General features: G+C 35.3%; 1 protein-coding gene across 1 annotated transcript; it reads left to right on the plus strand.

The window, feature by feature from the left end:
• Window positions 1-31,914: 31,914 nt before the first annotated feature.
• On the plus strand, window positions 31,915-57,947 carry piwil2 (piwi-like RNA-mediated gene silencing 2). The gene is made up of 22 exons (XM_073840282.1): window positions 31,915-32,349; window positions 33,332-33,428; window positions 37,468-37,579; window positions 38,014-38,214; window positions 39,093-39,203; window positions 39,634-39,751; window positions 39,836-39,960; window positions 43,108-43,188; window positions 43,435-43,548; window positions 45,946-46,134; window positions 46,359-46,443; window positions 48,010-48,099; window positions 48,198-48,338; window positions 48,809-48,922; window positions 51,348-51,536; window positions 52,826-52,927; window positions 53,229-53,345; window positions 53,965-54,053; window positions 55,116-55,221; window positions 56,340-56,593; window positions 56,761-56,868; window positions 57,736-57,947. The coding sequence occupies exons 1-22, from the start codon at window positions 31,915-31,917 to the stop codon at window positions 57,890-57,892; spliced, it is 3,135 nt and encodes a 1,044-aa protein (XP_073696383.1). The 3' UTR covers window positions 57,893-57,947.
• The last annotated feature ends 7,804 nt before the right edge of the window (window positions 57,948-65,751 follow it).

Below are 65,751 nucleotides of genomic sequence, written 5' to 3' on the forward strand. Positions count from 1 at the left end.
TAAAAAATAGGAGGATTTTTCTAAATTTTCATTTTCTAGTAAATTTTTTTTTTTTTAAGTCAAAATTAAGTGAGTTTTTCTTACAACATTGGCAGATTATTTGCTTGTTTCAAGCAAAAACACACCTAATTTTGACTTGTTTTTTCTGAAAACAAGAAAATTATTTTTACTCGTCTAGAAAATCCTTCTTGATTTAAGAATTTTTGGATATTTTGGCTGGAAACTAAACAAAAAGTAAGAAAAGCATTTTTTTGCAGTGTGTCATTCTGACAGCACCCATTCACTACAGATGATCCATTGGTGAGCAAGTGATATAATGTTACATTTTTCCAAATCTATGCTGTTGAAGAAACAAACTCATCCACAGTGCATCTTAGAAGCCCTGGGGGTGATTAAAATGAACAGATTTTCATTTTTGGGTTAATTGCTACTAAAATGTCTGTTGTATACAGGTAAAATTACTATGCAGTGTCAGATATGCAGGGTTTGCATACATTTATTTATAAAACCAAAGGTGGGAGTGCCACATGTTCCTCTTATTACTTGCCTCCTTTGATTTATTTAGCTATTACTTCACATCATCTAATGTTGACCTGTAAGATGATGAATGATCAAATTTCCCTGATAATACCACAAGGCATAAAGCAATCCTCTTAATCAAGTCTTGGCGGAACATGCTTGTTTCACAGACAACCTCCATGGTTTGTTTTTATATGAAGCATGAACATCTGTTGCTAATGCATGTGAGAAAACATGACCTTTGTGCTTTTCTATTGGTAACTGTTCATGGTGTCAGTGTGACCGGAAAGGACTTTTTTTTTTTTTTTTTTTTTTTGATGTAATGTCTATAACCAGCATCTGTGAAAGGTTTTTGGTCACCACAAACAATTCTGCCTTGTCCCACAGTATGTAAAAATGAACTTGTATCATGAAGTTAGTGATTTTAGATTGCAGTAATGGTATTTATCACAATATACAATGCTGTTTAAAAGTTTGGGATCAGCATGATTTTTAATGTTTTTTAAAGAATTCTCTTATGCTCACACCAAGGCTGCATTTACTTGATCAAAAATCCAGATATAATATTACAGTTTAAAATAGTGGTTTTCTATTTTAATATATTTTAAAATATAATTTATTTCCTGTGATGAAAAGCTAAATTTTCAGCATTGATTACTCCAGTCTTCAGTGTCACATGATACTTCAGAAATCATTCTAATGTGCTGATTTATTACTTCTTTTATCAGTGTTCCAAATATTTTTTTAGAACCTGTGATTCTTTTTTCAGGATGCTTTGATGAATAAAAAGTTAAAAAGAACAGCATTTATTTCAAATATAAATCTTTTCCAACAATATAAGTCTTTGCTATCACTTTTTATCAATTTAACACATACTTGGTGAATAAAAGTGTTAACTTCTTTCAAAAAAAAAGAAAGAATAAAGATTTACTGACCACAAATTTTTAAATGGTAGGCTAGTTGTTACAAAAGATTTCTATTTTAAATAAATGCTGTTCTTTTGAACTTTTTATTCAGTAAAGAATCCTGAAAAATGTAACACAGGTTCCAACAAAATATTAAGCAGCACAACTGTTTTCAACATTGATAATAAATAAAAATATAATAATCTTAAAATTTGTTTACATAGAAAACAGTTAATTTACACTGAAATAATATTTCACAATATTACAGTTTTTTCTGGATTTTTAATTAAATAAATACAGCCTTGATGAGCTTTTTTTTTTTTTTTTTGGATACTGAATAAAAAATGGTAATCGTAGACAAATATATAGCTTCAAATAGTTCAACAAAGGCTTACTTTGGCATTCACTGTAGATAACAAACTACCAGCATCCCAACAACCTCAGTGTTAGTTTTTGTGTATTTAATTTTAAAACTTAATTTATTTGATTTAATCTCTGTCCTAGGAAAGCCAGCAACAAATTTGTATTTATAAACTTGTTGCATGCTGTGGGGTGTGTGGGTTTAAACTGTTTGTTAGATACGATCACAATGAAAAACAATTATGTCATTGTATTACAGACATTCTGTGGGGGAAAAAAGTGTAGCACTGTGGTGACATTATGCAACGTTCTATGTTTATGCATTCCTGTATTTGCACCCCTGATGTCTAGCCTAGCCACTTGACTTGCATCCTTAGCAACCCATCTGTGTAATTGCTATTTAAACATTATGTGGTCCTTATGACTCATTTGGCACGAAAGTGTCAAGAATGTAAATAAAAGTATAAACACGAAATTTGCTAGTTTAGATAATCAAAGATTATTTTAGGTGAGTTCAGCATCCCTATATACACACAAACTCGCACATTTACCCTCTGTGCTAAAACATCTGATAATGCCATTGCCCTTTTGCACAAATACACAGAGAGTATGTAAATACAGATTTAACATGTTTCACACATACACAGACATCCATGCATCCCATAATTGCCCTTTACATGTCACCATAGCAATGCTCAAATACAACTGCGGCATTTATTCTGGTGTCAGATTTTTTCATTGAATCGTGGTGTCTTTTACAGTATATGAACTACTGTTTAAAAGTTTTGGGTCAGTGTATTAATATATATTTTAATTAAATTATTTTGCAATGCCGCATTAAATTTATCAAAAAAAAAACAAACAAAAAAACAGCATATTAGAATTACTTCAAAAGGGTATGGCACTGCAGACTGGCATAATGGCTGCTGAAAATTCAGCTTTCACAGGAATAAATTAAATTTTTAAATATATAAAATAAAATAAAAAAATGTTATTTAAAATTGTATTAATTTCTTACTTCTTTTTTTTTGTCTGATAAAATAAATGCAGCCTTGGTAAGCATAAAAACTTTAAAATAATAAATTAATAAATAATAAATAAAATACAAAGTTTTGAACAATATTGTGATGATACTCTGGTACTTCATAATCCATATGATTATTTAATGATCACTGAAGACCACAGATATAGAAGCTTTCCACCACCGAATTAAGAAAAATGTTATTGCGACTTTTTTTTATCAGAATTGCATGATACAAACCCACAATTTTTTTCTTCAGAATTGACATATAAACTTGAATTCTGACTTATTTTCTCAGAACTGTGAGATATAAAACCACAATTAATTTTTTTATTCTCAGAATTGTGAGATATAAACTTGCAGTTCTGACATTTTTCTCAGAATTGAGATATAAACTTGAATTCTGCCTTATTTTCTCAGAACTGTGAGATATAAACCTGCAATTCAGTTTTTTTTCCCTCAGAATTGTGAGATATAAACTTGGAATTCTGACTTTTTTTTCTCAGAATTGTGATATAAACTCACTATTCAGATTATAGATATAAAATCAAATTCTGACTTGTTTTCTTAGAATTGTGAGATATAAACCCCCAATTTTGACTTTTTTCTCAGAATTGTGAGATATTAAACCACAATTCTGACTTTTTGTCTCAGAATTATGAGATATAAACCCACAATTCTGACTTTTTTTCTCTGAATTGTGAGATATAAACTTGCAATTCTGACTTTTTTTTCTCAGAAGTGTGGTATACACCGCAATTCTGACTTTCTTCTCAGAATTGTAAGATATAAACTCAAATTCTGACATTTTTTTCTCAGAATTGTGATATAAACCTGCAATTCTGACTTTTCTTAGAATTGTGAGATATAACTCGCAATTCTGACTTTTTTCTCAGAAGTGTGAGATATAAACCCGCAATTCTATAAAGGCAGAATTTGTGATATAAACTCATAATAAGGTCAGAATTTCGAGATATAGTCACAATTCTGGCTTTTTTTTTTCTCAGAATTGCATGATATAAACTCAAAATTGTGACCAATAGAGTCAGAATAGAGTTTTTTTCTGACTTTATAACTCACAATTGCTTGTAAATAGTAGAATTGCAAGTTTGTATTTTGTAATTTTGAGAAAGGGTTAGGTTTAGGTTATATCTCAAAATTCTGAGATAAGTTTATTACCTTTTGGCAGAAACAAGCTTCCATACAAAAATTACACTGCACTCCAAGAGGCCCTAAAGATTACCATGGCATTTTCAAGGTAAATATCCAAAAACCATGGTATTGTGGCCATTGTACCATGTCCAAAACATTATGATACTTTTTGCTATTGATTTGCAGACATATATCTGTTTATAATTAACACAACAGGATATAATTCTATTTTAGCTTTACCCATGTTTTAACTTATATTTGCACGCATCTGATAAGCGCCAAAATATTCTCATTAGAAGGCGAAATCTTATTTGACAGGATGTCTGAGCGAACTCTCACAGACGTGTGTCAGGTTTCCACATGGTAAGGTTGCTCTATTTCACTCACACCTGATGTTAAATAAACATTTAACTAAACATCTCCCCTTAATCAGATCAGCAGACATAGTATTTATTCAAACCAGAAACATGGCAGTGCATTCAGTTGCGGAACACATTTTCTATTCATCTCCAGAATGATGCCATTTTATTTTTGCCACTTCTTAATGACAATCTGCAATATTCAGTGGACATCCATTCCAAGGGTTTTTATGTTTAATTCATGATTATTTGTGCTCATTTCCTCATATTTTAGTCATTTATTCTCAGCTTTTGCACATCAAATTGAAGACATTAATATCAAGAACCAGTCCACATACATTTTTATGACCTTCCCAGCTGAAAAAAAAAAAAAAATGCAGAGATGGAAAATATGAAACCTGTTATGAAAAGTATAAACCTATTGTTGTGGAGATCCATGAAGCACAAGTGGTATAAATAAAAATAACTTTATCTCCCTATTATATATTCCTGTTGTTCTTTTTTTTTTTTTTTTTGGTACATTTACAAATCACTCCATAACTGAAGCAGATGAAATATATAACAATTCAAAAGCTTGTTCGTGTTCCAATGTATTTCATTAGCTTGACGCTTAAAGATTGCTGGGGTTGTAAGGCAAACATTATCTGTATTTACCTCTATCTAACTCGTGAAAATATATAGCTGCCTTTATATGTTAGGAATGGGTTCTAATAGACTAATAGACGACCACTTATTCTCACAGCCTAGTTAAATCAATAATGTAATAGCATTAAAAAAACTGGATATGAGGGCAAATTATATCTTTCTCCAAAGAAGTACATTTATCCTTATTAAAATAACTATGTCATTTCAGGTATGTGTCATGGGGGAAAGTGAAAATGATTAAATGGATAAATTCAATAAAAAATGGAGCAAAGTGACTCTAGAGTAAAACATGAGGTCCTGAGTGGAAAAGCACTGGACTTTTTCAAGTAAAAATTGATTAGGTAGAATCTATATGTCTCTCTCTCTCTCATCTAATTAAAACCCTGTTTCTTTATAAACAAGAATTGTTTTAATAAATTAAGCTTTAGGCTGAATGATTATTTATGTGACAAAAACAAAACCTTATGCTGTTTTCTGTGCAAAATAACTCAGATGCTGAAAAAAAAGAAACTCTTCATTTTTGGCAGTTCTAACAATTAATGAAACTAAAACATTCATCACAGACTGTCACTGTGATGTGCAAAAATATTGCAAAATTAATTCAAATGAAAAAAAAATTCTGGGTCTGCAGTAGACAGGACTGTTTTTATTTTTTCTCTGAGTGACTAAAAGTCTTGTCTCAGACAAGCACAAATAATGGCTTTTGTGATGGTTTATGCCTCATGTAACATTTGAGAGATCACAGTTTATTGATCCATGTCAAATCATTTTAATCGAGATAAAATGGTGGGCCAATGTGTGAAAACTGTGAGCCTTCGGAATGATTTTCAGTGGCAAAAAAATGATTGTAATCAAAATGCACTTACTGAACTTTTAATGGAGTTTAGACATGAAGTATAGATGGAGTATGACATGATGACAATCTCCTGTCAGCTAGTCAACAATAACAATATAAATACATTTCTTTAGCAGGTAACTCATTGTTCGAGAAATGCAGTATTTATGATGGTAAAGATTATGATAGATAGATAGATAGATAGATAGATAGATAGATAGATAGATAGATAGATAGATAGATAGATAGATAGATAGATAGATAGATAGATAGATAGATAGATAGATAGATAGATAGATAGATAGATAGATAGATAGATAGTAGGGGTGTAACGATACACCAAAGGCACGATTCGGTTCGGTTCACGGTTTTGGAGCCACGGTTCGGTTCGGTTCGGTTCGGTTTCTTGACTGCAATGCTAAGGAACAATAGATTCACTTAATAAAAAGAACAACTAAACTTTCTCTTTATTAACATTAAGCTTTGAAATGGGCTTGTCCTTCAGACAAGTAAATTAGACATTCACTTGTCCAAATGAAAAATTTACTTATCCGGGGCAAAAAAATGCCTTTTTTTGCTGTAAATTAATCCATTCTGAAGCAATAGTCGCATCACTACTCTATAAGGTCTTACTTTAATCTGAATACTTGTGATAATTGCCTTAAATTGATTTCTAGGACATCTTTTTAACCTCATTTTCCTAACCTTACTAACTGTATGTGTCATCATTCACATAAAATTCTTAAATTATCAATACATCAAATTAGAATATTATAAAACTGAATATTAAATAAAAAATATATAAAACTGTATTTACTTAGACTGTTTAATGAAGATAAAGGGTTCCAAAAAAATGCATTTACACAGTAAAATTGCACTGTTGTACTTTTTTAAACAATCTAAAATATTGGAAAAATGCAATACCTTTAAAAACCGAACCACCAATAGGTGGCAGTAGTCACTGTCTTAATGAGCAAGTCACGGATTCAACCATAGATGGATTCAACCAGTTCGTTCACTGACTCGATTCATTAAAAAATGCTAATCGTAATTGCAATCGTAATGGTGCTTTTCTACCGCAGTATGTTTAATGCTTGTTTCTTTGTGTATGCTGTTGAGCCTATATTAGTGTTGATTTTCTGTGAGTCAGGTTGCCTGCACCAGCTTGATACTGTCTGTTTTCAGTCATCTTAAGTAATAAAATCAGAATTATGCTCACCAAAGTTTCGTTGCTGCGCTAGTTATTGTTTGTCATTGATGTCCGGTCGGGCCAGTAAAATACTCGTTCACTTGAGTCCCTTTCATAAAATCCACTGGTCCCGGACAAGCGTTAATGTCGAGTAGTAACCGAGTGTGATCGCTCACTCAAGTCACATGACATGACATGCAATTGGAAAATACTAACTTTAGAATATAATATTTAGAACAAAAGTTCATCATTACTGATACAATTTAATCAAATGAGATCAAATAAAGATGTTTGAATTGGTTAAATTAGTTAGAGACAAGTGATGTCAACCTCAACAATTGGGCAGCAAGGGGCGTGACAGTACCGCGGTACGCCACGAGAGTTTCGCGATACGTATCGTGGTTGGTGTATCGCGATATTTCGGTTCGGTTTGTAATATCGTTACACCCCTAATAGATAGATAGATAGATAGATAGATAGATAGATAGATAGATAGATAGATAGATAGACAGACAGACAGATACTTGTGTGTGTGTAATACACATCTACATGGGTCGATATTCAGATTGATCTAAACATAAACTACAGAAGGTTTATTGAAAATGCACATTCATTCCCTGCCACTAGGTGGGGCTTTTGAAACAGTGGAAATATAGTGGTTTCCCCGATCTATAATATAGCGATTTACACAAAGTAGCAGTGCTCATAAATGCTACTTTATCAGACATAATTGGTAAGTATGACATGATGACAATCTCCTGACAGCTAGTCTACAAAAACAATATAAATACATTACTTTAGTAGTTAACTTTACTTAAAATTCATTGTTAGAGAAATTAAGTATTTATGATGATAGATCGATAGATAGATAGACAGATAGATAGATAGATAGATAGATAGATAGATAGATAGATAGATAGATAGATAGATAGATAGATAGATAGATAGATAGATAGATAGATAGATGTGAGTGTTTAATACACATACACATGGGTCGATATTTGGATTGATCTGAACATAAACTGCAGAAAGGTTAACTGAAAATGCACATTCATTCCCTGCCACTAGGTGGGGCTTTTGAAACAGCGGAAATATAGTGGTTTCCCCGATCTATAATATAGCGATTTACACAAAGTAGCAGTGCTCATAAATGCTACTTTATCAGGCATTATGGGTAACATGAACTTAAAAAGGCCATCTAAACTTTTCTGAAGACAGTCAGTTTCATATAATTTCAGATAAATTCACATAAAAACACCTTCACCACATTCAATTTAAATCATAGCTTTTCGAGTTTAATCCAGCCATATCGTGATTCTTTTCTTTCCGTCCTCAAATGTAACGGTGTGTTCACACGGGGCGTAAGCATCAACGCTTCCCATTGACTTTGAATGGGTGACGTCAAGCATTGCCGAAAAGAATTGTGGATCGTCGGCGGCGCTTCACAAGCGTTGCTCGCGGCAGAAGTTGAGAAATTTTCAACTTCTGCCGCGAGCAACGCCAGTGAAGCGCCGCGTCAGCCAATCAGATCGCTCTATGCAAACACGTTCATCCTGTTCAAGAGCAGCATTTCATTGGCTGACGCTGCTATGACCATAAACGTCAGCCACGCCTTCCGTTAAGCGTTGACGCTTACGCCCCGTGTGAACACACCGTAAGACCTCTTAAAATTATAATAATTATAATTATAATATATAAGACTTTTCTTATACCATTTAACGTATTAAAAATGCCCATGAGCCTGTAAAAATCATACAAGCAGCAAAAGTTTCAACATCATCTCTCGACTGGCAGGATGAAAATATAAAGAATTATAGAAAGCAACTCTTAGAGATTTTTGTGTTTGTGGACTTTAAAGGCAACTTATGCCACCTGCAACTGACAGTGTGTTAACCTGTGAGCAGAAACCCTAACACAGTTAAGAGAGTTAAAAATTGATGTAGTTTTATATCAAGCTATGTGTTGCAAGAGCCCTAGATGGGTCGCTCAGGATGAATCAATAATGTAACAGAAAAACACACACACACACACACACACACACACACACACACACACACACACACATGTTGGGTTTACATGTTTTATGGGGACATTCCATAGGCATAATGGTTTTCATACTGTACAAACCGTACTTTCTATCGCCCTACACCTACCCTACACCTAAACCTAGCCCTCACAGGAGATTGTGCACACTTTTACTTACTCAAAAAAACTCATTGTGCATGATTTATAAGCCTGTTTCCTCATGGGGACCTGAGAAATGTCCCCACAAGGTCAAAATCTACTGGTATTCCTATCCTTGTGGGGACATTTGGTCCCCACAACGTGATGAATACCAGGTACACACACACACACACACACACACACACATCTGAATAGGAGACCAAATCTTTAACTCTGGACATTCTTGCTTCCTTATTGTTAGTTGTGCAATCTTGCAGGTGTCTCTACTTGCAGAGAAACTTAATAAAGGATGTACCAAAATAGATGATTATTTTTACACAGGGGCTGTTATCATGAAGTATATGTATGGACATTATATGAAAGTCATTACCACCAAGTGGCCCAGTATAAGCCCACTATATATACCACATAGCCCAAGTGGTGAACAAGCTTGTCATCAGCTCAAAATAATGTGTTAATTTCAGACTGCAGCAAACTGAACTGAAACTTGGACTTGGTTTTCTCAATTTTGAGATACACAGTTGAAGCCAAAATTTTACATACACCTTGCAAAATCTGCAAAATGTTAATTATTTTATCAAAATAAGAGGGATCATACAAAATGCATGTTATTTTTATTTAGTACTGACCTGAATAAGATATGTCACATAAAAAATATTTACATATTGTCCACAAGAGAAAATAATAGTTGATTTTATAAACATGATCATATTCAAAAGTTTTCATACATTAGATTTTTAATACTGTGTTGTTACCTGTGATAGTTGTTCATGAGTCCCATGTTTGTCCTAAACAGTCAAACTGCCTGCTGTTTCTTTGGTTTTTCCAGCGTATTTGTGTATTTGAACCCTTTCCAACAATGACTGTGTTTTTTTTTTAAAGAACCATCTTTTCACACTGAGGACAATTAAGGGACTCATTTGCAACTATTACAGAAGGTTCAAACGCTCACTGATGCTTCAGAAGGAAACACGGTGCGTTAAGAGCCGGGGGTGAAAACTTTTGAACAGAAGATGTTTTTCTTATTATTGCCTAAATTTTTTTTTTTTTTTTCATTAAGCACTGACCTTCAGAAGCTACAGAAGATACTTAGATGTCCCCAGAAAACAAAATAAGATCAATTTACCCTGATCTTCAAATTCCAAAAGTTCTCTCCGGCTCTCAATGCATTATTTTTCCTTCTGTAGCATCAGTGAGTGTTTGAACCTTATGTAATGGTTGCACATAAGTCCCTCAGTTGTCCTTAGTGTGAAAAAATGGATCTCAAAATCATACAGTCATTGTTACAGTTAAACTGTAAAAAATTCTTTGTGTGACCTGATGGATTTTTCTGAAGAACGGCGGGCAGGACAACTGTTCAGGACAAACAAGGAACTCGTGAACAACTATATAACTATAACACACAGTATTAAGAGTCAAGTGTATGTAAACTTTTGAACAGGGTCATTTTTATAAATGCCACTATAATTTTCTTTTTTTGTGGACTATATGTAAACATCTTTTATGTGAATCTTATTATCTTATTAAGGTCAGTACTAAATAAAAAAATAACATGCATTTAGCATGATCACTATTATTTTGGTAAAATAATTAACATTTTGCAGATACTGCAAGGTGTATGTAAACTTTTGACTTCAACTGTAGCTACTTGTAGTATGTATATGGTAAACAATATGGCTCCATATGCAATTAGGAAACACATTCATTACAATAAATTATCTAGTTTCACTTTCATTTGTATTGAAAAGACTAGAATAAACATTCTACTAAACATTTTGAGACAAACTATCACTTTAAGCCATATTTAATCAAGCAGCTCCCCTCACCTTTTCTATTAGAAAACGTCCTGTGTTTTTTCTCTGCGGTGTGCCTATTCCCTTAACACCTACTGCTGAAACCTCCTGTAGAGGTAACTCTATAAATTTTCAGCCTCCCTCCTGTGCGACAACTGTGTCATCCTCCCTCGCGTTGTTCTCAGGAGCTGCTCAAGCGCTCGCAGTTACACCCTGTACAGTGTGCTTTCAGTTCTCTGTCCTCCCTGAGTAATAAAGCATATTACCACTTGTCATCATTTCTGGCTGGGGTATCTTATGCAAGATGACACCAAATCATTTTGGGGTTTGCTTGAGCACGTGTACAGCATGACCCCTAGCAGCATGTTAGAAACGTGCAATACTCTTAAGTTATTATATAAAAATATTAGTGTGAAATTCACACTAAAGGTTTCTCCTGTACTTTCTGCTCACATGAAGAAATCAGTGATGGTCGACACAGGCAGGTGTGACTCAACATGTCAGGCAGATCTCAGGTGAGTTTTACCTCAGAGTAGCCTCTCTTCGGGCCTCCATATTGTGTGAAAGAGTTGGTCAGGAGAGCAGAAACAACGTCATATGCCACTAAGACACAAGGAGAGTAGTCACAAGAACACTAGAGACCTGAGGCTAGTTCCTGGGCCACTGGGAAAACCTGCTTTTTGAACCTGAACTGCATCTGTGTCCGTTCTCATTTCTAAATTCTAGAAGACAGCCAGACCGTGTGTGTCTCATTTGCAATTTTAATGCGAATCTGTCCATTCCCATCTCCACACGCAGAATTCCCCCGCCAAACATATATGAGGCGATTTTTTTTTTTCTCGCACAAAGGACAGTTACTATTGCTAAGAGGATAGACTTCCCTCACTTACCGTGGAGTTTAAATATTAATGCCACTCACTTGAATTATTGATGGCACAATTTATTAATCTCAACAGGAACACTAGACCTAAAGTGACCAGGTAAAATAGAAATAATGTGGGCATGTATGTGGCTTTGACCATTTTTACAGTTAAAGCAGTCAGTGTTGATACTATATGCACTCATGATTTACAATAACTTCTAGGTAGTTTTATTTAGCACAACTATTGCTTAAACATTACTATATGTCTTGCTTAAAACACAAAATAGGTTGAAAATCAACATTTATTACAAATAAGTAAACCCAGAGTTTACAAATTGTACAAATTGTAGTCCGTTACTGATTACAAATTACATGACAGAAATTGTAGTTTGTAAAGTAATCTATTACACATACAGTTGAAGTCAAAAGTTTACATACACCTTGCAGAATCTGCAAAATGTTAATTATTTTACCAAATTAAGAGGCATCATAGAAAATGCATGTTATATTTTATTTTTTATATATTTTTTTTTTTTTTGCATTAGTACTGACCTGAATACGATATTTGACATAAAGGATGTTTACATATAGTCCAATAAAGAAAATAATAGTTGAGTTTATAAAAATTATCCCGTTCAAAAGTTTACAAACACTTGATTCTTAATACTGTGTTGTTACCTGAATGATCCCATCACAGCTTGTTTTTGTTGTCCTAAACAGTTAAACTGCCCGCTGTTCTTCAGAAAAATCCTTCAGGTCCCATAAATTCTTTGGTTTCTCAGCATTTTTTGTGTATTTGAACCCTTTCTAACAATGACTGTATGGTTTTGAGAACCATCTTTTAGCACTGAAGACAACAGAGGGACTCATATGCAACTGCTACAGAAGGTTCAAACACTCACTGATGCTTCAGAAGGAAACATGATGCATTTACAGTGGGGGGTGAAAACTTTAACTTATTTTGTCTTCTGGGAAACATGTAAGTATCTTCTGTAGCTTCTGAAGGGCAATACTAAATGAAAATAAATATGATATTTGGGCTAAATAAGAAAAATTTACACATTTTCTTTCTGTTCAAAAATTTTCAACCCCCAGCTCTTAATGCATCGTTTTTCCTTCTAAAGCATCAGTGAGCATTTGAAGCTTCTGTAATAGTTGCATATGAGTCCCTCATTTGTCCTCAGTGTAAAAAGATGGATCTCAAAATCATATAATCATTGTTGGAAAGGGTTCAAATACACAAAAATGCTAAAAAACCAAAGAATTTGTGGGACCTGAAGGATTTTTCTGAAGAACAGCGGGCAGTTTAAAGAGGTCATCGGATGCCCATTTTCCACAAGTTCATATGGTTCTTTAGGGTGTTAATGAAAAGTCTCTAATATACTTTGGTTAAAAATTCTCAATAGTAGTGTAAAAAAAAACACCCTTTTACCTGGTCAAAATCAGTTCTGCAAAATATCAGCTCATTTTATCACATGGGCGATAATGCAAATGAGTCTGCTCACCCCGCCCCTCTCTGTTGAGGGATTACAAGCTGTAATGTTTACTTTAGCCGCGTTTATCGGCGAAATTTGCCAACAAGCACATTATTAAGAAAGGCTATTTGCAAAGATGCATAAAAAACCCTTATACTCACTGCTGCTGTGCACCATAAAAAAAAATCATTGCTAATATTAAAAAATTCAAGGCAACACATTGCGTTCAGATTTTTATGTTTTCCCAACGATTAGCAATGTAATTATCCCAGTTACAATAAGGTTGTTGTCTTTACTAATATTATTTAGTTCTGATAAGGGACAGCGCTTTAGCCATGTGATTACTCCAACTACAATAATGTTGTTGTCCTTACTTAGTTCTGTTGAGTGAAGCTGCATCCCTTCCTCTGCACCTGAGTTGACACAATGGCAATCGCATTCGGACTGTTTCAGCTCAGTGAGGGCGGGTCTAAGGTAAGGCGCTCATGTCAATCTACTATCGTGGGAGTGCCCTCTGTTGGTGTGCCGTCACAACGACAAGAAGTTGAGAATGACCTGAAAAGGGGATATTACTTTTAAAGATTAAAAAAATACCACTGGGTGGATTTTTATCATTGTAGGGTGGTTGTGTACACAAACTGCCAACACACATTAATGTTCAAACAACATTTAAAAGTGAGTTTTGCATCCGATTAACCCTTTAACTGTTCAGGACAAACCAGGGGGACTTCAGGTCAGTACTAAATAAAAATAACATGCATTTTGTATGATCCCTGTTATTTTGCTAAAATAATTACCATTTTGGAGATTCCGCAAGGTTTATGTAAACTTTTGACTTCAACTGTATGTGTATATATACACAAAAATATAGCAAAACCAGAAATATTATGAAATGTTACTTCAACTTTAATTGAATAGAAAGTTCAAACTTTTGAATGATATGGTATATAAGTATGATTTCTATGCATTAAATAATTTTATTCAAGACACCCCTAAAACCTGAACCAGCAGATAGTATTGTGAATGCATCCAGTGTATTGCAACAAAGGCATGCGACTTCTATTTTTGATGTATCCTCTTCAATAATGCAACAAATCCGACACTTGATTTTTGAAGTGCCGTGTATTCACATTAGCGCATTACACGAACATTAATCGGTCACATTAGCATGAACAACGTGAGAAAAGCCAAGTGCTACTACTGTTGTCTTTGTGCCTTTGTGCTTCCTTGCTACTTTATACTGGCAGTAAACATTTCATTCACTAGAACAATGTTTCGTCACTGTCACTTCACCCCGAGATGAAACTGCTATACGCCCACAAATAAGAGACAGGTCTAATGTCTCAGTAAGATGGATAACTAGCTTGAGCTCACTCATGAACAACTTAATGAGGTATTTGTGGGTTGTGAGTGCGGGTGATTTGGCTTTAACATTGGCGAAATAATGATGATTTATTTAATGAGATAATACTAAGCCCATTAGAGAAACATTCTGTCTCCTTTTATGATGGCTGATTTCTTTTTCTCACACTCCCAGAGCTCTCAATTACCCTAACAGACAAATACTGTATGTTTATCCGCATTATCTATTGCTATATAAAAGCAAGCAGATTTTAAGGGACTTTTATTGATGGATTTATAAAAGAAATTGCATGATTTCATGTCCAGTAAGACCAAATGTGTTTATTATAGTTTGTCAATCATCTGCCTTGTTTCCCCTCAAATCCAGCTAATTTGTATTTCTGTTAAATGTCTTTTTTCACTGCTGAATGACTTTATTCTCTAGAGCTTCGGATTGCGATTGTCCAGTGGATAGACAGTCCTGACTTGTATTCTTCTGGTTGGAAACACCTCAAGATTTTGACAACATAGTAAATGGTCCTTTAAGAAGACCTCACTTTGAAGACGAATGAGGAAAAGCCACTACCAAGGTAGTTTCACTTCCATTATTAAAATGATCTATGAGTTCTAAATCAAAGGTCAAAGCATTTTTCAAGACTACTTGAACACTGAGTTATAATAGTGAGTTTACGGGCACTTCAGTTCCTGTTTAGGAGCTGTCCTTCACCACTGGCTTCTGTAAAATTCATTTAAGTGCGTAAATAAAAGAGTCTTAAAAAGGGCCTTAAAAGGCCCATGGTGGCATTTTTATAACATTATGCAACATAAATTATGTGCTCTTAAAGCCAAGTAAAATCAAAATTGAGTTGCTTAGAATTGATTCCATTGTTTGGACAAATACATATCCCTGGTTCATTCTACATCATGAAAAAAGGAGATCTGCAGGTACATTTATGCTAAGAATTATAGTCTTACACAATGTCATTCAGAGGGCATGTGCATCCAGGTACATTTCCTAATTAAATACTGGATCCGTTTTAAATGAATAGCCAATCAGACTGTGAAGACTGTGTAATCTCATCACGAATGGCAGCTACACAATCTTCATTTAATAAAAACCAGAGCAGAGCAACCTGACAGATGACACTGCTTTATTCTCAATAACAAGAACAGCTCTAAGCACCTCCTGTCTACGTCCAAACAGAAAAATCCTTTCCAGCTATCCTCGAATGTGCAATCACTTCTCATCAGGGTTTTTTTTTTTCAAACGGAACAAGCGTCATGAGAGACTAGGTTTGTTTATAATCCTTAAAAACCCTCAAGTGCTTGTTGAAAGAATATGAGCCTCTGGTATGTACATGTGTAAAGATTAAAGTGTCTACTAAGCGATAGCAGACGTAATGTACTGGGAAAAAAATGATGAAAAACGTGTCTGTGTGACATGTTCCTTGAGTATAAAAAGCATTCTTCTAAAAGAAGGATGTGTGCGTCACAACAATGAAAAGACGGAGGAGTGCTGTAACACATTTTGTTTAAATGTCTGAGCTTTGGGCTATACATCTCAAACTTTATACTGTACAATACCAGTCAAAAGTTTTTGAACAGTGAGATTTTTCATGTTTTTATAGAAGCCTGCATTTATTTGATCCTAGTTATAAAAAGAGTAAAATTTTGAATTATTTTTACTATTTAAAATAACGGTTTTATCTGTGTGAAACCCCACTTTACTCTTAAAAATAAAGGTTCCAAAAGGGGGTTTTAATAGATGTATTTAATGTATTTTTTTATTAAATTAACAATGTTTTCCCACTATAAAAAAATCTTTTGTATAATCGAAAATTTCTATGGTTTGTTAAAGGTTATTCATGGAACTGTCAATGCCAATAGGGATCCTTTATTTTTAAGAGTGTAACATGCCCATATTTTGAAACAATTTAAATTAATATATAATTAAGTATGAATTTATTGTCTAATCAAGCTCTCTAAAGAATGATTTCACAACTGTAGCTCATTTCTAATTGATTAAACTGATGATCTTACAACTTCCTACACCAGAATTAAAGGTGCAGTCAGTGTTGCCAAGTCTGTGCTTTTTCCTTGAAATTGGGCTACTTTATTAGGTGCAATGGGTTGTTTTTCATGTCTGCGATTTGAAGTGACCCCAATAATGTGATATTTAGCTCCTAAAATGCTAATTTTACCAGGGCCACCTGGTCAAAAAATGTGTAATTTACTTTCCGGAACAAGATTTTACCCGGGTGACTCCTCTAAAAATGCTACTGGGCTAGTTTTGAGTAGCAATTGGGCAGGTTTTGTTGTGAAAACCTGGCAACCCTGATGCAGTATGTAATATTGACAGCTAACGGTTAAAATGGATACAGCAGTCCAAATTCAAAATATTGTTTCACCCATCCCCTCCCCCTCAGATGCAATGCTCCAGTGGGTTGCCAGATTGAGGACATGCAATAGGAATGAGATAAACTGACAATGGAAGGTGAGGGGTTGATTTATCATCGTTTTATTATGCCTCTGGTCTTAGAGCTTTTCAGATTGATGCTAAGACTAGGATCTGTGATCCCTGACCCAGTTCGTTTGCTGGCTTCCATGGCTGTGATACGCTGGCTGTGATTCGACTCTCTGGCAACCCGGGGGGTCAAAATACTATTGGTTAAACTGGCAGGGGTCGGGAATCACACAGATCAAACCAAAAACAGGCATTCCGACACAGAATGCACATGTTCAAAATAGAATAACTGTTGTTTTTCTGAGAAACAAGTATGTTAACTTAATGTTTCCTAAATACAACAGACGAAAATGTACCTGTGGGAACTTTATCGCAAGATGCGAAATACGTACCGCCATGTATGTTTTGCAACATATTCAATGTAAAATGTCCACTGAGTGGCACTAAAAGAGTGTTTGTTTTTTTCCCCGGAACAGATGAATGTACATGTGTACAAATGTCAGTTGAGTGGCGCTAAAACTCTAATGCTCTGTGACTTTTTAAAATAAAGTACCATCTGCAATACACCTAAATCTACACGATAGTATGAACAAAAGCGAATGTGACGTAAACCGCAATCGCAAAAATGCCATTTTTAGCTTGTTAATTTCTGTTGGAAACTACAGTGATAGAGACAGAGCGTCTTGCGAAAAAGTTCTCACAGATATGTTTTTCATCATGAGATAAGATAGCCTAAATATCTTCAAATGTTTTCATACGGTCAAAAAATTACATACAGCACCTTTTAAAAAGACAGTTTTACACTTAAAAATAAAGGTGCTTAAAAAGGTGCTTCAAGTGATGCCATAGAAGAACCATTTTTAGTTCCACAAAGAACCATTCAGACAAAGGTTCTTTAAAGAACCATTTCTTGCTTACCTTTTTATAATCTGAAGAACCTTATTTGCCACAAAGAACCTTTTGTGAAACAAAGCAAGGTTCTTTATGGAACCATTTAGACAAAAAGGTTATTCTATGGCATCGTGAAGCACCTTTATTTATAAGAGTGTACAATGACAGTTTATCCTTTTCCCCCTTTGTTTCAGCCCAAAAGATAAGGCTTGAATAAAGCAGCACCGCCTGCAAAAGGTATTTACTCCCAGACATGCTGTATACCATACTCCCCATTGACTTTCCTGTCATATAGAAAAACAGCCCTTGTGTTCAGTTAGAAAGCAACACCTTTTAAATCTGAACTAAATATTTATGGCCACTCTGCAATATAGATCAATGGCTGACTGAACTATTTAATCACATAACAGTTTACTACAGCCATATGTGAAAGTGAAAACTGCAAAATCAATACAGAACTTTTTTTTTTTTACCCCAATCTCTTAGTGGACTTTACTACAGCAGCATAATCTCGCAATTCAGAACCCAAAGGACACTAGCTCCTCTGATGTGTCAAAGCAAATCAGGGTCTGTCAGTGACCCCCTCATATGATGTCACATGGGAGACTGGCTGCAGGTGTATTGACCCTATTTTCGGTCTGGAGGAATGATGTCCAACATGGACACAGGGTTGTCAGTCTTAATTTCTGCTGTACAGTGGACACAGTCTGGAGAGTTGCTTTGACATTCGAGTGAAGGAAGTTGCCAGAGCAGTTTAGGACTGATTGATGCTTATTTAACAGAGGAGTATTAAATGAGCAACAACATGGAAGATTTAGGATTAGGTGGCTAGCTGACATGACATGTCATGGATTGACAGCAGTGCCCTGCAGCTTTTGAAACAGCATCTAATATCCATAAAATTATAAATGCCATTTTTGTGAAAATATTAATTAAGAGACTATATGGAATATTTGATTTTTTTTTATATATATAGAGAGAGAGAGTGAGTATATATTTGTAAATTATTGGCTAATGGAGTTAAGGAGTTCATGCAGCTTGATTATATCCCAGTCAAAAATGTTTGAACAGTAAGATTTTTATTGTTTTTTAAAGAAGTCTTTTCTGCTCACCAAGCCTGCATTTATTTGATGCAAAATACAGCAGAAGCATTAATATTGTAAAATATTTTTACTATTTACAATAACTTCTTTTTATCTGAATATATTTTTAAAATGTATTTTATTCTTGTGTTCAAAATGTTCAAAAAACATTTATTATTATTATTATTATTATTATTATTATTATTATTATTATCAATATTTAAAACAGGTGTACAATTTTTTTGGATTTTTTGATAAATAGAAAGATCCAAAGATCAGCATTTATTTTTAAAAATAGCTTTTGTAACATTATACACCACACCATTCAAAAGCTTGGAGTCAGTATACATTTTTGGAAATAAATTATAGAAATTAATACTTTTATTTAGCAAGGATTCTTTAAAGTGGCAAAAGTTGATGGTCAAGACATTTATAATGTTACAAAAGATTTCTATTTCAAATAAATGCTGTTCTTCTGAACATTCTATTCATCAACAAAACATGAAAAAAAATCTATTCAGCTGTTTTCAGCATAATAACAATAAAAAAAATGTTTTAGCAGCAAATCAGAATATTAGAATTATTTCTGAAGGATCATGTGACTGGAGTAGTAATGCTAAAATTCAGCTTTGAAATCACAGGAATAAATAACATTTATAAATATATTCAAATAGAAAAATAGTTATTTTAAATAGTAAAAAAAAAATTAGAAAATGTTGCTGTACTTTGGATCAAATAAATGCAGGCTTGGTGAGCTTCTTTTTAAAAAACTCTTACTGTTAAAATACTTTTGACTGGTAGTATTTATATATATATTTATACTACCAAAAGTATCAAAAGTATATATATATATATATATATATATATATATATATATATATATATATATATATATATATATATATATATTTGTTACTGATTGATTTTATATATATGTATATAAATCATATATATGTTGATTGATTATAAAATCAATCAATAACAAATGCACTAACATCTGTATACATTTTAACTTACATATGTACCGAAAATAAATAAATTAAATAAAAAATTAAATAAATACTACTTGAGGATGCAATCTTTTAATAAACCACTAGTGGTTCAAAACCGATACTAAACGGTTGTAGGTTCAAACCCCTACATTTGTTGCTTCATAAGCCATCACCATTGTGTTCAAGACACTTTGGTTGCTCCAGGAGGATTGTCCCTGTAACAAAGTCACTTTGTATTAAAGCGTCACCTAAACGACTAAGTAAGAAGAATCCAACCTACTCACCTGTCCACACTGATCACGCACAGCGTCATGATGGATGCAGTGCAGCACATCACATCCATGCCGATGAAGATATTACAGAAGACCTCTCCAAAAAGCCACTTTCCTCCCGTGAGGTCCGTCACGATCTCGAATGGCATCACCACAATAGCCACGGAGAGATCTGCTACGGCCAGAGACACCAGCAGATAGTTGGACGGCTGTCTGAGCTTTTTAACGACGCACACCGCGATCACCACCAGCATATTTCCAATCACCGTCACGGTGGTGATGATGGCCAGCATCATTCCGATGACAATCTTCTCGGCTGTGGTGAAATCGAGCAATTCTTCCCCGCAGGAATTGTTCCACATGGCCATTGAGATGTTGTAGAAGAAGTCTGAGGAACCATTGAGAACTTCCGACGCGACCTCCGGGTGAGTGAACGAGAAGAAATCAAGCGAGCCCGATGAGTTGAACATCATCCCTGCGCCTGATGATAAAGAGCTCCATAAAGTGCGCTCCGTGCGCCAAACGCATGCTGAAGCGAGCGCAGATCTGGGGTGTCTTCCAGCTTTCCAAAAGAAAAAAGGCAAGTTGTACCGAAGCAGAAAAGGAAAACTTCAATAAACGGGAAGAAGGATGACAATCACTATGGTTTAGCTGAATAATACGCGCGCTTGGAGAGGCTGTACAGTCCTTGACTTGATGAAAGTGACAGTTCGGTTCTTCATGCGAGGAAGCGTGTGAGAATTGCGCACTCTAGTAGGTTAAACGCGTAACTTTCTCATCAAAGGCAAACGGTCTCAGCTCCACCTACATTAAGATGTTTTTCTGTCTTCTATTTTGGAGAAAGCACAGTACCGCACTTGACTGTTTTGAAATACTCGCTCTCTAGGATCTCTCTCACTTCAGTTCTCAGGCATGTTGTGCCTTGTTGCATAACTATAAGGGATATTTCATATATCATTATTTTTGTACATCATTTTGGACAGTGGAAAGAGGAGAGTAAATAATAAAATTACCCTTACAGAAACAGTCTTAGTGATGGATCAAAAGCCCTGTTTACAACCATTTTCAATAAAAGATGACTATTTCCTATGAGCAAAGGCGACCCTTTGCGTCTATGTGGGCGTGTCCAATTAATATTTTAATTTATGCAAATACCAAGCGGCTATATGCAACAACATCCAATTGGAGCGCAGACAGTGGACCTGGCATGATTAGACTTGTAAACAAACAATAATAATACTAGTCATTATCATTATCACAATAATAATGAATGGAAAATGTTTTTTTTTAAACAAAAAAATATTTTGCATGTTTGAGATTGCTCACCTCATGTGACATCTGACATGTTTCTGGGGGCGTGGTTTTGGAGAGAGGGCTGGGTTTTGGAGTTTGAGGGTGTGTGGCTGAAATGGCTTATAGCACTTTTACTAGCCTTGTGGTTAAAGATCTAAAGGCTGTAGGTTCATACCCTGAAAGGGGTGATTTATGACCACTGACAGAAAGGCCCTTAAACCCAGGTAGCTTCAAGGGTAATTGCCCACGATATAAGTGTACTGCAAGTCACTTCGAATAAACCGCAAACTGAAAATGCTTATAATTTTAGACTTTCCAGAACACCACACAGCTCCAAGAGAACAAAAGTCCTGAAAATCTGAACAATCAAAACCTATCAGTTGGATGTTGACAGCTACAGAGACTTGAACAAAAAAATAAAACACATCCTGTACTGTATGTAAATGGTGAGCGCTCAACCTCGTGGAGTTAAGTGGCATGAAAAATGAATCTGTAATTAAGCAGAGAATTGCACAGAATAGGACAGCATGTTCCCAGGCTAATGTGGCTAAAGCCACTATCATCTTCTTTGTCATTGTCTAACAGCTGGGGCATGTCACCCCCAGGGCCTTGTGTTAGAATCTGAATGCATAATTTCTGTGATTGTTTCTTTGGTTATAAAGTTATAAACTACGTTTTCGAATTAAAGCTATAGGATTAGATTTTTAGACTGAGGTTATAAGGATAGTTGACTGAAAATGTACTCATCCAAGATGTACATAAATGTTTTTGAACAGTACATTTTTTTAAAGAAGTCTCTTCTGCTCGCCAAGCCTGCATTTATTTGATCCAAAGTACAGCAATATGTGAAATAATTTTAGTATTTAAAATAAATGTTTTCTATTTGAATATATTTTTTATATATTTTCATGTAATTTCAAAGCTGAATTTATTACTCCAGCCACACAATCCTTTAAAAATCATTCTAATATTCAGATTTGCTGCTCAAAAACATTTATTAGGGGCCAAGCACCAAAGGTGCGATGGCGCCTATTGTATCTGTTAGGATTCTTATTATTATTATTCCGCCGCAAGTCTATGGCAGCCCATAGAACCGCTTGCGGGAAAGTTGTATAATTTGGCACACTGATACAGGGCAGTCTCAACATTAACTATAGCAAGGTTGGAGTCTCTAACTCAAAATCTCTAGCGCCACCACTTGTCCAAACTTTCACTTTCTTTTGGCTGATAACTTTTGAACCGTAAGCCATAAAATCAAAATTCTAATTTTCTCTGAATCCTTGGGTCATGCCGAGTCGAATGAACATAAAATTTCAAAAATCGTAAGGTTTAGTTTTTTTTCTATAATTAATTGTTTGAAAAAACAACTTTTTCGAACTCGTCCTAGACGGTTTGTCTGATTTTCACCAAAATTGGCTCAGATCATCTTCAGACCATGTTGGCAAAAAAGTTATGGAATTCAAGTTGATTGGACAAATTGTTTTCGAATAACATGCAAACAAATTCTACGAAAAGCACGCAAAAATGGATGTGAGGCCATATCTCGGCAACGGTTTGTCGTATTGAGACCAAACTTGGTGTGTGTTATAACAAGCATGACCTGAGGCTATCTGCAGTGTTTCGTCACAGTGCCACCTAGTGGTCAGGAGATATGAAAGTTGGCTATTTTTGCTTATAACTTCTTAGTGATTTGGCCAAAAATCTCGAAACTCGTCCCGTTAGATTTGGAGGAGCATGCCGAGTCGAACCATATCCAATTTTCCCATGTCAGCCATTTTGGGTGTCGGCCATTTTGAATTTAGCTTTAAAATGCTGTATCTTGAGAACGGATTAACGTATCGTTTCGACAATAATTACAAAAATGTTCGGCACCATGCCCTGAATGTACATACAAATTTTGGGGCCAGCGCCACCTTGTGGTCAAAAGTTATAACGAAATTTCGAAAAATGCTAATAACTCCTGTAAAAAATGGCTTATTGTAATAAAAGTGATCTCAAAATATTCATTGGGTCAGGCCGAGAACATTGATATCAATTATGCCAAAATTGGCCTAACTTCCTGTTCGCCATTTTGATTAATGTAGAAAACCTACTTTTTCGAACTACTCCTAGACCGTTAGTTGGATTTTCATCAAATTTGACTCGGATCATCTTCAGACCATGCTGACAAAAAGTTATGGATTTCGTGTTGATATTCGAAACCGTTTTCATTTAACGCATTAACGAATTTGCTGGAAAGATGCCAAAGCGCATCGGAAGCTGTATCTCTGAAAAGCTTTGAGATATTTGCACCAAATTTGGTAAGAGGCATTACCACCTCACACTGATTACACCACATCAATTTGGTAGCAGCGCCACCTATTGGTCAAGAGTAATGAAGCCTTCATTAACCATTAGTTTTAAAATGAACAAAAATGCTAATAACGGTAGATAGAATCAGCCTATTGTAATGAAACTGGTCTCAAAATATTCCTTGGGTCATGCCGAAAACATAAATACCAATTATGCCACAGTTGGCCAAACTTCCTGTCCGCCATTTTGATTTATGTTGAAAACCTACTTTTTCTAACTAGTCCTAGACCGTTTGTCTGATTTTCACCAAAATCGAGTCAGATCATCTTCAGACTGTGCTGACAAAAAGTTATGGATTTCATGTTGATAGATGAAATCGTTTTCGTACAGCACCTCTATAAATTTTAGGCTTGATGTGAAAATGACTCTGAGGCTTTATCTTTGGAAAACTTTGACATAATGACACCAAACTTTGTGTGAACGTTTGTCACCTCACACTAAACACACCACATCGATCTGATAACAGCGCCACCTGTTGGTCAAACGTAATAAGCCATTAAATCATATCAGTAGGCGTTCTACATCATTATTCAGTCGTTTTGACTAAAATCATCTTAAAATGTCTTCCTTTTACTTATTGTTGCAGTTGGTCTGCTGTTACTGCCATCCTTAGCTCCTCATTATGCCCTTTGAGTGCTTGGCCCCGTAATTGCTGCTTGCAGCTATATGTATTATTATTATTATTATTATGAAAACAGCTAAGGAGAATTTTTTCAGGTTTCTGTGATGAATAATAAGTTCAGAGAAATAGCATAGAAATCTTTTGTAACATTATACTGTAAATGGATCATCTGCAGTGAATGGGTGCCGTCAGAATAAGAGTCCTAACAGCTGATAAAAAACATCACAATAATCTACTAGTAATCCACACAACAGTCCACTGAATTAATATGTAAAGCGAAAATTCATAGTTAAGGCATTTGAAGGTCAAAATACCAGCCATAATACTTCTTTCTCCCATTGTCCTTTTACATCAGATTTCATGGACATGGTTGTTTAGAACTGTTTTGGTCTGTTTTTGCTTTAAAGGGCTTGGTCTATGCATATTTCTCTCATGAGTCAGTAATTTTATGAATAGAGAATTTGTATTTTAGTTGACGACACCCATTCACTGCATTGGATCCATTGGTAAGCAAGTGACATAATGCTACATTTTTCTTTTTAAAATCTGTTCTGATTAAGAAAATAACTCGTCTACATCTTGACTGGCCTGAGGGTGAGTACATTTTCATATTTAGGTGAACCATAATAGGGATAGTCCAAATAAATACAAATGAAGATTCTGTCATAATATACTCACCCTCATGTTGTTTCAAAACTGTGTGATTTTCTTTCCTCTGTGGAACATAAAAGAAGATTATTTTAAGAATATTGGTAGACAGTTCTGTTTCCCTATTGAATTTCAATGTGGACTAAAAAAATTATTTTATTTTTGTGTGGACTATCCTTTTAAACTCATTTCACTCTTAAAAAGGTCAGTGTGTCAGTTACCAGTCACCATGCCAGTAAAGTAGCTGATGACAAAATATGGTGCTTCTCTTTTGATGTTCAAGGTCAAAGCACCTGGGTCAAGTGCTGCTAGAAAGATGAAAGCCAAACAGCTGCTTTGACCCAGCATGCTCACTGCTTCCCTCAAGCCTTATTGGTCAATATTCAGAGTAGCCTGACATGCAGAATGCTGATGATGAGTGTCAGCTTAAATTAAAAGTCATTGCAGTGATTCGCTTCTGATGAGCGACACTGACTCTTGCTGAAATTGGCTATATAGGCTCAGTTATGAACATCCATGAGTCAGTATACAGCTGGGAAAGGTGTTTGTTTACTAATAAATCTCATCTGTATGTGTAGGTCTATAATATAATAACATTTCTATGATAAAGATATGAATTACATATTTTTTTTCATGAAGAGAACTTGAACCTGCATCCCCATAGGAGCACTGCATCTTAATTATAATTTGTATGATTGACATTTAATTTAGAAAACTGAATCTCTGAAGTATTTAAAGGTGCACAAAGTAGTTCATTCCTCATTAAAAGTTTTATATATAAATAAATGAATCAGAGTTTTGAAAAATGTTTCAAATGAAAGCGTATGTTTGCTGTGTGGTTTGAGAGACATACTTACTCAGTCCCAAATGAGCCTTCAGATGTCCATCTTGTTTTTCAATGTGGAAGTAAGCTGTTTTCTGGTAAAGTGTGAGACTTCCGGTTCGACTTCCGCCGTAGGGAAATAATAAGAAGAATAGCTAAGTGCAGTAAATGGTAAAACTGTTTGCACTACAAACCATTGTGTTTATAATTAAGATAATACATTCAAATAATATGGTAGGACACATCAATTTGCAATATCAAGCTGCAAAACAAGCTGTTTTGTACAGCCAAAATTAGCTGGAAGTGGATGAGACCGTAATAAATGTACAAATGGCTATGCCCACTCTTACAGGAAAAATAAGGTGGATACCATGCCAAGTAGGATCACGAAAATAGGAAATATGAATGAATGAATTAATGAATGGTTTTACAAGAAAATACTATTTCAGTCTTTCTACTTCAAAATGTAAGTGTACATTTTTTTTCTTTCTCAGTGTATGATTTGCTTTTCTGTCTGCTGTCTTTGCTTTACAACTCAGCATAATTACTTCTAAAGGGACTGTGTATACCTTGTTAACAGTTTTGAGTCTAAACTCTGAAATAATGCTGTGTTAAAAACAACCCAACTTGGGTTATTTGGCAACCCAGCGCTGGGTAAAATATTGGACAGAACACATGCTGGGTGCTGGGTTATTTTGACCCAGCTGGCTAGGATAAATGTATTTACCCAACATGCTGGGTTGTTTTATTTTATTATATTAAGTCAACTATTGTTAAAAAAATTATATTGCTGACTTAAAATGGGCTGGAAATAAAAAATCACACACATAATTATAAAGGTAATATTCAAAAGATGAACATTTATTAATAAAGGTGTAGTTCACTTTCAGAACAAAAATTTACAGATAATGTTCTCACCCCCTTGTCATCCAAGATGTTCATTTTTTTTCTTCAGTCGTAAAGAAATTATGTTTTTTGAGGAAAACATTTCAGGATTTCTCTCCATATAATGGACTTCTATGGTGCCCCCGAGTTTGAACTTCCAAAATGCAGTTTAAATGCAACTTCAAAGGGCTCTAAATGATCCCAGCAGAGAAAGAAGGGTCTTAACTAGCGAAACGATCTGTTATTTCCTAAAAACATTTACAATTTCTATACTTTTTCATCTCTAAACAGAGTATACACAGAGCTAGACAAGACAAGCATTTGCGGTTAAAAAGTATATAAATTGTAATTTTTTTTTTTTAGAAAATAACCAATTGTTTTGCTAGATAAGACCCCAGCATTTTTCAGAGTAAAGAAAAACTACCCAGCATCTGGGTAAAAAATATTAAAAACAGCTCAGTAAAATGGCCCAACATGCTGAACTCAGCATTTGGGTTAAAAAATAACCTAACATTTTTTAAAGTAAAGAAAATCTACCAAGTGTCAGGATTTAGAACTGTTTTGTGTGTTATTCCTAGTGTTTTTCCCCCGTTGTTCTATGTTTTACCCAGCATCTGGGTAAAACTATTAAAAACAACGCAATAAAATGGCCCAACAGGCTGAACCCAGCATTTGGGTAAAAAAAATAACCCAGCATTTTTTAGTGTGTACAGTTTGTTGCTTGAAAATACTACAGAGACATACTCCTGAATTTCCCTTTTTGTGGATCACCTTAATCTCCAACCTGAGAATTTGGGATCGTGGTAGAGCCAAGTGCGCTTCCAGTAGTTTTGTCCTCTCTGTAGACTTTTTAATAATTAAGCGAGATGTCTGTTGAGCGCAAAGACATGTTTGTGGCTGCATAATAAAACAGTGTTTACTCTATGTAGCTTGTGTCTTCACAATCATACAGCAGGGGAAATAAAGAAGGAATCTGTCACACAATCCTCTAAAGGCAGAAGACAAAAAGACTTTTGGCAGGAGGCGGGAGATGTTTGACTTGATGGGCTTTCTTATAATAATAGCAACACGGGTGGCTATACAATCTGGTGATGCAAATGCATAATTGAAATTTCCTAACTGCAAAATGAATCGTACATTTCACAAATTAGAAACCATGCCAGCAATAAGCTGTTTGTGATAACTTTATATTTAGTATAACTCATTTGAACAAATTGGGATCATTTGTTAAGCTTCTTTTTATTGTTACCACTGCACAGAGCAGAATGTTAGTACAGAAAACAAAACCTGAAGAATATTTCTGAGATACTGGGTCTATAAGTTTAACAATAACAGGGCAATATATATGGAAAACAGCACCAGATAAGTCAGAGTTGTAGTTTATCTGTTAGTTATCTCTCTCCTGCATGGTGAAAAACAAATGGAATACTGTATACAGTATCTCTAGAGAATTCCACATATAAGACTGCAGCATCATCTGTTTTGTGAAAGTATTTCTCGCCTTGACATGGTGAACTTTGTTCGGCAATGGCAAGAAAATGAATTCTCATGCAGCAGAGGTTTACAGGAGTCCTTGGGGGAAAAGGGGTGAATGCTTTGATGAACTATTCAAAGTGTTCACTATTCAAAACAGACTATTCTTTATGCCATTTTTCTTTTCAACTGAAGTTTTCTGATGAACTTTTGAAACATTTCATGCAAATCTAAATTTGTTGAAGCATGCATTCAAAACCAAACCATTTAGCTTCGTTAAAATGTTGTAAAACTGTCACAAAGGACACAAAGCATAAGGGGGTTAATGCTTTGCCTTTTTATTTTTATCAAATCTCCTGGGCACAGCAGTTGAATTTTGTACTCTGTAGAGGACTTTTGTATTTCATACATTTCTCTGAGACCACACACGTCACTGTTTTAAGTGGTGTGTCACAAAGAGGACACCCTGGGCTTTCAGAGAGGCTAAATTTAGCAGTTTGTCCATGACAGCACCCTTTGGTTTTAGAAATATCTGACAATATCAGAAATATTCCACAATCTTCTACAGAGGAATAAAGTGAGAAGGTAGAGATAGTATTTTTTCTTATAATTATCATACTGGATTGATGCTCAATTACTGTAAACATTTCAGGAAAACTTTAGAGCATTTTCAGTCAGGACATTGTTTTCTTTCATAAACATCTTTGTACTTTGTATAGGCCTATATCAGGATTTTATCCAATACAGAAAGCTAAAGATTGATTGATTATAGACGTACAGTGGTGGTCAAAATGATTAGATTCACGAGCTAAAAATGGTTTTAAGTCAGTTATTTCTATCTTTTGCTGTAGTGTGTCAGTAGGAGATATCAGTTTACAATTCCAAACAGATATTTAGCCCTAAATTGTAAAAATTTAGTGAGATTTGTCTGACAACAGCCAGTGCTCCACACAGAGATCTGATCTCATCGTCATCCAGTCTATCTGGAATAACATGAAGAACAAACCAAGCAAAACTAAATCCAGAGGAACTGTTGCAACGTCTCCAAGATGTTTTTTAAGAGATCTACCTGCAAGCTGAAAAAGTATGCGCAAGGGCACAAGCTGCTTAAACGCAAAGGATGGTCACACCAAATGTTGTTTTAATTTAGTTAATAGAAGTTAATTGATAAAGAAAATCAATTTTTGACATTATTTTTGACAGCATCCTCATTTTACAGCATTTTTACACAAGTGCCTAAAACTTTTAACAGTACTGTAGCTTTGCAGGTAGGTTTCTTGAAGCATCTTGGAGATGTTTCCACAGTTCTTCTGGATTTAGTCTGTCTCAGTTTGTTCTGTTTCTTCATTTTATTCCAGACAGACTGGATGATGATGAGATCAGATCTCTGTGTGGAGCACTGGCTGTTGTCAGACTCCTTATTTGCAAACAAACATCTCTCTAGATTATTACAATTATGGCAAAATGAAGGTTTGAAAATGTAAACTGATAATTCCTACTGACCAGAGGTGTATTAAATACCTGAAAGCCATACTTAAGTAAAAGTACAGATATCTTACCAGAAAATGACTTTGGTAGAAGTCGAAGTCGCGTTAAGAATATTACTTGAGTAAAAGTCTTAAAGTATGTGATGTTTATTGTACTTAAGTACAAAAAGTATTTTTTAAATCTTAAATGTACTTGGAAGTATTGAAGGTAAAAGTACAAGTAAATGGAAAATCAATTGTGGAAAAAAAAGTCAGAATTGCGAGATACAAACTTGCATTTGTGAAGGAAAAAAGACAGATTTGTGAGATAGAAACTCGCATTTTTGAGGAAAATTATTTCTCACAATTGCGAGTTTATATCATCAATTTTTAAGAAAAAAGTCAGAATTTCCTGAAAAGTCAGAATTGTGAGTTTTATCGCGCAATTCTAACTTTTTCTGAGATAAAAAGTCAGAATTATGAGTTTATAAACTTTGTGTTTGCTCACAAAAACTTCTGTGCCGAAAATAAAGAGGTGAAAAAAAGAAAACTAAATTTCAATGCAAATGCTAATTTTTTTTTTTTTATTATTTATTTTTTTTTCTTATGGAAAGGCAATATTTTTGTGAGCCAACACTTTCTAGAATGCAATACTTTTGTGAGATCATTTTTTGTCATGCAGTTTTGCAAAATTAAAAAAAAAAAATCCCTTTTTACATCTCATTCCGTCATTTTGACTCAGATCCTAACTAGTGACAATTTTGTAGTAAGTAACGAATATGTAAAAGTAAAAGTAGGCTGAAAAATAAAAACTTGTACAGATACTCCCAAAAATACTTAAGTACTGTAACAAATTATTATTACTTCGTTACATTACACCACTGCTACTGACACACTACAGTTAAGATAGAAATAACTGACTTAAAACCATTTTTTAGCTTGTTAAAATACTAGTGTTCTAATTTTGGCCACCACTGTAATTGTTGCTTGTCTTCTTTTTACTGCCACAATGCTGTCTACAAATAACATATAATAAAAACAAGGAATTTATATTTCCTTTTATTTCTCTGATTAGAGAAATAATGTTCAACTACATGCCAAAACATGTTTAAAAAAAATAATAAAACACCGATATAACTCAAAAGTGTTCCCACACGAATGATTCATGAATTGGTTTGACTGAGTCAAGAATCGCGAATCGGACATTAGTTACTGAATCAGTATTTGTTCAATTCAGTCTATCTGTGGCTGTTGAAAGAAGTGTTCATCGTCCAACTGAAGTCGCAGCGCCTTTTCAGGTACATTTACACCAATTTTACGACTTTAATCACGCGTCAACCTGATTTATTTCTAAAAAATAATCGAGTAGAATAGTTTTGTTGTTACTGCGTTTGTCATACTGTCGAATAATCAGAGCAATTTGACTTCGCGGGCTGTCTGGTTAACGTTACGTATTAAACTTTACGGTCGACATCCAAAAGCCAACGAAGTACTAAATACACGTAAGTAATGTCATCTTCTCATAGCAATCTAAAAATGTAATTAATTTTTATTTAAACATCCAATTTAAATTGTGAAATAATCTCAGCTATTGTTTTAGACGCTGTCAGACAGACACGTGTTCGTGTCGACTGAGATAACGTTAACGAACTTGAATATCTGACTAACGTTACATTAAATGTTTGCAAAAATGACATTAGCCTCGATTGCAGTTATTAAAGTTATATTATGGGAGAGCTAAATCATGTTTCTTGTGCTTCAGTGCCTATATTTGGCAGAAGTGTTAAAACACATTGACGCATTTATTTATTGCATGTGTTGTGCGCAAGGAAAAGTGCAGTGAAATTTACTCTTATGATCAATATCAAAATGCCCCAAGGATAGGATTAGGGTTATTGCTTTAATGTTCTACAATCCTTTGTTAATGTGGTAGACAGACATGTCAAGAAAACCTTCATTGATCTCTGTGCTTTGTTTTTGTCAGTTGCATTGAAGTGCAACAGAGGAAGAAATGGATCCAAGACGACCACCTCATCCTGGTCCCCCAGGGGTCACACGCATACCGTGGATGCAGCCAGCGGAAGATCAGGGTCAACCGCCAGACCAGCCCCGACTGGGACGAGGTCTCATTCTGCCTAGAGATGAACCTCTTCCAGGACGAGGTAGAGCCTTAGGCGTACCTGGAGAAATGCCTGTGCGGTTTGGGAGAGGAATAATTCAGCCTGTGAGTGAGCCTCCGGTGGGCATTCCTAGAGGAGTGCGAATACCAATAGAAGAGGGAGCTTTTGGAAGAGCCCGAGGTTTTTTGCTTCCCACTCCTGAGCCCACTGTCGGGATGGGGAGAGGTGCTGCTGTGGGACCATTTCCTACCCTGGCCATCGAAAAATCAGATGTACAGGAAAAGATGCCTGAGCTGCAAACAGAGGTGGCTCCAGCGATTGCCAAGGTAATGGTTAGGGCTGCATTTTCGAATAAAAATTTTGATTGCAATTTAAAATGTGATTTGTGACCCTGGACCACAAAATCAGTCATAAGGGTCCGTTTTTTGAAATTGAAATTTATATAACATCTAAAGCTGAATAAATAAGCATTCCATTGATGTATGGTTTGTTGGGATAGGACATTTGGCTGAGATACAACTATTTGAAAATCTGAAATTAGGGTGCAAAAAAAAAATTAAAATTCTGAAAAAAATCACCTTTAGAATTTTGTCAGCAATACATATTACTAATCAAAAATTAAGTTTTTATATATTTACGGTAGAAAATTTACAAAATATCTTCATGGAACATGATCTTTACTTAATATCCTAATGATTTTTGGCATAAAAAATTGATAATTTTGACCAATACAACGTATTTTTGGCTATTGCTAAGAATATACCTGTGCTACTTAAGACTGGATTTAAGATTTAAGACTTAAGATTTTGTAGTCCACGGTCACGGATTATTATTATTATTTTTTTTTTTTGTTATATATCAATATGGCTGTAAAATTAAATTGTTATTAGTAGTAAAAAAATAAATAAAATAAAATTACTTAATTGACACAAAATAACAAAAAATACTGTTGTAATATTTTACTATAAATAAATAGAATATTTAAAATAATGTAAAATAAAATAAAAAACAGACACCAGTGGATAATTAGCTGCTGACGTAAAAGAACACGGTGCCATTCTTCAGTCTGAAACACAGAGCGCATATATTTATTCAATTAAATTGTCACCTTTTTGATTTGATAATCGCACTAAGCCACATCACGATTCAGGTTTTATTTCAAACAGTCTTTATTTCCGAATGGTTCTGAATGAATATTTGTGTCACCAAATTTCAGGAAAGAAGTATTTATTGTTATACAAGTTTCAGATAAACACATTTGATTTGGCGATAGATTTATGCAATAAATCAGGCTTGGCTTTCTTTTAGGTTGAAGCTCCTGGGCCGGGGTCATCGCTGGTGTCCATGTTCAGGGGCCTGGGCATTGAGCCGGGAAAGACATGGGGGAGAGGATCTACACCTATTGGTATGTAAGAGAAAACAATGAAAAGCTTTCGTTGTATATATAGGTAACTTCAGATTTTCGGGAAAGACTTACAGTTTTTTTTAATTGGTTTGGTACTATTTTCATAAGTAAAGTGTGCATTTTCAAATCTCTTAGTACAAAACTTTAAACTGATCACATTTGTAACACCACTAGTCATTCTTTCAAATCTGATGTCATGATTTCATTGTATTTGGACATATTTTCATTCCACTTAATCATTGTTTCAGAACACAAGATCATTGTGATATATATTGAGAACATTTGCTTTAATCACCCAAACAAAACAGTAAGTTCTTTTTTCAGCTTAGTACTTTTACCAATCATTTCATTCAGGAGCAAATAATACAAGGTAAGCGTTTCAAATTGTCCTTGGTGCCGAATGAGGGTAACTGAACTGTAAAATTTACATAGCAAATATTACACTTATGTTCAGACAAAAAAAAAAAAAAAAAATATATATATATATATATATATATATATATATACACACAAACACACACACACACACACGAAAAAGGATTTAAAAAAAACACTCATCATTTACATAAGTCATATACATAAGCCAAATACACTGCTTGGCCAAAAAAAAAAAAAAAAAAAAATGTCGCTACCTGGATTTAAGTGCTATGATCTGGGGTTGCTGCTATTGGTCAAGTCTAGGTTCAGCAACAGTATGTGCTCAAAGAATGAGGTCAGCTGACTACCTGAATATACTGAGTGACCAGGTTATTCCAGCAATGGATTTTTCTTCCCTGATGGCACGGGCAGGGGCGCTGCTCGCAATTTTGGGCCCTATGACAAAATATGAGGTTGGGCCCCCCTACCACACCAAAGCAGATCTCTGGGGGCCCCTAAAAAGCGTGGGCCCTCAGAATTGTCCTAACTTTCCCCCTCTTAGCGGCGCCACTGGGCATGGGCATATTCCAAGATGACAATGCCAGGATTCATCGGGCTCAAATTGTGAAAGATTGGTTCAAGGAGCATGAGACATAATTTCCACACATGGATTGGCCACCACAGATTCCAGACCTTAACCCCATTGAGAATCTTTGGGATGTGCTGGAGAAGGCTCAGACTCTACCATCATCAATGCAAGATCTTGGTGAAAAATTAATGCAACACTGGATGGAAATAAATCTTGTGACACTGCAGAAGCTTATCAAAACATTGCCACAGCGAATGCGTGCCGTAATCAAATCTAAAGGTGGTGCAACGAAATATTAGAGTGTATGGCCTTTTTTTTGGTGGAAACTTTTTTTTTGGCCAGGCAATGTATATTTACATAAGCAAAATATATTTATTCACCTATTGAACAGTGCAAAGTCTCAAACACAGTTCTACTTATATGGTAACTAATTGTGATCATCAGGGGAAACAATTAGTAATTAGTATTTCTTGATTGAAAACTCAGCAATTTGTAACTTACAAATGACCAGACAACAATCAGTCAAGTTGAAAATGCATGGACATAATGAATGATTCATTGATTAAACATTAAGATCAGTTGAATTAAATGACAGACAAATGTATTCAACTGAATGATAAGAGATGCAAATCAAAACTTTGATAGTGATAACATTATGAAAGGCAGTTACTGTGAATGAAACATTTATTTAGATGAAACACGTATTTTGTGTAGCGAAAAGGATATTTTGTGATTATGTGTATTGTACTAACACAATTGAAAATATGCTTAAATGTTTGAAAAAAGTGCACTTTTGATGATCTGTTGTGATATAAGTACTAGTAGTTTTGAAAATGTACCAATTGCTTGTGAAAACAGTGCCAAACCAATTAAAAAAAACTGTAAAGGCATAGTTCACCCAAAAATGAATATTCTATCAATAATTACCCACGCTCATGTTGTTTCACACCTGTAAGACCTTTGTTTATCTTTGGAACACAAATGAAGACATTTTTGATGAAATCCAAGAGATGTCTGACCATGCATAGACAGCAACACATCCAAGTTCAAGGCCCAGAAACGTAGTAAGGACAATGTTAAAATAGTCCATGTGACATCAGTGATTTAACATTAATTTTACAAAGCTACGATAATACTTTTGAGTGTGCAAAGAAAACAAAAATAACTACTTTATTCAACTATTTATTTTCTTCTGTGTCAATCTCCGCTGCCATTCACAAGAGTACCACAACGCTTGTACAATATGACAGTTTTGCTGTGGTTTTTGATCAAATAAATACAGCCTTGGTGAGCATAAGAGAATGTTTTTTAATAGAAAACCCCAAACTTTTGAAAGGTTGTATACGTTTATGCCAACATGTTTGCGCGTTTATTCAGGCTGAGATTAAACAATTGTTTTTTAAAAAGCTGCATATTACCATCATAAGTGGCAGGGCCTGTACTGTACCATTATAAATGCAGCACGTCTTTGTCAACCCTGTCGTATACTGTATTTAATCAAACTCATACCTGTTTTATTATTCATGTCAGCGCTAGGTTGATTGGAGTGGGCATTAAATTGTGCGCCATCATTCTTGTATCCTTGGCAACACCAACAATGCCGAATAGTCACCACTTAGACGTGCAATTTACTGCTGAAGACAGGAGGAAGGTCAAGTAGCTAATAATGAAAACAAACTTAATCTGCAGTGTAAATACAAATGATGAAAGTAAGCCCATTAATCTTGTATTTATGAGCTTTTTTCTTTTTAAGGACTTAAACAGAGCTTGAAATAGTCCTTGGCATCTGAATCAGTGACCTTTCTGTGTCTTACGCACAACTCTTGGGGAGCCTCTGCTTTTTTCTGGGTGCACTTGACAGCCAACTGACTAGCTAAAGAATATATTTTCTCAACACAAACATGACATTTTAAGATAAGACTTTCAACCTTTTCCAGCACTATAACACCCTATGGCTTATTGTGACCGTGATTTTTTTGAGTCCCTAATACACCGGTTCCAGATTTAAGGGATAATTTACCAAAAAATGAAAATTCTGTCATTAATTCCTCACCCTCATGTCGTTCCAAATCCATATGACTTTTGTTCATCTTTGGAACACAATTTAAGATTTTTTTAATTAAATCTGAGAGCTCTTTGATCCTCTGAGAAGAACAGTCAAGTCATTGTTTTTATATTATTTGTGCACACAAAGTATTCTTGTAGCTTCTAAAATTATGGTAAAACTACTGATGTCACATGGAACATTTTAACTATGTCCTAAATACCTTTCTGTGCCTTGACCGTGGTTGGACCCTTGCTGTCTACAGAGGGTCAGAAAGGCCTCAGATTTCATCAAAAATATCTTAAATTGTGTTCTGAAGGTGAACAAAGGTCTTACGGGTTGGGAACGACATGAGGGTGAATAATTAATGACAGAATTTTCATTTTTGGTGAGAAATCCCTTTAATCAACTGTCTTAACCTACATCTGCCAATCAACAATCAACACAAGCTGTCAAATAACAGTTAGTTCCCACAAAAATAGAAAAAAAAGCTTCTGAACCTAATTAAACTTGGGCTTATGGGATGCTGTTTAATTTTTTAATAACGTAGTGTCTGTTGACATTTCACTGTAGTTACCTACTAAGGGTTGTGTCATTTAGGGCCCTATGAAATTTGTTTTATTGTTCACTTATAACAATTTTTTGAAAATTCCCTTTTATTTTATTTTTATATTTTCCAAAATTTGTTTTCCATTTGAATTTTTGCGGTTTCTCTTTTAATGGTTTAATTACATTTTAATACTTAATTCTTTGGAGTTATTCATCCAAATTTGTAAATTCCATAATATTCCACGTATTACAGTAAATTCCATTTTTTATGACTGAATTCCATCTTTGTTTTCTGCATCACAGAAATCATAGGGCTTTAGTATATATGGATGTGCATTTTTTCATGTTATTTAAAGTCTTTTTATCCAAATGTTAATTGTCAACTCCTATAGTTCAGTTAATGAATGAGCATTTTGTCTAATTGTGAAACTAGCATTTCTCTGCGAGTATGACTCTGCTTTTTGTCTGTATAGTATTTTGTTATTTCTGTCTTAATCCAGGACGAGGATCAGCAGGTGATTTGGGGGCAGATGTCCAGCCTAAGCCAACCATCGTTGGAGTAGCTGCTCTGACTCCAGAAAGAGAAGAAGCTCGCTTTGAAGAATCCATCAGGTGATATTCTCCAGCACCACCCAGGATTGATGTTTCTTGCTTGTATTCTTAGTCCAGTTTCTTGGATTTTCTGCATGTTAAATAATAGGTCAAACTAAAATGAATGTCACTCCAAACCTGCATGACTTAATTTCTTCTGGAAGAGTGGAAAAGATAAGTGAATAACAACTCAAAGCTGTTTTATGGCTTCGGACAGCTAGTTATATGTATTACCTGTATGATTATTTTATAGGCTTTAGTTGTCTTTTTGGAGTTTATTTTGCTTCACTATTGAAAGAATGTCATATGGGTTTAGAATGACATGAGAGAGAGACTATATGTTGACACATTTTTTTTTTTTCAGAATTTTTGGGTGAACTGTCATTTTAAAAGATGCTTATTTGAATGCTGATACTTGAGTTACTGATACTGAGTTCTTCTTTGTGTGGTTGTAGTTTCCTGGGCAGAGGATTTGTTGGTGCTGGCAGAGCAGCATTGCCTCATATGAGTGTGGGTCGTGGACCAGTTGGCCCACCGGGCCCCGTGTCCCCAACTGCTGCCCCGTTCTCCTTGCAATCTACTGCTTCTGTCTCTGAAGAAAGCCCAGTTCCTCCAGGAACACCCCCTAAAGTTGAAGTGAAAATTGAGACGGTGAAGTATGTATTCTCTTTCAGTGATTTATTGTCCTGTTTGTAATTTTGGATTATTTAAAGCAAGGATTAGTTCACTTTCAGAAGGAAAACATTCTTGATAATTTACTCTCTATTGATAGCCCATGTCATCCAAGATGTTCATGTCTTTCTTTCTTTAGTCAAAAAGAAATTTAAGTTTTTGAGGAAAACATTCAAGGATATTTTTCCATATAGTGGACTTCAATGGTGCCCAACGGGTTGAAGGTCCAAAGTGCAGTTTTAATGCAGCTTCAAAAGACTTTACACAATCCCAGCTGAGGAATAAGGGTCTTATTTAGCAAAACGCTTGTTTTCTAAGAAAAATTCAAATTTTTATACTTTTTAACCACAAATGCTCATCTTGCACTAGCTCTTCTTCACGCATTACATAATCACGCTCATGTGACACAGAAGGAAGTGCCAACCCAGTTAAGTGAACATACAACAAAAGTCAAATGCCCTTTACAAAAAAAGGTAAAGCAAGGCAAAAGCAAGCATTTTTTTTTAGGTAAAGCAAGCCATTGTGAAGTTGGAGGAGAAAATGAGATGGAGTTTTTCACCCTACTCTACCCTTTTCAACTGAAAAGTACAGATGAAGAACTAACCGTGTACGACTTTTCCAACCTGATTACACAACGCGCATCGCAGAGCTAGTGCGAGACAAGCATTTGTGGTTAAAAAGTATAGTAATTTAAAAAAAAATTTATGAAAATGACGAATCATTTTGCTACATATTTGAGTTATGAGTTATCAGTTCTGACTAATTTGGAAATGATTTGTTAAATTGGTGCTGTTTTTATTAATGAATCAGTCCAACAAGTTGGTACAGGCTAATGTGTCTCTTTTACAATGTGTTTCTACAGGGAGCCTCTGCAGAAAATGGGGACCAAAGGCAGTCCCGTATCCATCGGATCAAACTACATCCCCATCTGTTGCAAAAATGATGCTGTGTTTCAGTACCATGTTACTTTTACGTGAGTCTTACAAATGTAGTTTTTAAGTCTTATGGTTGATGCCATATTAAATTTACTGTATGTGACCAGATGTGTACAAATTTTTTTAGTTTTACCTGATTATTTTAAATAAGTTAACATCACAATCACAGTAGTGCACTTAGAATATATCCCATTGAAAACAAACATAAACATAAGGCGTTACCTGATTGTTCAGAGCTAATGATGTCTAATATTGATTGTTCAAGAAGATCAATAATAGCCAGCAAAGTATGAAGATAAATTAGTGCACCTTTTCCTATGCATTTTTTAATGGGAACATGTCGTTTGCCTCTGCCTGTTGGAATAAAGTAGATCATATTGACCAGTATTGATTGAATAATTATGATTAGCAGCATCTTTTTAGAGAAAACATGATTAATGGCATTAATGATCAGCTATTGAATTTCAGCCCGAACGTTGAGTCTCTCAGTATGCGCTTCGGTATGATGAAGGAACATCGGCCTACTACTGGAGAGGTGGTGGCTTTTGACGGATCCATCCTCTATCTGCCAAAACGTCTTGAAGAGGTTTGTGTGCATGTTAGACGTTGTTGCTTTTCATTTTATACATCCCTAATTGCCAAAATTTACATTGGCTTTGCTGTGTAACAGGTTGTTCATCTCAAAGCTGAGAGAAAAACCGATAATCAAGAGATAGACATCAAGATCCAGTTGACGAAGATTCTGCCGCCCAGCTCTGATCTGTGTATCCCGTTCTACAATGTGGTCCTAAGGAGGTTTGTACTCTCCATGTATAATAACAAGGATTCTCAAGAAACCACAGATCAGATGTGTTTGTAATTTGTTCTTCCTGTTTTTCACTTCCATTGTTTGAAATGTCCTCTTCTGAGAACAAACAAATGTTCTCTCTTTCATTAATGTATGACTTCACTAATGGGTTGAAATAAGAGTTTGATGTATTACGTAGACGTAATGTAGTGTTCACAATGCAACGCTCCTTCCCTCATTCATCTAGAACATTTATGGAAACGGAACTGCAAAAACAGGTGAGTCAGAAATGGTTATGACATTGAATGCATGAGAAGAATCATTCGCCTTAAATGAAAGAGTGAACTACATTGTTACGTCAAGGTTAGTCACTTATAAGAGGTCATTTAGCGGTCAATGGTTCGGGGTCGGCAAGATTTTTTTTTCTTTGATTTTGAAAGAAATCTCTTATGCGCACTCTTATAGGCTGCATTTATTTGATCAAAAATGCAGTCAAAAGTAAAGAAACTATTTGCTATTTTAACATTAATAAAAGGGACATTGGAAGCAAAATTCACTTTTTACATGGTGTTTGCATATAAATGTGTCTTAGCAGTGTGTGAACACAACCACCCCACAATGAGACCAAAAATCCATTCACTCCTGTTTTTTTTTAATCTCTAAAAAACCTAAACGTCTAAAAAGTCTCATAAGCGATGCAGGTGTTTGTAGTTGTATGTAAAAGTCAACACAAGAGTTTTCTTTTTTTTTTTCATCCCGACATTAGAGACATTGAGAACGCAGTGGATTAGTCTGTTTTTGATGGTAATGTGCCACAGAATACACTAAAATTTGATGTTTATCTGCTTACCTCCTGGGCATCCAAGATGTAGGTGACTTTGTTTCTTCAGTAGAACACAAACAAAACGTTTTTTAACTCAAAGTCTGTCAGTCATATAATGGCAGTCTCAAGTTTCTTATAAAGTGTAGTGTGACAGACAGAGAGAGCAATATGTAGTGCTATTATAAGGGATGAAAACTATGCTGAAATGATAATAAAAAAATAGTAATTTAAAAAAATATCATAGATATGCACCAGTAAGTCTAAACTGAAATTGAACATTTAAAAAAAAAAAAGCAAAGCTTTGACTCAGAGAGAATGTAACATTTCTCCCAGTGTTTTCAGTAGGCATAATTCTTCCCTCTCAGCTACAGACATACACATAATTCTTCCCTCTCTTGTAAGACAAAACCCTTAGCAGTCATATCACTCAGCAGATTCCCTCATGTGGTGTCCTGGAGTCTCAGCACTGGGCCTGTCTGAAGTCAACCATGTTTGAAATCTACAATTAGCTGCGGTCTCGATGGGGACCGAACACCCTGTTTGCTCCTGATAGCCAGGAGTGAAAACATGCTCCTGAGAGACTGCTCAGCTGCGTCTGCCTCACTCCATTTCCCTCTACAGCGTCCGTTGAAGATTGGAGATGGTGGGGTCATCAAGCAATTTTGGAGAATTAAATAAGTGTAATCGCATTACGGACTGTGTGACGTAAAAGCACAAAGAGGAATGAAGTCTGTGGGTTTCATTTTGTGTTAAAGCAATATTATGGGTCTAATACAAGTTAAAACTCACTCGACAGCATAATGATTACCACAAAAATGTATTTAGATTTCAAAAGGCAAAAAGCAAGGTTATTTCTAATAGAAAATTAGTAACACTTTACAGTAAGGTGTCATTAGTTAACATTAGTTAATGTAACTAATATGAACGGACAATGAACAATACATTATTACACTATTTATTCATCTTTGTTGATGTTAAAAATACATGTTCATTTTAGTTTAAAGTGCATTAACTACTGTTAACTAACACAACTTGTGATTTTGATAATGCATTAGTAAATGCTAAAATTTACATTAAGATTAATAAATGCTGCAGTAGTATTGTTCATGTTAAAGGGATAGTTCACCCAAAAATTAAAATTTGATGTTTATTTGCTTACCCCCAGGGCATCCAAGATGTAGGTGACTTTCTTCAGCAGAACACAAACAAAGATTTTTAACGAAAACCGGTGCAGTCCGTTAGTGATTTAATGGCAGTGGATGGGTACCAAACCTTTGAAAGTAACAAAAAACATGCACAGACAAATCCAAATTACACCCTGCGGCTCGTGACGATACATTGATGTCCTAAGACACAAAACAATATTTTTTTGAGAAACTGAACGGTATTTATATCATTTTTTACCTTTGATACACAGCCACGTTTTTCTGTATTTCTGATCAAATAATTGAAACTTGGGTGAGCATAAGAGACTTATTTTAAAAACATTAAAAGTCAAATTTTGTCTGATTCCAGACTATTGAACAGCAGTGTATATTTGTGACCCTGGACCGCAAATCCAGTCATAAGGGTCATTTTTTTTAAATTGAAATGTATACATTCTAAATGAAGTTCTTAGCAATGCACATAACTAATCAAAAATTAAGTTTGATATATTTACAGTCAGAAATGTACAATATATCTTCATGAACATGACCTTTTCTTAATATCTTAAATATACTTTACTTAAATATAATGATTTTTGGCATAAAAGAAAAGTCGATAATTTTGACCCATAACATGTATTTTTGGCTATTGCTACAAATATACCCATGCTACTAAAGACTGGTTTTGTGGTCCAGCGTCACTTTTTATTTCAGTAAAAATTGATAGTTAACAGTGACACAACTGGATTTTCCACGTGCTGTTAATTAACTTGTATTGAAATCAAAGTATTCCTTTAATGACCATTTCAATGTAAATGTGATCACTCTCCTCATTTAAATTAGATTTCACCGCAATCAAGTGTGTAGTAATTATCAATGGCTGACTACTAATAAGCATTTGAAGATGTATGGCCATTATTAAAGCAAACATTCAGTAAGGTAAACGCTTAGGAAACGCTGCCAGTGTGAAAATGCAACATGAGCCTGCTGTTGTAGTTAAGCTGTTCGCTTACACGCCACATGAGTGTGCGGTGTGAAACAGTCCATATCGTTGAGCCCTGTGGAGTATTGCTCCACTTTGTCTGTGCATATGAGACAAGTCTATGCTATAATGGTTTGTTGACAGTCAGCTCTGACATCTCTCACTTTTCCTGCTGCTTTCCTCTCATTCTTTCTCTCCACTTTAGAGTGATGAAATTACTGGGGCTGAAGCTGGTGGGCAGAAACCATTACGACCCCAACGCTGTTGTGATTCTCGGCAAACACAGGTATTTTGCACTGACCTGATTGTCTGTGATTGCAATCCAACCGAAATTGCTGTGCTCCACAATGTTTGGTTTCACACTGAATAAATCTGGACTTAGGATTCGGTATTTTTCCACCTGACCTGTGATTACCAAACGCATTTGAACCATTTCAGTGCCACTTGCAATAATGGTTTGCATGTTGATTCTCTGTTCAGGATACTTGTGATTGTTTGTACCTAACTGTGTTGGTTAATGCATATCCGTCAGGCTTCAGGTGTGGCCTGGATACTCCACCAGTATCAAGCACACCGATGGTGGTCTGTACCTCATCGTGGACGTCTCGCATAAGGTGCTGCGAAATGACTCCGTGCTGGAAGTCATGTGAGTTTGATCAATCTTTCTGACACATTCACGTGTATGAAGTCATTGCCATTTTGTCAATTGTGTGCTTTGTTCCACTCCAAAGCTGTTCCAAAATCGAGTGAGTTGCTGATCTAGAGAAAAAGTAAAAAGAAAACATTAAATAAATGTTCATTTTTAGATTTTTTAAATTTCTAGCACAGCATTCAGCTTTTTGACTGGTTTATTATTATTATAGTATTAATTAATAATACTTTTAATAAATTTTTACTTTGTTCTGCTTTTTATATCATTATAATATAAATAATAAAATATTTTTTAATTATTTTTTTTTTTACATTTAAAAAAAATATATTTATTTAATTAAAGCATCATGGTTTTTTTGTGCAAATCAGAAACATTTTATTGGCGTTATGGTGGTGGTAGTAGTAGTAGTAGTATATATTATTATAGTATCAGTTAATAATACTTTTAATAAAAGTATTTTTTCTCTGTTTTATATTACTATAGTATTAATTAATACAAAGTATTAAATGAATAATTGCATTCTTTTTAAAATATATTTTTAATTAATACATTTTTAAAATAGTATTTAAAAAAGTATATATTTTTAAATAATTTACCAAATTCTAGAAAGCAGTTTTTTTTTCTAATCAGAATAATTTTACAGGTGTTATCGTGGAAGTAGTAGTGTTATAATATTATTATTATTATTATTATTATTATTATTATTATAGTATATATTGTTAGAGTATTAATTATTAATGCTTTTAATATATATTTTTTTACTTTTCTCTACCTTATAACTTTTCTCTCTTGTATATTATAGTATTAATTAATTTAAAATTTTAATTTATTAAGATATAAAAGATGTATATTTTTAAAAAACTTAACCAAATTCTAGTGTAGCATTGAGCATTGCTTGTATCCTTCATAGCAAAGACAATAGCAATATGCTTTGCCACAAGCTCAGTCAAATAATTATCTAATATAGTAGACGAGGTGAGAGAAATGGATTATTTCATTGAGAGGTATGGATAGAAAAAAAACCCCAAATCTAATTAAGGACTTTTTTTCCCAAACTTTAGGTATGCTGTGCACTTCTTGAATTAATGCATCATTGCTTCATAAACTGGGTTGAAATGGAAAGATCTTATATGGTTTTTCTAACAGTTCCTTCAGAATTTGTTTATTGTGTGTCATTGGACTTTTAATTGCTCTGTTTTGGTCATCAGGTAGCATTTGGTGCTGACACCAAAAAATAATTTAATTTAAATAATAAATAATATAATAATAAAATGGCCTGCATCTGAAATTCCATTTAATTAAAAAGCTGCCTTAACATTCATTTTCAGTACGAATTGGGAGAGGCCATTGCTGATGTGACAATTTAGCAGAGCTCAACTTTCTGAAAATAAGCAGCATAACAATGCAATGACTAGGAATGGAAGTGCAGACAGCGTCATCTGATTTGGAGTAGAATGCAGGAGCTCAGAGATTCTCTGATCTCTAGTGATTTAATTAGGGATGCACCGGTTGACCGGCCATAAATCTCAACCGGCCGGTTTTTGTTTTTATCCCGGCCGGTTTTTGTACGTGGGCCACGGCATTCGATTCATTCAGAAACATGTCACTTGTGTGGAGGTTTTTTTAAATCTGTGAGCAGGACGTGAAGATTGCAATCTGCAATGTCTGCAAAGGACAGCCGCTTTCCTGTGCTCGCTGAAGTTGCGTGAGCGTACCTGTCCTCGCCCTGCACAAGCGCAGACAGCAAACGTTTGTTCAGCTCAGCTTCTCACGTGACAGATGAAAAAAGAAACAGACTCACTTGTGACAAAGCTGAGATGCTTCTTTTTGTAAAAAAAAAAAAAAAAAAAAAAAGCATTGCTTTACTTTTGAAAAGCCAAAAATAAAAGTCTGTTCTGTTAAGAATGATTATTATTATTTTACATTAAAATGCCTGTTGACTTACTGTTTTACTTTACTAAAAGCATGTTTTACTTATTAAACTGTATTTAATTTAATATTTTTTTATTTATTTAATTTCAGATGTCAGATGCTATTGATTCAATAACCAAAGCCAGTTTGGCCTGTTAAATACTAATTAAACATGTTGTTTATGTTGTTTACTTGCATAACTTATTGTTTTTGAAAAAATCGGATATCGGAATCGGCTAGCTTGCTTGTAAAAAATCGGCATCGGAATCGGCCATGTAAATCATGATCGGTGCATCCCTAGATTTAATCACTGTCAGTGTGTAGACAGCAATGCAGCCCACTAGGTTTTGGACTAGAGTTCGTCTATATAAAATATTTTGAATGCATGCAATTTTTTGGCTAAAATTTACGATATAAACAATTTGCCAAAATTAGTGCAAATTTGTTCAACTCTGACTAACCTTTGTTTGTCTGCTGCAGGAACCTGATTTACCAAGGAAGTCGAGAGAGCTTTCAGGACGAATGCACAAAGGAGTTTGTCGGTTCAATCGTGATCACACGCTATAATAACCGCACTTACCGTATCGATGACATCGAGTGGTCCAAATCTCCCAAAGACACTTTCACCTTGGCCGACGGAACCGTGACCACGTTTGTCGATTACTACAGGTTCATCTGCCGCTTCTCTGATTTAAGACCTGAATGCATGTAAAAAAGATAACAACTGGACCGTATTAACCGGATTATAAAATGCAAATGACATTGTGAAAGTTCATGCATGCATCAATTATAGCTCCTTATAATGGCAGAGACATATATATGCTAGTTTAAAGTGACACATTATTTTTTGTTTTGTCAGTGTTTGTAATTAGCTTTTTTGTTATTATGCACAGGAAGAACTATGGCATTACCATAAAGGAACTCGACCAACCCCTGCTCATCCATCGTCCAAAAGAGAGGTCCAAACCAGGAGGAAAGGTGAAATAGTGCTTATCAGGATTTCTAGAATTGAAGGCGGTGCTGTTCTGTTTGTTTATGTTATGACTTATTAAAAAGCTTTAGAAATGACTGTGACAGCTGCATGTCAGTCAGTGGTGGTTTGAATAGCATGGGCTTGACTGAATTCACACTCCGTGCTGTCATCTAGTGGCGCCATTGGGTGTTGTGCTTTAACGGTAGTTTGTTTGGCCAAATAAATAGTAGACAGGGTTTGCATTTAACATTTAATCTGGGTTTTTTTAGCATTAAATTGATCAAAAGTGACTGTAAATGTTTATGACATTTCAAATAGATGCTGTTCTTTTAAACTTTCTAAACTATCTAAAATATTAGGCAGCACCTTTTTCATCACAGGAATAAATTACGTTTTAAAATATAGTTATTTTCTACAAGCTGTAATATTTCAAAATATGTTGCTGTTTTTATTGTATTTTTGGTCAAATAAATGGTAAGCATAAAGTGACTTTTTTGAAGCATTAAAATAATCTAATTGTAAAATTCATTTACTGATTAATTATATTGTAAGTTTACTTTACTAGATACTCAGATGTGAATCTGGGCCCATATTCACAAAACATCTTAACACAATTTAAACATAGTAAAGTAAAAGTAATGGGTGTGTCAGTCCTTAATTAAGGACTTTTTCACAAGAGTATAAAAGTATTTTACACAGTGTTTTAGTGCTAAAACTACCCCTAAATCTGTAAAAAAAAAAAAAAAGGGATTAGTGAAGAGGACTCCTACTGTAAGTCACTAAGACCAAAATCAAAAAAAATAAAATTGGTTTACTGAAGTGTGTTTTAAGACATGTTCCATTAAGATTTAGTGGTTTTAACAAGCCAGAAGATGATCAATTACTAGTAGAGACCAACGTATAGTTACCATTAAAACCATTAAAAATTCTGTGATGGTTTCTATGTTTTTTTTTTCAGCAGAGCTATAATGGCTTATAATTTGCACACTTTATTGGTTTTGTAGGTTATCCCAACTCTAAATTTTCCTTTGATTATATCCTTGTTTTCATTAACAAGTTGGGCAGTAAGCTGCTCTTGTGTCCAGTTTATTCTACTCTGTTAATTAAAAGACTGTTTATATGCATATCCGCTAATTGTTTACGAGGCTGACAATTAGCTGAACATATACTTGTCTAATTAGTGACACTTAGCCTGTATTTTAAAATCTTTATTTGATTGTGGCAACATTTTTATTTTTAAACCTTTTAATTGAATGTGGCGACAAAATATTACACTCTACAATATTTCTATGAATAAATCTCTGACAGAGACCCCTTCCCTATCAGCCAATCACTGTGTGCATGGTTAGTAAGCATGCTGAGATCTTTTATAGCAACAAGGTCAACCCCACCTTTACTCCTAGCTTAAGACTTCTCTCTATCCCTTAGTAAAGGTTTGTCTCGGCAGCTTTGTGAACAGGTTTTAAGAGAAAACTCTTAGCTAAAAACTTCTAGTTCTATTAAGGAGACTTCTTAGTGGTATGATAAAATGTTTGTGAATGTTTTGCGGGCCCTGATCTCTTTCATAACAGGTTATAACAGGTGAAATCCTGCTCCTGCCAGAACTCTCCTTCATGACTGGCATTCCTGAAAAAATGAGGAAAGACTTCAAAGCCATGAAGGTGCGAATCATTTACAGTCTCAAACTGAATCAAGTGGGTGAACTCTTTATTTTGGAAACTGTTCAGGGTTATTTCGAACTGTCCGTCTTGTGTTTTAGGATCTGACCATGCACATCAATGTGGGAGCCGAGCAACACACCCAGAGTCTCAAACAACTGCTGCACAACATCAACAGCAATAATGAAGCTGTCTCAGAGCTGGCACGCTGGGGCCTCAGCATCAGCCAGGAGATTCTAGTGGTGAGAATGGAAACACGCACCTCCATGCTATACGTGAGAGTGTAGTTCAGAAAACTGTTTGTGCCTTAGGTGCATACATTGCTCCATCAGGTCCTCCATCAGCACCGAACTAGAAATATGTGACCGTGGACCACAAAACCAGTCACAAGGTTCAATTTTAAATTGAGATTTATGCATCATCTGAAAGGTCAATATATGGCTGAGATTTGAAAATCCGGAATCTGAGGGTGCATAAAAAATGTTATATTGAGAAAATTGCCTTTAAAGTTGTCCAAATTGAATTTCATAGCAATGCATATTACTAATAAAAAATTAAGTTAAATTTACAAAATATCTTCATGGAGTAAATTATCAGGAAATTTTAATTCTGAAAGTGGAGTAATTCTTTAATTGTAATAGCTGTATTGATTTGCATACATTGCTGTGTTTGTAGCTAACTTGGATTACTTGAACGGTTTGTTTCCACACAGACTCAAGGAAGAACTCTGCCCAGTGAAACCATCTGCTTGCATTCAGCATCTTTTGTAACATCTCCATCAGTAGACTGGTCCAGAGAGGTGGTTCGAGACCCCTCCATCAGCACTGTGAGTCAACACAATCAGAGAGCTCGGACACAGCGTAGGGTGTTTGAACAAAATCACTGTGAGTCATTGGTTTGCGGGAGAGTGCCCACGTGCTGCGGCCACATGTCAGACTGATCAGAGGAGGTGGACTGCAGAACCTACATATTTTCAAAGACTTGAGGTCTCACACTGTGCAAAGAGAACAGCCTTGTTTGGCTTGAGTGAAAAAAATGTGTGGATTGAATTCACACATTTTGTTAGAGGCACACCACTAATGTGTAGTAAAGGGGTCATGAAATGCATTTTCAAAATTATTGTATAATGTTTCCTTAGGTGCACTTATCTTAATATTGTTCATTAGAAATGGTATTAATTTGGATATAAATGGTCATTTTGTACCCTGAACTTAGCCCTCTGATTTGAAAGCTCTGTTGGAAGGAGCATGTCTGCTTAAGTGTAAATGCACACTGCTATAGCCGCTTTTCCACTATCGGGCCGAACCGTTCTTAGAACAGTTGGGTACAGTTCCAGTTGTGTTTCCACCTGAGCCTGGTACGGCACGGAACGATTACAAACCGTTCTCGGCCCGGAATTCTCGGCACGGTTAGACAACCGTGCTGAACCGGGCTGGTAAAATGCGTGTGCATGACGTCGCCACGCTGTTGCCTGGCTACCAGTTTCTCTATGGCTCTGTCTATGGCTAAGCGGATGCGCAGTAAGCAGATACGGTAAATATAAATATAAATGGCTGAGCCTGAGACAGTTTGGTCTGTGGATGAAACATTTGCTCTAATATTGATATTTGGACAGAAAGAAAAATTCAACAACAGCTGGAGGGTGCAAAGAGAAACGAAAAGTTTTTAAAATTATAGCGCAGTGTCTTGCAGAGAAGAGCATTAAGAAAAGTTCAAAACAGTGCCGGGAAAAAATAAAAAACTCAAACATACATATCGCGTCCAAAAGGACAATAACAGTAGAAGCGGGGCTGTCTACTCTTGCGTTACCAAGGCAACGATTTGACGCATTTGTATTTACATTCCAAAGAGTTCCGTTATCTGCACCACAGTGGAAAATCAAACCGTATCTGTGCTGACTGGCCCGGATCGGCACGGAACAGAACGGTTAAGCATTGAGAACGGTTCGGCCCGATAGTGGAAAAGCGGCTTATGATTAGCTAACATCTTTGCATATTAAATGAGCATTGCATGTGGAACTCTTTCAAACGTTTAATACATTTTAACTAGAACAGCCCTCAAGATTAACTAATGAAAATAGCATTATATTTAAAACTACTCCCTTTACATCAAATGCTGCAGCATACAACATAATTTCTGCAATCTCACAAATACTGTCATCATTACTAACACAGTGAAAACACAATGTTAAACATCCTCCTTGTTGAGCAGTGTAAACTGTTATTGATTATAACGGGAATTTTAGTGAAAACGCCAAAGTGAATTGACCTTCCTAACAATTATAAAGAAAATTATATATTTTTTAAATAATTAGAATATAGAGAACATATGCTTTATTATGCTTCTAACAGGAATAAACAGTTAAGAAAAAAGCATGTTAAGTAAAAAAGCATAGTTTGAGGCAGCAGAGGCTGAAAACACTGCGAGCGTCACTCGTGCTTCAGTGTAGTAAACGAAACTATGCATGAGTGCCATTCATTCACACATGTCATGCAGGAGTCATATTTAAGTAGTATTTTTGCAGCTTAATATTCGCACATATCACATTTTGTGTGTATTGACCTACTGTTAATTTATTCATTCAAAATTTGTCAAATTCCATGACATTCCACGTTATACAGTACATTCTATTTTTATGACTGGATTCCATGATTTTGTCATCACCAAAATCATAGGGCTCTACAGGCAATGATGATCATAAATGCAGTTTTTAGATTTTTATATTGTTGTTTGCATCAAAAATGGTCTTTCTATAGTAGTATCACTCTTGTGAATAATCGACAGACATGAATGAATGTAAGTGTAATGGGTATGTTAATGAGAATCGTGACTTCACACAATTCAAACCCAGGTGTTTCAGAAGTGTAGAAAAGAATATTTCATGTTTTAAACTTGGGAACGTTTAGCATAAATATCATGAACATTTTGATTCTGCATTTTTTGGGAAAAAACACTGAATAGAATTTCTGAACTAAATCACTGTTATGATCCAGTTTGTTTTAGTGACTTAAAATCATACATCTGCACTATTGTAGTCTGATTCCTGAACAGAATGACTCTTACAGTATGAGACTGTTTATTTTAGTGAATCAGAAATGTATAGCTGGACTCTTATGAGCTGGTTTGTTTTAGTAAATCAAAAATACATAGTTGGACTATGAAATTACTCTTATAGCCCCAATCTCTCATTCTCTCACATTGCTCTAATGTAGGCCTATCTCTCAATTTGTCTTGTAATTGATTTCTGTCAGGTGCCTCTGAACTGCTGGGCTGTTTTCTACCCCCGACGAGCAACTGATCAGGCCGAGGAGCTGGTGAGCACTTTTACAAGGGTAGCCGGACCACTGGGCATGAGAATCGAGCGGCCCATCCGTGTAGAGCTACGGGATGATCGAACCGAGACCTTTGTGAAGAGCATTCACTCTCAACTCACCAGTGAGGTGGGGAAGTAACCTACACAGAGAGAAAGCTTTGAAAATTTTACTATTCTCACTATGGGCCATGGTTCTTTTGGCTTTGTAGTCCATTGGGGTATTACAGGTGCATCTCAATAAATTAGAATGTCATGGAAAAGTTCATTTATTTCAGTAATTCAACTCAAATTGTGAAACTTGTGTATTAAATAGATTCAGTGCACACAGACTGAGGTAGTTTAAGTCGTTGTTTTTTTTTAATTGTGATGATTTTGGCTCACATTTAACACAAACCTACCAATTCACTATCTCAACAAATTAGAATATGGTGACATGTCAATCAGCTAATCAACTCAAAACACTTGCAAAGGTTCCTGAGCCTTCAAAATGGTCTCTCAGTTTGGTTCACTAGGCTACACAATCATGGGGAAGACTGCTGATCTGACAGTTGTCCAGACACCCTTCATTGACACCCTTTACAAGCAGGGTAAGCCACAAACATTTATTGCCAAAGAAGCTGGCTGTTCACAGAGTGCCGTATCCAAGCATGTTAACAGAAAGTTGAGTGGAAGGAAAAAGTGTGGAAGGAAAAGATGCACAACCAACTGAGAGAACTGCAGCCTTGAGAGGCTTGTCAAGCAAAATAGATTCAAGAACACTCCTTCTGATGACCAGCTTTTTATAGATGCTGATTTCATTTTCCAGCAGGATTTGGCACCTGCCTACACTGCCAAAAGCACCAAAAGTTGGTTAAATTACCATGGTGTTGGTGTGCTTGACTGTTGAGCAAACTCACTAGGCCCGAAACCCAAAAAGGAATCTATGGGGTATTGTCAAGAGGAAAATGAGAAACAAGACCAAAAAATGCAGATGAGCTGAAGGCCACTGTCAAAGAAACCTGGGCTTCCATACCACCTCAGCAGTGCCACAGACTGATCACCTCCATGCCACACCGAATTGAGGCAGTAATTAAAGCAAAGGGAGCCCCTACCAAGTATTGAGTACATTTACAGTAAATAAACATACTTTCCAGAAGGCCAACAGTTCACTAAAAATGTTTTTTATTGGTCTTATGAAGTATTCTAATTTGAGATGAACTGAATGGTGAATTGGTGGGTTTCTGTTAAGTGTGAGCCAAATCATCACAATTAAAAGAACCAAAGACTTACACTACTTGAGTCTGTGTGCTTTGAATTTAATACACGAGTTTCACAATTTGGGTTGAATTACTCAAATGAACTTTTCCACAAGATTCTAACTTATTAAGATGCACCTGTATCTAAATACAATAGTATATTGTCTCTCCTGTTTTTCAGCCCCGTGTGCAGCTGGTTGTCTGCATTATGACCGGAAACAGAGATGACCTGTACAGCGCGATCAAAAAGCTCTGCTGCATCCAGAGTCCCGTACCATCACAGGTTTCATTGAACACAATTTCTTTGCATTTCATAGTTCAGTTGCTGTTTATGTAACACATACACTACTGTTCAAAAATTGGGGTCTGTAAAGGTTTTATTTTAATGTTTTTGAATTAAGTTTATTTGATTAAAAACAATGATATTGTAATACTATTTGTGTTTTAAAATGCCATTTATTCCTGTGATGGCAGTTTTCAACAGCCATGTTTTTTGCCTCACCTAATTGTGGCAAGCAGGAAATATTTATATTACATTTCATATCATGCATGACATTTCCTATCATGTTTGAATCTCTTCCTAGGCCATTAATGTGCGGACCATCTCCCAGCCACAGAAGCTCCGCAGCATTGCTCAAAAGATTCTTCTGCAGATTAACTGCAAACTGGGAGGAGAGCTGTGGACGGTAAATGTTCCTCTGGTGAGTGTGTGCTAATCAGACCTTTTTCCCCACGGGTGGCCCTGGAGTTTCCATACTGTATGTCACTCTTGATTAAAAAATGCTTAAGTAAATACAGAGTATCAGGAATGAACCTGAAAATGGTCACTGCACAGTGGGACCTGATATACGATATCTACGTGTGATCCATTTTCTCTTAAATTGTAATGTTTATTTTTTTTTTTACACATTGATTATCAAGTTTCAATATTTATTCCTGGGTTGACATCTTGACTTTCTTTTGAAGTATAAACCTCTGTTCCCACACATTTATGAAGAGACTTTTTCCCTTACACCAGCAGCCACACTCATTAACAGTCTTTGAGCTGGTGGGAGAACATTAAAATATAATTAATATTAAAATCGCATAAGTCTTTATAAATAACTTGTTTTTCAAACTTTAATTATATTTGTTCACAAGTTCACAAATAACCTGTAATAGATGAAATATGAGGTAATGCATGATAAAAAGGCATACAAAAGTTTACTTAATGCATTATTTTTTTCAGAATGGTTTTGATTGTTGCAGCAAATAAATTTCAGCAAATGGTATTAAATAAAGGGATAACTTCTAACTCACTGAACTGTTCTGTTTGAACAGAAATACCTGATGGTGATTGGAGTGGATGTTCATCATGATGTAAGCAAGAAGAGCAGATCTGTCATGGGTTTTGTGGCAAGTCTCAACAGGTAAATTAAAACCACCCAAAACAAATGTTCAGAAGACTCTTATGCTCACCAAGGCTGCATTTATTTGATCAAAAATACAGTAAAAAAGTTGTTGTGAAATATTACAATTTAAAATCTTTCGCATTATTCTTTAAAATATATTACTTTTTAGAATTCTTTGATGGTTGGTCGTTTAATAGTTCAAAAGAACAGCATTTAAGAAAAGAAAAAAAAAATTGTAATAATATAATCTTACAAAATCAATTCTTTATCAAATTGTCCTTGCTGAATTAAGGCATCTGTTTTAAAAAAAAAATACATTTAAAAATGTAACATGCATGGATAAAGTTCTGCTGAACACAGTGGCATCTATGACATGCATTTTGAAAATAGATATTGTAAATTTTAATTTTAAGCAAATTTCAGATATTGCCCCAAAAATAGATTCAGTGTAGTAGCTGATGTCTACTAATAGAATCGTAGCTAACACTACTAGTCAGAAGTTTTTGAACAGCAAAATTTGTATTTTTAAGGAAGTCTCTTCTGCTCACCAAGCCTGCATTTATTTGATCAGCAAACAGAGTAACATTTTAAAATATTTTACTATTTAAAATAACTTCTATATTTTAATGAATTTTAAAAAGTATTTTATTTCTGTGATCAAAGCTACATTTTCAGCATCATTACTGCAGACTTTAGTGTCATGTTATTGTTCAGAAATCATTCTAAAATGCTAATTTGCTCTTCAATAAGCATGTATTATTATTGGTATTATTATCAATATTTATAATAATAAATTACATTAAAAAATATTCAGATTGTTCTTTTAAATAATATAATATTTCAATATTGTGCTGTTTTTGCTATACTTCGGATAAAATAAAAGCAGGCTTTGTGAGCAGAAGAGACCTCTTTAAAAAACATTACAAATCTTACTGTTCAAAACCCTTTGACTGGTAGCATAAAACTAATTGTCAAGCAACTCATAATTTACACTAGCTTCACCAACAGTGTGAGCTGTAATATGCATCAGATTTGAGATCTGTGAATCAGGCCTAACCTTGTGTTTATTGTCCCTGTTAGCATGCTGACCAAATGGTACTCCAGAGTTACTTTCCAAATGCCTCACGAGGAGATAATCAATGGTTTCAGAGTCTGTCTGCTGGCTGCCCTGCAAAAATACTATGAGGTAATGACGAGTTCATGTAAACTTTAATCTTAAAGGGATAGTTGACCCAAAAATGAAAATTTAATGTTTATCTGCTTACCCCCAGGGCATCCAAGATGTAGGTGACTTTGTTTCCTCAGCAGAACACAAACGAAGATTTTTAACGAAAACTGGTGCAGTCTGCCAGCCATGTAATGTACCTGGATGAGCACCAAACCTTTAAAAGTAAACAAAAACATGCACAGACAAATCCAAATTACACCCTGCGACTCGTGATGATACATTGATGTCCTAAGACACGAAACGATCGGTTTTTGCGAGAAACAGAACAGTATTTATATCATTTTTTACCTTTGATACACAGCCACATCCATTTGTCCTGAGCATGAGCTTATCATCCGGCTCGTGACATGTGAACGCGCTCTGGCGTAGAATACGCAAACGCCGTAAGGGGAAATCGGTGAAAAGTCCCGGGTGAGTTTGCGCAAGCAAACGTAATCTTTTTGCTTTAAATCGGTTTGAACAATCAGGATAAGCGCAAGTAATTACCATTTTGAATAGCCGCTATACCCACAATCTCTGTGCACTAAATAATGAGTGTCGTTTGCAATGCGACAGATTGCTTCCGGCATTTGCGTATTCTACGCTAGAGCGCGTTCACATGTCACGAGCCGGATGATGAGCTCGTGCTCAGGACAGATGGACGTGGCTGTGTATCAAAGGTAAAAAATGATATAAATACTGTTCTGTTTCTCGCAAAAAACGATCGTTTCGTGTCTTAGGACATCAATGTATCGTCACGAGTCGCAGGGTGTAATTTGGATTTGTCTGTGCATGTTTTTGTTTACTTTTAAAGGTTTGGTGCCCATCCATTCATATTATTTGGCTGGTAGACTGCACCGGTTTTCGTTAAAAATCTTCGTTTGTGTTCTGCTGAGAAAACAAAGTCACCTACATCTTGGATGCCCTGGGGGTAAGCAGATAAACATCAAATTTTCATTTTTGGGTGAACTATCCCTTTAATCGGATAAAATACAGGCTCTACACCAAATAGAAAATGATAGTTAAAGCCTTTTCAAAATGTTATGTGTCTCTGAATTGTTGTAGAGAGGTGTTTTTTACCCACTTTTTACAAACAGGTGAACCACGCCTTCCCTGAAAAGATCGTCATATATCGTGACGGTGTGTCTGATGGCCAGCTGAAGACCGTGGAGCTTTACGAGATCCCTCAGGTTCTGAAATGCTTTGAGACCATTCCTAACTACGAACCAAAGCTGGCTTTCATCGTGGTGCAGAAAAGAATCAGCACCACCCTGTACTCCTATGGATCAAACCACTTCGGCACACCATCACCAGGAACCGTATTGGACCACACTGTTACAAACAGAGACTGGTTGGTTTACAAGAGCTAAAGCTTGTGCTCCACATGCAGCATAGAATTCTATATAAGGCTTTAGCAACTAGATGTGCAAAGCTTTGCAGAAATGAGATCTAGTCAAGTGCATTAGCGAGAGGAAATAAAATGTGCTATATGAATTGACATGTTTCTCTTCTCTTCAGGGTGGACTTCTACTTAATGGCACATTCGATTCGACAGGGTTGCGGCCTGCCCACTCATTACATAGCAGTGTACAACACAGCAAACCTCACCCCTGACCACTTACAGAGGTAAGAAATTGATTTGGTGTATGTGTGTGTGTATATATATGTGTGTGTAATGAGCGCAAGAAAATCTAGCTCTCAGCTCTCATTCAAACTAAAAGAGACGATATTGACAAATAGAAACTATAATACTATATAAAACATTACTGTTAAAGAAACTAAATAGAATATTTATTGTAATGGGTTTAACATTAAAAAAATGTTAAAAAGATGACAATTTAATGTTGAATGGCTATATTTACCTATTTTATCCACAGAAATTGGTAAAAAAAATGTTCAAACAGTCACTGATCCTTCAGAAGGAAACAATGCATTAAGAGCTAAAGGGTGAAAACCTCCTGAATTAGAAGATCAGGGTCAATTTATCTTTTCTCTTCTGGGAAACATGTAACGTAGTATCTTCTGTAACTTCTTAAGGGCGGTACTAACTAAAAATATATATATATATATACAATACAATGTACATGTCTTTATTCTGTTCAAAAGTTTATACCCCTGACTTAATGCATAATTTTAAAGCATCAGTGAGCGTTTGAACCTTCTATAATAGTTGCATAAGAGTCCCTGAGTTGTCCTCAGTGTGAAAAGATTGATCTCTAAGTCATACAGTCATTGTTGAGAAAAGGTTCAAATACACAAAAATGCTGAAAAACCAACAAATTTGTGGGACCTGAAGGATTTTTCTGTAGAACAGCGGGCAGTTAAACTGTTCAGGACAAACCAGGGACTCGTGACCAACTATCACTAAAAAAAGTGATAGTTAACAAAGAATTTAGATAACACACAGTATTTAGAATCAAGTGTATGAAAACTTTTGAACATTTTTATTAATTCAACTAAGTATTTACTTTTTTTTTTTTTTTTTTAACACAGGTTGACCTTCAAGATGTGCCACCTGTACTGGAACTGGCCCGGAACAATACGTGTTCCTGCACCATGCAAGTACGCCCACAAACTGGCCTTCCTCTCTGGCCAGTACCTCCATTCAGAGCCTGCCATCCAGCTCTCAGAGAAACTGTTCTTTCTGTGAATGAGACCCGTTCAGCATCTGAACCAGACCCAAGAGGGTAGTTTTCATGTTTGAATCTCTGCCATTCGTTCTTGTTTTTTGTTTTGTTTTTATTGCTGATCTAAAGAAATACTGTTCAGAATGTTCTTGTTTGTTCAGCCTCCAATTTTTTTAGTTCGTAGTTCTTGTGCAGCATTAATAAATAAAGTGCATGTCACACTTTAAATTTCCCCAGTGTCAGACTCGTCAGTTATTGCATGAAATAATGCTCTTGTGTGTAGCAGTTCAGAGCAGTATTCATTCTGTATTAGCAGATTAATTCAAAGTTGGCAACACTTCACATTAAGGTCCAATTAGTTCACTATATCAGTTAACATGAACTAATACTAAACAATACTTCTACAGCATTTAATAATCTTAATGTTAATTTCACCATTTACTAAAACATGTTAAAATTAAAAGCTGTATCTGTAAACATTAATGCACTGTTAACTAACAAATGACATATGTAATAGACATACTGGCATAATGAAAAACTATATCAATAGATTAATATATTGATATTGATACTTCTCTTTAATGTACCTCTTTCAGTTTGCTTGTTTTTAGGTTGACATCATACACAGTGCCTTGCGAAAGTATTCATACCCCTTCATTTTTGGGGTATGAATACTTTCACAAGGCAGTGCATGCTTTAATATAAAACTGTTTGCACTTGCAGTACTTGCTTTGTTAGGATGAATAAGCAACAGTTGTGAAAGTTAGATGTCTGAGACTGACATTGGTAAGGAGAACATGTTTCAGCATCAAGTGGAGGTGAGGTAGTACGAAGACTATGAAGAAGGAAGGAATAACCACAAAGGAGTCTTCTACGTCATTCCTGAAGGACTGCAACCTGCCAGTGGATGAGTACTTTATGGTTTAGCCTAGATTTGACTATCCTTACCCTACCTTAAAAATCAGAGAGGTAAAGCTGTAAGATAAAAAGACACACTGAGTAATAAGACACCCAACTGTGTAGTGTGAGATTTGAGTTTTAAGTTGGAAGTCAAGATGCCACATTGAAGAGATTCCAGTAAGACCCACATAGACCAATCCAGAAAGGATTAGTACATTCCAGTCCAGAGAAAAGACTGAAAGGCCAGGAAACGGTGAACGTGATTTTACCAAGAACAGCATGTTCCTGAATCAACATCCTTGTTGACCCTAGAACAACATTTCAATCAACCAATCAGAATTGACTTTTCAGGAAATTTCAGTTTTAAGTTTTCGATCAGAGTTAGATGATTTTAATCAGCTATCATTTCCCTCTTATTTTAGGAATACATTATAGTTAGGGTTAGGTTTAGGTGTAGGGTTTGGGTTAAGTATATTTTTGGACACTAATGTTGATCCAGGATCAACAAAAGATGTTGATTCAGGAACATGTCTTACTTGGCAAAATCACAGCGACCGCCAGGAAACGGTCACTCTCAGGAGTCAGCAGAATGGCTGTCAAATTCAGATGAGCAGGAAAAAAATCAGATAGAGAGAGTAGTGAGTCATCCGGAGATAATTTTAGAGAAGTAAGAACCAATTAAAAGAGCAGGAAAGTTAGCACTAAAAATAGTGCTACGTCAGATAAACAATGACTAGCCTGAAGTTAGCAATAAAGGAGTAAAGTACAGAGAAAGGGACTGACAATTAGAGAGCAAGTGGGATTAAAAAGGTAATTAGAAAATGCAGTTTCAGATATGGGCAAATGAGGTCAACAACTAGATCTCCATCAGCCAAAAGCATAGCTGAGGGATATTCCTAGATGGATAGAATGCTAAAGACCTTTAAAAACCTTTTATCTTAAAAAAAAATATATATATACTTATAATACCTTTTCCATGTGAAATGGAGTTTTTGTCCTAACTATCTGCAACTGCGACATGCAAATTTCTATTTCTGTGAAGTCGCGGCAGGAACAACAACATACAAACTAACCTCAGGTGCTTATTATGTGCTTTATTCGATGTTAAAGGTGTCTAATGAGAGTTTTATATTTAATATTTAATATTGCGTGACATTTATAGCCATAACAACAGATAGCTTACCACAGATAAAAAATACATTTAAGCAAACGTTACGTTAAAACTGCGAACCAACAAACATATTCCATAACAAAAATGGTATCAGTCACTCAGTATTAAGTTTTAATAATGTTTAAAAAAGTTTAATATTTACGAATTAGATTATAAACGTGTCAATTTCGTATGTGTGCAGTGTAGGGATGGGTGATACCACTTTTGTTTTCGATACGATACCGATACTTTTAAGGCCAGTATCATCGATGTCGATACCTATATGATACTTCTAAACTGAACTTTTAAATTATTACATTTATTAAATTAATAAGAGTAAAATATGTAATTATACCCTTTATATTTGAAATGCATTTTAACATTTAATATGCCTTAATTGCAACTAATTAACTTTTATTTTCTACACATGGTTAAAATATGTTTGCTGTAGTGGTAACTACAAAACCTATAATTTAAAATACTTAGTTTCATAAGGGGCAGCCAGTGACAGGCTGTTGCACACATAAAATACAACATTTTTATTCTGACAGTGAATAATTTATATTAACATTACTACAAAACATGATCAATGAACTTTAAGTGTTAATTTAAAGAAATGTAATTGCACAAATTACGTAGGCTACAATTTCAGTTTGTTTATTGTGAAATAGCTCAAACATGTTTTTATTTTCTGTCCTCTGATAAGCATTGTTCTGGGCTGCCATTCCCAAAAGCATCAATGCTTTCTTATGATACAGTCGCGGCCAAAAGTTGAGAATTACATAAATATTGGAAATTGGAAAAGTGGCTGCTTAAGTTTTTATAATAGCACTTTGCATATACTCCATTATGTATATATACTTCATTGCTGTCATTAAAGGACCTGCTGAGATCATTTCAGTAATCGTCTTGTTAACTCAGGTGAGAATGTTGATGAGCACAAGGCTGGAGATCATTATGTCAGGCTGATTGGGTTAGAATGGCAGACTTGACATGTTAAAAGGAGGATGATGCTTGAAATCAATGTTCTTCCATTGTTAACCATGGTGACCTGCAAAGAAATGCGTGCAGCCATCATTGCGTTGCATAAAAATGGCTTCACAGGCAAGGATATTGTGGCTACTAAGATTGTACCTAAATCAACAATTTATAGGATCATCAAGAACTTCAAGGAAAGAGGTTCAATTCTTGTTAAGAAGGCTTCAGGGTGTCCAAGAAAGTCCAGCAAGCGCCAGGATCGTCTCCTAAAGAGGATTCAGCTGCGGGATTGGAGTGCCACCAGTGCAGAGCTTGCTCAGGAATGGCAGCAGGCAGGTGTGAGCGCATCTGCACGCACAGTGAGGCCAAGACTTTTGGAAGATGGCCTGGTGTCAAGAAGGGCAGAAAAGAAGCCACTTCTCTCCAAAAAAAACATCAGGGACAGATTGATCTTCTGCAAAAAGTATGGCGAATGGACTGCTGAGGACTGGGGCAAAGTCATATTCTCCGATGAAGCCTCTTTCCGATTGTTTGGGGCATCTGGAAAAAGGCTTGCCCGGAGAAGAAAAGGTGAGCGCTACCATCAGTCCTGTGTCATGCCAACAGTAAAGCATCCTGAGACCATTCATGTGTGGGATTGCTTCTCATCCAAGGAAGTGGGCTCACTCACAATTTTGCCCAAAAACACAGCCATGAATAAAGAATGGTACCAAAACACCCTCCAACAGCAACTTCTTCCAACAATCCAACAACAGTTTGGTGAAGAACAATGCATTTTCCAGCACGATGGAGCACCGTGCCATAAGGCAAAAGTGATAACTAAGTGGCTCGGGGACCAAACCGTTGAAATTTTTCGTCCATGGCCTGGAAACTCCCAAGATCTTAATCCCATTGAGAACTTGTGGTCAATCCTCAAGAGGCGGGTGGACAAACACAAACCTACTAATTCTGACAAACTCCAAGAAGTGATTATGAAAAAATGGGTTGCTATCAGTCAGGATTTGGCCCAGAAGTTGATTGAGAGCATGCCCAGTCGAATTGCAGAGGTCCTGAAAAAGAAGGGCCAACACTGCAAATACTGACTCTTTGCGTAAATGTCATGTAATTGTCGCTAAAAGCCTTTGAAACGTATGAAGTGCTTGTAATTATATTTCAGTACATCACAGAAACAACTGAAACAAAGATCTAAAAGCAGTTTAGCAGCAAACTTTGTGAAAACTAATATTTGTGTCATTCTCAAAACTTTTGGCCACGACTTTTGGAATGCAGCCCTATTTGAATGCACTGTCTGAAGTGAGTGAATGCTCTCTGTGATTGATTGATTCTGTCTTGCAACATTTGCGTGCGTTCAGATGAGTAGGAAAATTATATCGTGCACAGTTATTCCCTAACATAGTTTATACGTTCCAATTCAATGCACATTGTACGCCTTGCTTTTTGTTAAATAAACAAAATCACTGGTAAATAAAACACACCTTAGTATCGATATTTTTAATCTGAGTATCGATACTTTCGATACTCGCATCAGTATCAATATATCGATACTTTAGGATCGATATGCCCATCCCTAGTGCAGTGCACTTCTGTAGTTCTGAGTGGCCGTGATATCTGTCAGGTCGCGCTGTCGCGTCACGTCTGGTGTGAACAGCCAAATTGCTTGACGCTGGAATCTTGTCACCTCGCGTGTTGTTAGGACACGGAGTAACAACTTGATACAATTGAATTTGAAGACTGGGAAGAAGAGCCCAGAGAACAAACAAAGAGAGTCAGGATTGGATCATCCACACCAGTTCCAGAATAGGACAGCTCCTACAAACCTTAAAATGTTACAGGCTATTTTTTTGGAGGAAACTGTAATTTGCGAATGTGTTAGAGAGTATATATGGTGGGCCCTGTTTAAAAAACCAGCACATGCTGGTTAGGTATGTTTTGGTGCTGGGATGCTGGTTTAGCTGGTTTATGCTGGTCCTTTGCTGGTTAATGCTAGTCCTTAGTTGGTTAATGTAGGTCCTTTGCTGGTTAATGCTGGTCCTTAGATGGTTAATGCAGGTCCTTTGCTGGTTTATGCTGGTCATGTTGCTGGTCAAGGACAGCATAAACCAGCAATGGATCAGCATTAACCAGCAAAGGACCAGCATAAACCAGCAAAGGACCAGCATAAACCAGCTAAAATCAGCATCCCAGCACCTAAAAAGAAGAAGAAGAAGAAGAAGAAGAAGAACCCTTTAGAACAGTGAAAAAATTATGAGTTATAATTGTGTCATTTGAGTCTATAAACTCCAGGAAGGGTGAAAGCCTACAGAACAGAAACCTATTATGGAAGGCGAAACTGAAGATCTACCGACACACATACCTTGAACATCAAGGTAATCATGAATTTGACCTGAAAAAATGGTTAAAATGGAACTGGCTTGGGAGTAGTGTTGCAAGGTTAATGTTGAAAAAGGGGATGTGGGGCCCCTTTTTTTCAGGATGAAATTGGATGATGAAGAAAAACATGAAATTAGGCAAGAAAAATTAAGAAATGGAAAGAACTGTGCCAAACCAGCATGAGTAACTTTATTAACAGGGTTCATAACCTTTGCAGGGATATGGTCTTTAGTTGATTTTGCGACCCAATTGATAGTAGTGGACCAAATTTATGTACAAGTTGCAAAGTGTACAAAAGTAGAGATAAAAAGTATTGAATAGCAAAAAAGAAAAACTAATTTAGAAGAATGTATCCAATATACAGAAATAGTGGAAAAATACACAATTGCCACTAATACAATGGTAAAATGTAGATTGAGAAGGAAATATTTAGCATTACTTAGATAAGAAAAGCATGGATTTGGCATAGGAAAAGTGGAATACAATATGCAGGTCTTGGGTGCTATCAAACTCATCAAGAACATGTAGAAATACTAGAGAGACTGAAATTGAAAATAAACCCATGACGAAACTATAAAATACTGTGCTAGTTTTTGAAGGAGACTGCCAGAAAATGTATGAATTGTTTGGGGTTTTTTTAAGAAAAGGTGTGATTTTAATTATAGGAAATTTATACACTGAATGTATTAAGCAATGGTAATGAAGTAACCAAATATTAAAAAGAAGTAGTAGATATTATTGAAATAAAATACTGAGATTTAATATGATGGGGTAAAATAATTTATATTGGACTAAGAAAAAGGGGATAAACCAAATTTTTGTATATGCTTTACACTGAATTTTTAGAATTTTAAAGGAATTTTAAAGAGAACGGGATGTTTTATTTCATATACAGAGGCATTGCTGGATATGGTGGAAGAAAAAGACCCCCAGGAACCCAGTAGGTCTTGTTTGAGACTCAAATCCCAACCATTAAACACTGTAGTAAAAGAGTGAGAGATGGGAGTACCTTTATCTGTTCTCACATGGGCAGATATCCAAAGGGTATCTTCAAGGAGAGAGTACATTGCCAACATGAAATAACCAATACATTGCTATTGCGGCAGAAATTTGGACAGTACCTTACCTTTGTATAAAAGTATACAAAGTATAAAAATTTGGCCCATCATGATTTACAAAATGTACATATAATCCATGCACAAAAGTACAAAAAGAAACTAAAGTCTACATGCAAATGAAAATGACAGCATAATAAATGTGTTAGATTAAACAAGGAAATAGCAAGAAGGGGCTGTTTTGAATATGGATATTGTATTGCTATTTACCTTTTTCAGTGGTTTCATTTTCTTGTTAACACCAAATATGCTTTGAAATAAAAATGTTTGCTCTTGCAGACATCCGTCATGAGTCACAGAAAGTAAACCACTTATCAGATGCTGTCTGCGTTAAGCGTGAAGGACACCTGATATCTGACATCCTCTTTAGTATTGCTGTTTAGAATTTGAATATAGAGCTCTTAGCTAAGCTTCTTATTTTGCATTAACTGATTTGTATTGTAACTAATAAAGTAATTCTGTATTTTACTGTTACAGTTGCCTCCTGCGAGACTTTACTTATAACTTCAAACTGGGCCTCAAACAAGAACAACCACAAAGGAGCCATCATTCCTGAAAGACTGCAACTTGTGGGCGGGTGAGTAGGCTAACTGAGTAAAGTAGGGTTAAAGGTATAAGATAAAAGGATACACCAAGTAACATGTTATTTCATGTTAACTAATGAATTGGTTAACATTTAAGACCTTTTCCTTATTCTAAAAGGCCAAAGGAAAGGTTCTTGAAAACAGTCTGATTTGTTTCTGGGCAGCTGATTCTTAACGTAAGTACAAAGAATGCATTAAAATTCCACATCAACATCTCAAGACTTGTATTAGCCTACTCCATTTAACCATTTGTGACCCTTGACCACAAAACCAGTCATAAGGTAGTAGGGTATATTTGTAGCAATAGCCAACAATACATTGTAAGTGTCAAAATTATCAATTTTTCTTATATGCCAAAAATCATTAGGATATTAAGTAAAGATCATGTTCCATGAAGATATTTTGTAAATTTCCTACTGTAAATATATAAAATGTATTTTTTGATTAGTAATATGCATTGCTAAGAACTTCATTTGAGCGATTTTTTTTTGCACCCTCAGATTCCACATTTTCAAACAGTTGTATCTCGGCCAGATATTGCCCATAATGGAAAGCTTATTTATTCAGCTTTCAGATGATGTATAGACCTCGAAATTTACCCTTGTGATTGGTTTTGTGGTCCTGGGTCACATTTAGTAACAAAGGATCTATTGAGGCCTAACACACTGAAAAAAGATTAAAGCTGAAAATGACAAATGTCTATAGAAAGAATCTACAATATGTCGCTGTAAACCTGAACTAAATTTGGGAACATGCAAGCAATTTGTCTGGAAATCTAGACACTT

This window comes from Garra rufa, chromosome 5, assembly GCF_049309525.1.
Source record: "Garra rufa chromosome 5, GarRuf1.0, whole genome shotgun sequence".
NCBI classification, from domain to species: domain Eukaryota; kingdom Metazoa; phylum Chordata; class Actinopteri; order Cypriniformes; family Cyprinidae; genus Garra; species Garra rufa.

Bases quoted from the DNA above. Each gene is read 5' to 3' on its own strand.
- piwil2 (XM_073840282.1), top strand. From the start codon at position 31,915: ATGGATCCAAGACGACCACCTCATCCTGGTCCCCCAGGGGTCACACGC. The intron at 52,928-53,228 runs GTTTCATTGAAC...ATCTCTTCCTAG, and splicing joins AGAGTCCCGTACCATCACAG to GCCATTAATGTGCGGACCAT. The intron at 54,054-55,115 runs GTAAATTAAAAC...TGTCCCTGTTAG, and splicing joins TTTGTGGCAAGTCTCAACAG to CATGCTGACCAAATGGTACT.